Below are 63,979 nucleotides of genomic sequence, written 5' to 3' on the forward strand. Positions count from 1 at the left end.
ATGATCATGAGGTTTTTTTCTTTCAGTTTGTTTATATGGTAGATTATATTGACGGACTTTCCTATGTTGAACCACCCTTGTGTCCCTGGGATGAAGCCACTTGATCATGGTGAATAATTGTTTTGATGTATTCTTGGAGTTTGTGCAAAGAGATCCACGGTCAGGCCCCAGGTGGCGCTCCAGGAATCCAATCGGCGAGAAAGAGGAGGGACTGTATGAGCAAGAATTGTTGAGACCATGATTGGAAAAAGCACAGGGACAAATAGCCAAAGTAGTGGAAACACATGAACTATGAACCAATTGCTGAGGAGCCCCCAACTGGATCAGGCCCTCTGGATAATTGAGACAGTTGATTAGCTTGAACTGTTTGGGAGGTACCCAGGTAGTGGGACCGGGACCTGTCCTTAGTGCATGAGCTGGCTGTTTGGAACCTGGGGCCTATGCAGGGACACTTTGCTCAACCTGAGAGGAGGGGACTGGACCTGCCTGGAATGAATCTAGCAGGTTGAGCTGAATCCCCAGGGGAGTCCTTGCCCTGGAGGAGATGGGAATGGGGGGGGGTGGGCTGTGGGGAGGGCAGAGAGGGAGTTGGGAGGAGGGATGACAGGGAAATCTGTTGCTGATATGTAAAATTAAATCAAATTATAAAATTAAAAAAGAATTTAATATAAACTCAACTGGCTAAACAGATAGTTACAGAAAATTACATTCAACAGGTATAGGATACACATTCCCCTCAATGGCACATGGCACACTGCCTTGGAAAAACCGTGAATAGGACCACGGAAACTCTTCCCAATAAACTAATACAAATTAAAAGCACAGATCATAGCATAATAAAACAGTAATTTAGCATTAGAAATATCATAAGTTGTAAAAACACAGAATTTGAAAACTTCATTTGATATTTCCAGTAATCCAAGGAAGAAATTATAAAGGAAGTAAAACAGTTTCTTGAAATCAATGAATGAAAACACAGTCCACCAAATTCTATGAGATAGGGCAGAAGATGAAAGGGGACATTGTATAGCACACATACCTACATAAAGCCAGACAATGTTCAAATAAACGCAAATTGTTTAATTCAGGTCCCCAGACAAGCAAAAGTAATTAAAACAGAAGAAATTAGAATAGGATTCATTCATGAAAGTCCCTGAGGAAATTGCACCCAAGGGCTGTATTGACAAGTGGAGCTGACAGTAAAAGTGTTAGAATAAGCACAATGCAAATGCCCAGAGATAAATAAGTTGTTAATTGAAGACCAGCATATTACAAAGAGAGAAGGGTGTATATAAAGTAAAGAACTAATACATTCTGGAATTAATAAGAACATTTTTTTGTAAAGTAATATAATTAAAATGTAATATTTGTGAATGAGTAAATAATGAAATGTCTACAGTCAGCATGGGTCAGAATTGGTAGGCTTTCTGATTTCTTGAATGAAATTGACTTGTAATGTTACCAATAGGTCATTCCTGACTGTTCCAAAAGTGGTCAGTAAAGCAAATAGATGTGCTTTTATCTTAATACTCGACAGTGTTTCTTTGTCCCTAAATTGTATGTTATCATTCTCTTCAGTCTACCTGATTTATTAAACTTAACTATTTTGTGAATTCATTCAATGTTGTCTCAATTTATCTCTTTTCCAACTTATACCTTAGCATCACTCATTACAATAGATAAATTTTTAAAAAGTCATCTAATCAGACCCATAATTCTTTATTATTCCTAGTTCATCTCACACTAGTTGACCTCATTTCTTCTAAAATAATGCTGAGTCACTTTCAACATCACTTATCAGTTTAGCTTAAATAATTCAGCAAAGTGAAGATTACTCTTTCTGTACCTAAGAGGAGAAGTATATAAAAATAAAAAAATTCAAAAGATATAGATATTTATTATACATGCTCTTTATATATAATATAAATATATTAAGAAATAAAACTTGAATATAGCATATCTTTGGAAAAGTGTTCAGTTATATAATTAGACGTGTTATTGCAATTAATATTTTTCTTACACACTGGCTTAATAAGGACAAATATCTATCTATCATAATTATAGCACAAAACAACCACTTTTCAGTTTCCTGCTTGACAGTTGTACATAAGGAATGATGATATTTAAGAAAAACTAGTGGGCCCCAGAATATTAAGTACTCTATCTACCTGAGTCCACTGATCTAACTAATGTAGAAAAAGAATTCAACTTACACTCATTCTCATTTCACATTTGGATGTCAGATATATGACCACTGTTGTGGCCACAGAACAACACCCAGCTCCAAACTCACCTTTGTTAGAATTCCTGGGTGTTCTCTTCCTCAAACATTTCATTTCCAATAGGACTCCAAACCTCTTACTTATGATTCTCTCAACATGAGGCAACACATAGCTAGCAATATGCTACTAGACTGCTAATATTTGCAATGCAAAAAATGAAAATTTTGAAATCATATTAATTGCTGTATCAATTTCTAACTTTCGCTCAGTTTCTAAATTTTCTTTGCTAAATATCAAATGAAAATCTTGACATATTATTTGTTTCCCAAATAGGGGATTATTGATCTTTATGAACCTGGGACCCTATGTGTTTAATTTAAAATATTATATATTTTACATAAATAATATAAGAAGAAACCTAGTATTATGTCTGCAAGACATCCTTCAATACCTAAAGAGTTCTGCATGTTTCAATTCAGAAAACTGTTAGTCATACAATGTGTTCCTGAAGTAGTTGACTCAATTTCATGTGTTTTCAAAATTAAACTCAGGGTTCTCTAAGTTTTTCTCCAATCTCAATGGTGGTTGGTATTTCTACCTTTAAGAATTATATTCAAATTAAAGACATATGCCTGGGATATTAAAGATGTAGAATTTTATAAATGAAAGAAATCATAAGTAAATTCATTGTTTATTTGTGATATGATTAAATATTTCAATTATTATGGAAGTGAATGAGTTTTAAAAAAATAATAGATACAAACATCATGTGAAAGAATTAGTGAACTTCCTGTTTCCTTGGTGGATCTTGACTTATTGTCCTTGAAATGGGTGTTTCCTAAGTATTCTAGAAGGTGCCCACAAATTGCATAACAGTTATGAGTTTTCTCAATACTTTACACAAGGGGTCTCTTCATTTTTAAACTGATCTCAATTTCTCTTTCACAATTCATATCATCTCTACTCATTGAGATAGGATGGTTGTTTCTAAATGTCATTGTATTAAACAAACAGCTATTGGTTAATTTTTACCAGGATACCACACAATGACTGACCTCATTTCTTCTCCAATGATGCTGATTCACAGTCATCATGACTCATGATTTAGTTTACATGTTTGAGTAATATAAAAATTACCCTATATGTACCTACAAAAAAACTATGCAAATAGAAAACTTCTGAGTGAAGACAGATGCAATTTAAACTAATTTTATATTTTCTTACATCTTGAATTAGTAGAGATAAGTCTCCACCATGCCTGATTCTTTAAATGACTTCCTGTTTTGGTTCCTGTTTGACAGAATTGTGATATTAGATGGAAACCAATGGCCCTCCAACATTGACTCCTCTATCCAACATTGACATAATTATTTCAGTAATTAAACAACAGCTATGCTTATATGTCAATTATAAATATATTTCTGGATAGCTCATAAATAATTATCAGTGTTGTTTCAATATGATATCCAACTCTATATTTATCTTTCTCAGAATGGTTGCATATTATATTTCTTTTTAAGCACTTCATTTCTAAAAGAACTCCATGCCTCTTTCTTATGGTATATTGCCATGAACCATACCTAAGTAGTAATGATGCTAAGAGTACTAGGGTAGGTATGTAGTACTTTTTTCCAAAAATATCTGTTGACTTCAAATGGAATGACTCACAATGATACCCTGCTATATCCCTAGATCTGTGTCTCGTTCAGCCATCATTAGAGAACCTTCCTCTTGCAGTACAGGGGAGCTAATACACAGATGCACAACTGGACAATGTATACAGAATGAAAGATTTGGCAAAACTCAGTCCTAAATGAGATGTCTTCATCAAACCACTACCCTCTGGGCTCTGGGAACATGCTGGAAGAGGATGCAGAAATATTGTAGGAGTCAGGAGGGATGGATGGCATCAAGCAAACAGTTTCTTCAAAATACAATGGATCTAACTCATGCATGAATTCACAGAGACGGTGGTAACATGTACAGGACTGAACATGTTCAATCCAATGGGGTCAAAGTACTAATAGAGTGACACCAGTTCTCATATCTAAACAAGAAGATATGTCCTATTAACAACTGCTGCAAAGGAAAATTGTTTTTATTTTCCAAATAGAACGTTATGGGATATATAAACCCCATTTAAATATAAGCCTCATGTCAACTGTAGACTGTTGACACAATACAAACCCAATGGTATTTTTGTAGATTTATGTCTCATATTGCTTTGTTTGGGCACTTTTTGTCTTATTGGTCTTTTGCTTGTACATTAGGGTTTCTGATTTTGTGTTTTTAAGGATTGTAGGTGCATATTTCTTGTACTATTTGTTGATAACTTTTCTAAGTTAAGAAGGCATGGAATTGGTTGTGTGGGAAGTAGGGATGATCTGGGAGTAGATGAGAGAGTGAAATGATGATCAGAATATATTGCATGAAGTATCAATAAAAAAGAAAAAACGTACCTTTAGATTATTTAGAACTATGTACTCAATCTGCTGTCCTACTGTGTGCTTAGCCTGTTTAAGTTTAACCTGCGATTAAGAAAGCAGTGACACCAACCTCATCATGCCTTCCAATCACAACCTTTCACACCTGAGATAAGTGTGTAGCTTTAAGCTATGTGTTATGCCATGCTTGTGACCCAGAGTATTATATTGCGCATATGTATGTGGTGGTAATAATTTTCTGCAAACAGAATCCATACTGATATGACTGCTAAGAAACAAAAATATAAATTTCAAAGGCAGCACTTGGACATAAGTTGATAACCCCGGTGTGTGGGTTTGGGTGTTGTTTCAGGCCAGTTGGTGTCAGTAAGGTTACTTCTTCCCTTGTGAAACCCCCGTAAAGATATATGTAAAAGTATCTCTGCTCCTTTCCCACAGCATGTTTTCTATTTTGATCAGTAAATATAGAACAAAGACCTTTGTTTTTTTTTTCTTTTTTTTTCTCTTGTGTGTATCCAGATTTTTTTATTTTATAATTTAATTTAATTTTACATATCAGCCACGGATTCCCTTGTTCTCCCCTCCCCTACCTTTCCCCCAGCCCACCTCCCATTCCCATCTCATCCAGGGCAAAGACTCCCCTGAGGATTGAGTTCAACCTGGTAAATTCAGTCCAGGCAGGTCCAGTCCCTTCCTCCCAGACTGAGCCAAGTGTCCCTGTAGAAGCCCCAGGTTTCAAACAGCCAATTCATGACTGAGTACAGGACCCAGTCCCACTGCCTGGATACCTCTCAAACAGATCAAGCTAATCAACTGTCTCACTCATGCAGAGGGCCTGGTCCAGTTGGGGGCTCCTCACTTATGATTCATAGTTCATGTGTCTTCATTCGTTTGGCTGTTTGTCCCTGTGCTTTTTCCAATCTTGGTCTCAACAATTCTTGCTCATACAAACCCTCCTCTTTCTTGCCAATTGGACTCCTGGAGTTCCACCTGGGGCCTGGCCATGGATCTCTGCATCCAGTTCCCTCAGTCATTAGATGGGGTTTCTAGCACGACAATTAGGGTGTTTGACCATCCTATCACCAGAGTAGGTCAGTTCAGGCTTTCTCTCGACCACTGCCAGTAGTCTATTGTGTGGGTATCTTTGTGGATTTCTGTGGTCCTTTCTAGCACTTTGCTTCTTCATATTCCCATGTGGTCTTCATTTACCATGGTCTTTTATTCCTTTTTCTCCCTCTCTGTTCTTGATCCAGTTGGGATCTCCCGCTCCCCTAAGTTCTCTTTCCCTCGACCCTTGCACTTCATTACCCCTACTTAAGTCCATGTTGTTCGTATAGATCTCATCCAACTGGATACCAACATATAGAAGGCTGCAAATAGATTCATATCTGTGCACAAAACTTAGGTCCAAGTGGATCAAAGACCACAACATAAATCCAGCTACTCTGAACCTGCTAAGAGAAAGTAGGAAGTAGTCTTTAATGCATTGGCATAGGAGATCACTTCCTAAATATAACACCAGTAGCACAGACACTGAGAGAAACCATCAATCAATGCGACCTCCTGAAACTGAGAAGCTTTTGTAGAGCAAAGGATATAGTCAACAAGGCAAAGCGACAGCCTACAGAACGGGAAAAGGTCTTCACCAACCCCACATCTGACAGAGGACTGATATCCAGAATACATAAAGAAACTCAAGAAATTAGACATCAAAATCCCCAACAGCCCAATTAAGAAATGGGCTATAGAACTAAACAGAGAATTATCAACAGAGGAAACTCAAATGGCTGAAAGACATTTAAGGAATTGCTCAGCATCCGGAATTATCAAGGAAATGCAAATCAAAATGACTCTGAGATACAACCTTATCCTGCCAGAATGGCTAAGATCAAAAACACTGAAGACACCTTATGCTAGAGAGGATGTGGAACTAAGGGAACTCTCCTCCACTGCTGGTGGGAATTCAAGCTTGTACAACCACTTTGGAATTCAATATGGTGCTTTCTTAGAAAATTGGGAATCAATCTCCCCCAAGATCCAGCTATACCACTCTTGGGCATATACCCAAGAAATGCTCAATCATACCACAAGGGCACTTGCTCAGGTGTGTTCATATCAGCATTGTTTATAATAGCCAGAACCTGAAAACAGCCTAGATGCCCTTCAACAGAAGAATGGATAAATAAAATATGGTACATATACACAATGGTATACTACTCAGCAGAGAAAAACAATGACATCATGAGTTTTGCAGGCAAATGGATGGATCTAGAAAAAAATCATCCTGAGTGAGGTTACCCAGACTGAGAAAGACTAACATGGTATCCTAAAAGGAGGATACTCAATGTAAAACAATGATGACTAGACTGCTACTCACAACCCCAGGGAGGCTACCTAGAAAACAAGATGCCAAGAAAGACACAGGGATTGCCCAATGACAGAGAAATGAACAAAGACCTTTGTAACAGACAAACAGGCAATATAGACAAGCAAGAGAAGCAGATAGATCAGACATACAATAAACAAGCTACAAAGTATAGACACACTGAAAACATGGGGAGAGATGTGGAAAATTCAAATTTGGGTTCACTCTTCTCAACTACTAGAAGAGGAAGTATTTTTGTCTATATTTCTATTTAATGTGATATCACTACAGCTATTGTCTAGGGTACTAGACTTACAACATTTGGCATGATCACAAATGCAGTTTTAAGTAATATTATATGACTTACCAATTTCTGTTTTCTTTCAGCACTAATATTTTGTTTTTCTAAATATTGTATCCTACAAATGTTTCTACTTTCTCAGATGGCTTAATGTTCATCGTCATCAACAAGAAAGAGTGGAGTACATATTTCTAAATATTAAATAATTTATTTAAAAATTTAGGACAATACTTTCTATTGGTATCTGAATTATTTATTTTAAGTCATTTTTATTGATGGCCAGATCAAAAGCATGTTTACCCACCAAAAATTATCTTCATGCCTAGGTTCAGAGATCCAGACTTTTAATAGGCAAATCCTACAAAGATACATCAACAATAGATCAGGGTCAGAGTAACCTTGAAATATTTACTCCTGGCAGATAATGGTTATTTTAGACCTAATTTGTCAATTATTTTAGTCAATACATCTGGACAATGGTCAGGGGTATGAAAATCTCAAACATGTGGACTGGGCTGCCATGACTGTTGGGAAGGATAGGATGGAGAACTGTCTAACCAAATACAAAATGGAGTCAGAACAGCTGTCTTTTTCTTATAGAGTTGGCTTCAGTGTATCCTCAATTCTCTTCCATCTACTTTGCTGGTTTAAAGAAAATCTGCTTTGTCATTTTTTAAACAGATCATGCTTTTGTTTTCTTTGACAGACACTGAATGTCAATTTCCTTCCATTTTACCTAAAAAAATGATATATCTGAAAAATCTCAATAAAATGTCAGACCTTCTATTTTTTCCTCCGGTAACAGGTTGATGTTTCTGTGATTGTCATTATTCTCAGAATTATTACATCAATAAATTAGTGTGAAATATAATTACTTGATAAAATAAAGATTTGCAATTGTTAATCTTTAATTTTTAAGCTGTAAATATATAGATACATTAAGTATCCCAATATCTTCTATATTAAGAAGGATAATCTTGCTGCACTGAATACACAGTCTTAGAACTGGATGGAATAGTCTTCCCCATCATGGCTGTAGATATTATCCATGTTATTAAAGAGCCCTATTTTCTTTTTTCTTTCCCATCTTTACAAAGAGTCAGTAAACAGTCAAGCAGCATTTTACAGCAAGGAAAGCCCTGGCTGCCACACAGGCGAGCAGGAATCCAACCACATCCGAGAGTGGTACTGGCACCAGGTGAGGTTAAACGCAAGTGGCTTCAGGTACTTGGCCCTGTTTTGGCGCATGACAAACTCAGTCCAGAAGACGGCTCTGTCCAGGGGATTCATAGGCTGGCTGTGGTGATTGGCTGATAACCACATAGCTTTCTCTTTATAGCTAAAGGAAAATACAATGGAAGTAAACTTAGAGAACAAATTAAAAACATACATGTTTGTTTTTCCCCAGGTAGTAAAAAAGATTACAATAAATGTAGAAGAAAAATATTATTTGTTCACTCATCATTAAAGAGATCCTAATATTCAGGCAAAAATAATGACCACAAAATATTGAACACAGATGAAAAAGATAGACAAAGACAAATATTTGTAAGCAACAGACTGGACCTCTAAAGCTCTAAATACAAACGGAAAAGTAAATAGAACTGAATTATCATTTGTCTGTATGAAACTTGAGTTATCTAGTAAGTAATTATTAGTTTCGCAGGTGTACAAAGTTCATGCCAGTACCAGAATTTCGAGACAGGAGGCAAATTTCTGTCAAGTTATCATTGTGGTTCCTATGTAAGCAATGCTGAGATGTAACTGGAATTGTTTTGGACTTTGTATTGACCATTTATAATCACAATTGATTATAACTCTCATTGTGGGTAGTTCCTTATACTTAATGACTCTGATTGTTCCTTTTTGCCCTTTATATACCTCTCTGTGAATTTGAGCCTTTGTATTAATGTCCTGTAGAAATTTTTCCCCTTTTGCAATTGAGGACATGGCTAATCCAGCCTGAATTCTGAAGTGTGCTATGCCATAACGCAGTAGAATGCCAGGAGAGGTAACATTCTTCCCTGCTATTATAAATATCATAGAGAGAGGACTGTTTCTCATGTGGGAGTGCTTATCTTAATGAGTTTTATTACATAACACATTATTTTTCAAATAAAAGAAAACAAACCATGTTCCAGAAAGTGCCTGTTTAAATAACCTATATCTCCTAAAATCCTAGAAATGTTGTGTATAAATGTGTGTTTTTTTATCACTTCTGTACAAACAAAAGTGTTCTATTGTTATTAAAGTCAGTAAAGAAAAGGAAAAATACATAGAATATTTCTGATGAGAAGAGAGATGATATACTACAACTAATATATATATATATATATATATATAGTAAGTTATTATGGAAAAATTTTAAAAAGCAAATAATTATATGCAAAACAAGTATTTTGATCATTTGTTTCAATAAAGTAATGTTTTTAAAACATAAAATTGTCCTCAATAAAAGGTTCTATACTTTAAATATCTACAATTCATTTATTTATGTTTAACGTTTATTTAATTAATGTTTCTGAATATTTTGCATGCATTAATGTTTGTTCACTATGTGAATGCCTGTTGTACCTGGAGACAAGAAGAGGGAATCCAATCTTCTGTAAATGGGATTATGTAAGCCTGTGAAGAACCATGTGGGTGCTGGAGACTGAGGCCAGGTCTTCAGCCACAACAGCAGGTTTTTAAACCACTGAGCCATATATCAAGCTCTGAATTTTTACATTAACCCCCCTACTGAAGTCTAATGCTAAAAATCATAGTTCTAATAAGTGAGTCAGATTTCCATTTGACATTAATGTTTCTCATCATCAGTTTTTTTTCCCAATTCTTCCTTGTAAAATACTCCTTGCCAGTTTGATTGCATTACACTAATGACTTTTTAAAAATGTTGTACTGTCCTTCAAATTCTGGCAATGGTTTTCCACTGAAAGAAGGAAAAGGGAAATTGTTCAGGGTAATACTACATGCCTATAGTCTTAGCACTCTAAAGATGAAACAAGGAAATTGATTTTTTTTTTGAGACAGGGTTTCTCTGTGTAGCTTTGCACCTTTCCTGGAACTCACTTGGTAGCCCAGGCTGGCCTCGAACTCACAGAGATCCACCTGGCTCTGCCTCCCGAGTGCTGGGATTAAAGGCGTGTGCCACCACCACCTGGCAAACATATCTCATCTCTATATGTAGTCAGACCCACCTTGTCAAAAAAGTAATTCCGCTGTGACAATCATACTGATTTATCTTTGCCATATTTATTTTTGTCTTTACTCTTATAACTGAACCTTTGTTATTCAACAAATAGCTATGAAATAAATACTATATAATGAATGTATAAATGAATAGGTAACTAAGTAAAAAACAGATGAAGACAGAGCTCACTCGTAAAGCACATGTCAATCTTGTGTAAAATCTTGTTCAAAGACAGGACAAATAAGTCAGTAGATACATAAGTAAATATGGAAGAGGTTATACTCACACAGGATTGCTAATGACTGCCTTCAGTGTATGGCACAAATCTGAACTGGACATCGTGCTGAATTCCAACCCAACAGCGGCTCCTTTGGCTGTCTAGTGAGCAATGTTTTCACGTTGTTCCCCAAATAAAGGGATGCCAATCATGGGGATCCCATGATGGATCGCCTCATAGATCCCATTGGCTCCACCATGAATTACAAAAGCTTTGTAATTTGGGGATGACCTAACATCAGATACCAGACAGTAAATACCCTGAGAAAGCATAAAACAGAACATAGAAAGTAGAAGGACTTTCTGTAGGTATTATGTCTTGTATGTCAGAGCAACAAGCACCAAGTTTACATATAACACAATGGAAGATCATATAGCAGCTGTTGCATGTGACCTGAGACCTGAAAAATAAAACCTGAATATTGGTGAAATTATTAAGGCAACTCCACTTAGTTACAAGGGAGGTTTATTTTGTGGGGTAACTCACAAGTGAAGGGATAGGTAACAAGGGTCTGGGAAAGTTATAATGCAGTCAGGCGCTGTTCTCTGGAGAATTCTGCTCAGTCTACTTCCAGTGTTCAAGGTCCAGGAACCAAGAGAGCTGGTACATCCAGATCTCAGGTCTTCAGGATCCTCTCTGGGCCAGGCCTTGTAGGCGTGACAGTTATTGAAGCCTCAATGGAAGTTGGAACTTCCAGATCAAAGCTGGAATGGCTACCCACTACACCTGATTGTCAGCTGAACACATTGAAATCATTTAATAGGTCAAGTGAAGCACTGTAAGAAAAGTCCAAGAACGTGTCAGAACTGGTTTTCCTACAGAAATAGTGGGTTCACTCAATTGGGCATAAGAGTGTTTAAGAGAATCAGGAGAGCATATGTGAATCACAGGAAGTATGTGATCACTTTATGATAAAGACTGTGAATCTTTAAGCACTTACAATAGAATAACATAATAAAACAGAATGAAGAATGTTTTTTAATGATATTTGGGAAAACGTACCTTCATTCAGAAAAAAATGTGATAACTGAACTAGAGAAAGAAAGTTAAACTTAAGTAATTAGTTGTAAGACAATATTTTATTACAGGAGTCAGGGTTTCCAATGTAGCATTTAAAATTCAGAGATTGTATAACTAAATACCTTTCATAGGACAGCTGAGGAAGTGGAAGAAAAAAATTGAGTATTTAGAAATATAAAAAGAATGCAAGAGACAGTATATGCTTATTTTCATATTCATTCAGGTTGAATATAGTCACAATTTCCCAAACATGTTAGACAAATCAGATAAATAATGTTTCATGGCTATATTTAAGATACTGTTTTGTCTTGAAAACTCTATTATAATGAAGTGTAACAAGTTACCAATGATTCATATTTTGCATGTATTTACTATAATAGCTAAGATGAAGAAATTATGTTTACATGAGGTGTCTAAAGTTCATGCTACATTAAAATCTTTCAATACACATTAATATTATTGTGCTAGTGCAGTTATTAAGTAAAATTTACCTCTTCCCTGAATTATTTTTAGTGTACACACAATCCTCAGATAATCTTCAAGAAAAAGGACCAAGTGGCAGAATACTTTTGTTCTCTGTACTCCTGCTAGCGTTATCTCCAGGACAGCATAGTGTCTCAGGTCTAAACTACTTAATGTAATTTAGAATATAATAATGTTTTTTATCTCTCACATACTAAATTCTTGAATTGTCTTTCATATATGTTTGGTATCTCAACCTCAAGAGACAACAGCAAGTGACTGGGCAGAATTGGCTGTTTTTCTGTACTCTTGTTAGCAATACCTTCAGAATACCAGAAATCCTCACTGTGTCCATTAACCACTCTTCTCTGTATTCATGTTATTTTTTTTTTATCAATGCTACTGTTAATCAAAAACTCATTCTGTATTATTGGATCATTTACCATATATAACTTTTACTTTGAAAAAGGTTAACTTAGAGCTATCATCATTTTAATATATTCCATACTAAATATCTGTGGTTAGGCTTTCTCAGATTTTAACAGACTGGATATATAGTGCATTCCATGGGAGCCCTTTACCTCCACCTATTGGGGGATCTGTGCAAGGAATCTGTGCAATTTCCTTGGCCTTTTCTTCTGTTAAATTTCTGTCATTCACCCCAGAGAAAACACCTTCACACCATACTCTCCAGATCTCTGGATGAAGTTCTCCATTTTTTCTAAGGAATTTGTTTAATCAGAAAATAACAATAATAAATACAACTGAACAGGTTATTATGAAAATGTTTGTATTAAAAATAAAAGGTTACAAATTATTAGAGGATTATACCAAGTAAAAGGCATAGAAGAAAAAATATTCCATCTTGTAGACTTCAAATTTTATAGATATCCATACTAAGTATATTCACATTGTTGTGAAATTAATATTCCTGATACTTTCATTTGGAACAATATTGACTTTATAGTCAGTAAGAATTATTAAAGGTGTTCCTAAAATTATTATCCTCACTTAAATTTATTTTTTATCTTATAAAAGTATGATTTTATTCTAGTTTTCTTTGTTAATCTGTTCCCTGGTAAACTTCTTATAAGAGTTGCTTGGTAAAACAAGTCTAATGTTGTGTCATATACATACATAAGTTAGTTCATCTAAATTCTAGTGTTGTGTTATATACACACATAAGTTATTAATCTAAATCTTCTCATGGCTCATTCAGAGTTATTAAATATAGTTGGTACTATACTTTAAAAGGTGTAATATACACATATTTAAGTCTTATAATCATTCTTTAATATTGTGTAGAAGTAGGGTACTTCCAGTGTTGACTGTATATACAACTGATGCATACAGCAAGTATGCACACTCTAACTACTTCTCTTTATTATTCAAATAGATATCCTATACAGTGATAGGGTAGAGGAATTCATAAGACACACATTAAGAAATTTCTTTTTTCTTTATAATAATAATAATAAAGAAATTTTCTATTCATTTTACATACCAACCACAGATTCCCCCTCCCCTCCCTCCTGTCCCCCAGCCTTCCCTCCCAAACCATTCCCACATCCTCCAAGGCCTGGCCTCAAATGGGGAGTCAGCAGAGCCTGATACATTCAGGTGAGGCAAGTCCAAGCACCTCCCCCAGCACCAAGGCTGTGTAAGGTATCCCACCACAGGCAGTGGGCTCCAAAAAGGCTGGTGCAAAAAGGCACCAGGGAGGGATCCTGATCCTGCTGTCAGGGTACCCCTTAAGCAGATCAAGCTACAGAACTGTCTTGCCTATGAAGACTAGTTCAGTCCGATGGAAGCTCCACAGATATTGGTCCACAGTTCATGAGTTCCCACTCGTTTGGTTTAGCTGTCTCTGTAGGTTTCCCCACTATGATCTTGATGTCCTTTGCACATAGAATCCCACTTAACTCTCTTTGACTAGACTCTTGGAGCTCGGCCTGGTGCTTGGCAGGATCTCTGCATCTGCTTCCATCAGTTACTGGATGAAGGCTCTATGATGACAGTTAAGGTATTCACCAATCTGATTACTGGATTTTTTAAATTTTTCTTCTTGTATTTGTTCTTTGATAATTGTGTACAATGGGTTCCAGCTCCATCCATTGACTTACAGATTCATAATTTTGTTTTTAATAGGTGAATAAATTTTTATTGTATAAATATACCACCTTCTCATTATCCATTAGTCAGTTGACGGGTGTATAGATGAGTGTACAGGTTGTTCCCATTTCCTTGCTGTTGTGAAATTAACATATTAAACATTGATGTCTAAATATGACTACAATTTTATACAGACCCCTTTAGGTATAGGCCTATACCCAAAGTACTATCATCTATTTTTAGGCTTTTGAGGATTCTGCACACTGATTTCCATACACAAATAGAAAAATCATCTCAAGTTTCATATGCAAACATAAGTGACCCAACACAGTCAAAATGATCCTGAAAAAACAAAACTGTTGGAGGTATCACCATCCCACATTTCAACTTATAGTGTAGAACTGAGAGAGTAAAGCCAGCACTGTACTGACATAAAAACATAGGGACTGATCAGTAGAACAGAGAAAACAAGCACAAACCCACATTCTTACAGCCACCGGATATATGACAAAGAGGCCACTGATATTGACACAGAGGCCACCAATATACAAAGACAGCATCTTTAAGTAATGGTGCTGGTCAAGCTGAACAGCTACATGTAGAAGAGTCAAACTGGACCCTTACCCCTCACCCTTCACAAGACTCAACTCCAAATGGATCAAGGACCTCAATGTAAGACTTGATAGTCTAAATTTGACGGAGGAGAAAGTAATGAATAAACTTGAAAACATGGTCACAGGAAAGGACTTTATGAACAGGACTCCAGTACCACATGCATTAAGATCAACAATTAATGAAAAGGACCTCATGAAACAAAGAAAAAAATCTGGACAATAAAGGACACCATCATTTGAGTAAAAAAGAAAAGCTACAGAAAGAAGAAAATTGTGACTAGCTACACAGCTGTCCTGTTTTTGTTTGTTTTTGTAAACTTGACACAAGCTGCAGTGATCTGGGAAGAGGAACACCGAGTGGTAAAATGCCTCGATCCAGATTGCCTGTAAGTCTGTCACGCATTTTCTTAAATTAATTGATGATTGATTTGTTGATATGGCGAGGCCCAGCACACAGGGGTTTGGCCCACCTCTGGGAAGATGGTAATAACTTGTGTTAAAAAAAAAAAAAAAACTGATGTAGGGAGAAAAAGTCATAAGGGATATTAGTAAATACCCACTTTAAAAAACCCTGTAAAACACACACACACAGACACACACACACACACACACACACACACACACACACACACACACACACATACACACTCACCTACATGCATACACACACATAGGCATATGCACATATACACACTTGCAAACGTACATATACATAGACACACATACACACACACATATATATATGCACACACATATACAAACATACACATACACATATGCCATCCCATTCAAACACACACATGCATTCACACATACACACTTAAACACAAACACACACACAATAAAAATTTATCAACTGGGCTCACAATATTTTTTGCAAAAATGAAAAGCCATCTAACAACAATTTGACATTAGGCATAAAAAGCCCTGGTGAGTCATTAGCCAGAGTTGTACAACATTACAGGCTATTGTTATTGCCCTTGCTTGCCTCCTGTAGGTGGAAGGTAAGTCCCTGGTGCTGCACTTCAGACACAGGGCTCAGAGACCCCTAAGCTGGAATTGATCTGAAAGTATCCTCTATGAGCACTAGCTTTCCATACCAGAAGGCACCATGCAGTCTTCCAAAGGAGGGGGCAACCAATAGTCCTACCCAGATATGATGCCTATGAATTTTAACAGTAGCCAGCATGGCAGGAAAACACTAAGAGTGTAGTAGTGGCATGCATATCTTGGCAATGACCAACAGCTCTCTAGACTTAAGGCCCATAAAATAAGAGGGATATCATGCTAGGTACTAGAAACCCAGTCTAGTACCCTGGGCTTGTGAAGTCATGGATCCTGGAGAAGAACCTTCAAATGCCAATCTACAAAACCAGCATAATCTTGAACTACATTCTCAGTATTTGTCCTTATAAAAATAGGTAAGTTAAGTGCAGTCTTCATTCCTCACTAAGGAAACTTCTCTTTTCATCAGACAGAAACCATTACAGAAAACCACAACCAATTGAAATGCAGAGTTGGGGAGCCTAGTCCCAATGTATTCATCTATAATATAACTTTCTCACCTAAGGATCATGGGTCACTGCTGAGGAGACTGTGAAATATATTGGAAAAGCCAAAGTAACAATGACTTTGCTGTGAGATTGTGTCTCCTAGGATGTTAGCAACTCTACCCATGAGGTCTCATGAACATGACTGTCTATACATGTGATGAACAAGGACAAGAACAGATATTCTAACTTGGAAGGAGGAATGCTCATAAGGCCTCAATCCTATACAAAGAACTACAAGCTGAGAAACATTTTTAAAACTTTTCAACATTCTTAGCCATCATAAAAACTTGAATTAGAACTACTGTGAGTTTTTATGTTATCCCAATAAGAAGAGCTAAGATTAAAAAAATAAAACAAAAACAAATAATGGCAAACACTAACATAGATTTGAGGGGATAGGATAACATCGTTGTTGTCCATTCATTTACACTATTAACAGAGATGACATGATATAAACTCACAAAAATCACAAAACTTACATAATCTTATATCAAAAAAGGAAACTAGTCCTGGTGTAGGTCCAAAAGTTGGAAACTGAATCCTAAAACATCAAACAAATAGGAGAATGAGTATATCTAATACCAGATTGGGAACACAATCAGCCCTTCCATGTAATTGGCTTAAACTTAGCTTTCAGGGAACAGTTTTCAGGAATCAAGATCTTGTTATTATTGTCCTGGTATTTATATTGACAATATTTGTTGCTTGATGACCCTTAAGAGTTCAGAAGTCACTACATGGATTGCTGTAGGATAATTCTCTTGTGTACTGTAAAGATTTGTTACTCAAATTGGTTTAATAAAATGCTCATTGGCCAGTAGCCTGCCAGGAAGTGTAAGCGGGGCAACCAAACCAAGAATGCTGGGAAGAGGAAGGGCAGAGTGAGGAGTTGCCAGCCAGATACAGAGGAAGCAAAATGAGAATGCCAGACTCAGAAAATGTACCAGGCCATATGGCTAAACATAGATAAGAATTATGGGTTAATTTAAGCATAAGAGCTAGTTAGTAATCAGCCTGAGCTACCAACTGAGCATTTATAAGTAATATTAAGCTTCCAAATGAATTATTTGGGAAGCAGTTTCTGGGTATTTGAGAGTTGCTGGCCAGACAGAACCTTCTACCTACAGTGGAGGGAGGGTCTTCATGAGTACTGAATAGTCAATACTGCACCAAAACAAAAGGACCCACTGAGATTCTATTTTGTGATTTATGAGTTTCTGCCTAATATATATATATTGAAGGGAAGGAAGGAAAGAAGGAAGGAAGGAAGGAAGGAAGGAAGGAAGGAAGGAAGGAAGGAAGGAAGGAAGGAAGGAAGGAAGGAAGGGTGAAAGGAAGAAGTATGTCTGAAAGTATTGCTAAGTAGTCTGTCAAATCTTCAGCTCAGTTGAGTGAATTATCAGACAGGGAATTTGTATATACATAAGAGCATAAAATAGAAGCAATGGAGTTAACATATCCTAAGGCCAACTTCTCATAATCATGCAGTGGGGCATTAATTCCACTTGACTTCTCAGAACTTAAGTTCTAATCAGAAACACAAAACGCTGAGTCACAGAGTTATGCTGCAAGTATTAAATTTTATCACATCACTAGAACTATAATCTAAATGTTAGTATCTCTTAACATGACTCAACAAAATTTTGTCAGTTATCTCTAGACACACCAACTCAAAAGCTTGTTTACTTTCAAAGTCTATGTTAAAATGCAATGTCCAATATTAAATCAGACTAAAACACTTTTATCACTTTATAACATGATTGCTTACTTCATTATAACTGCCACAGATTTAGGCTTTATGACATACTATCTTGCAGTTTCCTAAAACATGATCTGTACTTTAGTACTGTAATAGGCTTTATGACTTGCTTTGATTTTACTTTTTGTTTTTACTCTTTCTCTTATATCTTCCTACTTCAAGTAAAGATAGTGCTATTCTTCCTTTGTGGGTTGATTTTGATGCCTCTAAAGACATTTGGCTGGGTAGGTACCTGACTCAGAGTTGGTGTATCCCATCTACCTTTCTCTCTGAATAGCTCTTTAAGAAACATGTGTATATAACTATTCCAATATACAAGCAATACAAATATTGTTAGATTATGTATCAAATACATACTGCATCATAAAAATCAAAGTTTCATATATTTTGTGTCATACTCATCCACTAAACCAACCTGACCTCCTCTGACAGCATCTGTAGTGTGTAGCACACTGCCTTTAGGTGTTTTGCTAGCAAAAAAGCAAACTAGAAGGATATGACTACCTGCACTACTATTGTAATGTTTAAATTTACATTGTACTTGTTAAAATGTTCCTTTTTAATAGTGTAAATATCAGGCTGAAAAGATGGCTCAGAAGTTAAGATTACTAGCTTCTCTTCCAAAAGACCCAAATCAATTTCCAGCAACCACATGGTAACTCACAACTAAAGCTAGGCCTTGATGTGCTAATGAACTAATCACAAGGTAGCACTGAAATGTGAGTGAAGCAGATGTAAGCACAAAGCTAAGGCAAAATAAAAAGAGACAAGCCTTGAAACTTTGGAAGTGGCCTCTTGGATCACATTCTGTGCTCCTTCTGAGAAACAGTTTACTGGGACTTTGTGTTGATACTCATCTGAAAGAGGACTTTGAAACTGGCCTCTGTGTGTGACCCTAGCTTTGGTTACCATTGCACTTCCAGCATTGTTGATAAGCTCACACATGTCCACCTGTGCTCTCAGGGACCTCTGGACCCTCATATGTGATGGCCTGACACAGATGAAGGACTTCACCATGGCATGCTTCCTAAGCATCCTCATGGGAGGAGATTCCCAATGGAAACCAGCAGCAGCATTTTCTGCCTGACAACTGATCTCTGCTTGGTGAGGTTTCTGTTTGACTTTTATTAACATGAAATTATCAGAAATGTTTGTTGTGAACAAACCGATTATATTCAAAAGACAAATCTTGTGTGGGCATGCTAGTTGCTGAGGTCCCCACTGCCCACTGGCCTTGCCCTCTGCATCCTCACTCTTATTTGGTTGCCTAATTCAAACGGTACAGCTGATGAGCAAAGTGCAATTGTGAGAGCAACATTTATCCTTAACCATAAACTTTGATCTTTGAAAAAATGTTAACTGGGGAAGGATGTTTGTCAGATAGTGTATTTCTGAATTTATTAAATATAGATTTTTGTCTTATTCAGCGTTCTGATAAAAAGACAGTACATTTTATTTACATTTTCTACATCTTTTACAATACAATTTCATTCTTTTCTTTAACTCCACTTAACATTGTCTGCCTTTTCTGTTCTGAGAAAATCATCAGTAGGATATTATGATAAAATATATGAATTTTTCAGTTATCTGTTTTAAATTAATCATTGAACCAATTACCTCATATACATGTAATTACCCAACATCCAGCTGTGATCATGACTATTATGAACTTGAGAAGAGAGGTCAGGATGAGATCATTATTCATTTCATTTTTTTCTATACTATTATTTAAATTTAGAATAAGGGTTATTTCTTTGTTTTTTTGAATTTTTCCATAAACTTTTTACTGATTCTTTGGAAATTTCACATTATGCCCTCCAATTCTAATCATTTCCCAGTCCTTCCACATCTGTCTTCCACCCCAGTAACCTCCACCATAAGAGAAAAAAAATTACAAAAGGTCTCATGGTAGAAGCTGCAGTGTGCCATGGTGTCTCACACAGTATTTCCTTTCATACAAACAGCTTTACGTGAAAATGTTCATTGCAATGTGTCAATGGTCTGGTTCGAGGCCTCTGGCTTCTGCTACACTATTGGAGCTAGATCCCACTGAGGTTCCTGTTAGATATCTTGTTGTTGCCCTGTGTCATGGAGCTATTGCAACTTTGGTTCTGCAGGACCAGCCCCTTCATTAACTCCAGCAACTCATATGGTGTAGGTGTTGGGGTGAGCCAGCTCAAAGCTACAGATCTTGGCCTGGGTGGTGCCTGAGTTGGTCAGCTCAACAGCTCTTCCTTGCCCATGTAACCAGGGCCAGCTCTCCCATAATGTACAGTCGAGGGGTGAGGCTGCCTCTCCTGTGTCCACATCATCAGGGCCAGCTCTTCCACATCCGTGCCAACAGGGCCAGCTCCCCTGCATTGCCAAGATGAGGGACAGAATAGCTCTCCCCGACTAAGTCATGAGGTCAGCTCTTCTACCCAGGCATCGGAGGCCAGCTCTCCCCAACTGCAAAGGCAAGTGCTCATGTCACCGCTGGTGCTACTGTGTGGTGGCTGGCAAGTGGTTGGACCAGCTCAGCACAGTACTCAGACATTAAATGGCATCAAATGGCAGCCAGACCAAGGATGTTCACATCACCATGAACATTGACACAGACCCCTGATACAGAAAGTCCACCGACCCAGACAGATATCGCCCTCTGTGGCATCACAGATATCACCATGACCTCAGCTGGCAGTGCAGGCCTCTCACATCGGGTTGTTTCCTGCTGCCTTGATGTCTGCAGTTCTGCCTCTCTTCATAGAGCACAAACTGCTTCCACTTCTCTTTCTCTCCCGTCTCTCCACCACGTATTTACTCATCATAGTGGTGCCTGCCCCTGCCCAGGCCCAGGACTCTCGTTTGTTTGAATTTTTTCAAAATATTCATTTTTATTTGAGAAAGGGGAGGGTTTATTTCATCTCATAGCTCCATGTCCATTACTGAGGAAAAGTAGATGAGAGGTTAAAGACACGAATCAAAAGGCAGAACTGAAGCAGATGTAATGGAGGGACTCTGGTCACTAGATTGTTCCTTATAGCTTGCTCAGCATTTTCATTTTTATTATGTCTTTTATTTTTTGAGAATATAATGTAATTATATTATTTTCCCCTTCCCTTTCACCTGTCAAAAGAAGATATGACTTGATAAATTAATCAGTGAATATGTGGAAGACAGTTCATAAATTAGAATGATGCTGAAATTTAGCTCATGTAGTACATTCTCAATGAGATCTACTCATTCTTCATCTTCTTTCCCATCTTTGCAAACTTTTGATAAATTAATAAGCAGGATTTTATCGTAAAAAAAGCCATGGCTGCCACACAGGCGAGTAGGAATCCAATCACATCCAGAGAGTGGTACTGGTACCAGGTGAGGTTATAGGCAAGTGGCCTCAGGTGCTTGGCTCCTTTGTGGCGCATGACAAACTCAATCCAGAAGACAGCTCCGTCCAGGGGCTTCACGGGCTGGTCATGGTGAATGGTTGATAACCACATAGCATTCTCTTTATACCTGAAAGAAGTAAAATTTACATCAACTTATATAATGAATGAAAAATGCACATGTACAATTTTTGTGTAGATAGTAAAGATAATTACACAAAAGTATAAAGAAAATGAATTATGTTTTCTGTTCATGACTAGGAAGAACTTCAGAGGCATGTCTGAGCTCCTTGAGCATGCAAGATTAAGCATAGCGAAAGAAAAATGGAAAAAGATAAAATATTCCTAAAGTTGAGTTTGAGGATAACTATGCCATAAATATCAAATATATCAAAATGAGATATTATTTGATTATATAAAACTTCAGTTACCATAATAAATTATTAATAACTTTGTGTGCCAAGTGCATACTAGTGTCAGGAGATATCAGTAAAAGACAAATCCCTTTCAAATCTGCATGGTGGTATGTATTTGTGTAAAGAAAAAAGAGAAACACCAATGCACTGAATCATGCCCCAATTTGTCTCTGTAACTACCATTATTTTTGCCTTCAGGAAAATTCTTGCTCCTTTGGTCTTCAGTAAGAAACACAATGAAAAATAAATAAATAACAAATACACATATTAAAATGTTATACTCACGAAGGATTTTCTATGACTGCCTTCAATGCATTGAGCAAGTCTGACCCTGACATCGTTCTAATATTTAATGCAACAGCTGCTCCTTTGGCCACCATGAAGGCAATATTATCATGTTGTTCTCCAAACAAAGGAATGCCAATCATAGGGATTCCAAAATGGATCGCCTCATAGACACCATTGGCTCCACCATGAGTTACAAAGGCTTTGGTTTTTGGATGACCTAGAATAAGATGAATTCTGGTTAGCATTAATTAGCAGACTTAGACATGAAATGAGAAATATTTACTATCAGGAACTGAAAGGAGATTTTCTACATGCAGATTCTTTTTTTATTAATTAAATTTGTTTATTTAGTTTACATCATTTATTTAATTTACTCTCCTTATCACAAGAAAACCTACATGAAGATCCTATCCTCATAACCTCAGTGAAATGATTTCCTGTCTTAGAGCAAGGAGATACTGAATTCACAGAGAGATGTTTGCAGATTGGTTTATGACTTGAGACTTGAACTATGAAGTACTGGTTTCTAGTTGAACACATAGAGCACATGGTGGATTAGAGGACATGTGTGTTAAAAAAGACCAGGTACACACCAGAACTTGTTATCTTAAATAAACAATACATTCACTTCGTGTAGTATAAGGTATTTTGAAGTCAACTAGAATAAGTTTGCTTTCTAGTCTTACCTAGAAGGTCATTCTGAGGGAGCCATTTGTAGACTCTGGTATTGGGTCCTAAGATGTCCGGTGTTTTACCATCAAATCTCCAAAGAACCTGTTAAGTGTTAAATAATCTTTATTGCTGGAGAAATTTAAAATTATACAGACTGAGCAGGTTATATTTAGGAATATAAGTGGATATATATATATATATATGCATATGTATATGTAACCAAAATAATAAAAAAAAATCTATGAATCTGAAAGAGGGCAAGGAACATGGATATGAGAGTGTTTGGAGGAAGGAATGAAAGGGGAAAATGATGCAATTGTATTATAATTTCAAAAATAGAAATAATCTAAATAGAACCTTTTAAGTTTAGATATAACATAGCTAAATACCTCCCATAGGAGGGATGAAGAAATCAGAGGAGGTGAGAAATGAGAACTATTGAGAGACTGAGATGAACAATGTGTCAGCAGTCTCTGTGATTATTTTTCCATTCAGACAGATTGAACATCATCATCATTTTCCAAGCAGAGATAGACAAATGAGATGGTTGATGATGCATGAAAATATTCAATACAATACCATGATGATATAATTCAATTTCAGAAAGAGAAGCACATTACTAATAATTTATATTTTATATAAATATATTTTGATAGTTCAAAATCTAGTTTTAATATCATTATGTTGTAAATGCTTTTGAGTTTACTTTTATTCACTTTTTCCGTGTTTTTTTAAATGAATTTCAAGTCATTGTACTTGATTATTTATTCATGGCAAATATTTGTGTTCTACAACCCTCTCTGGTCTGGAGTTCTTTGAAACAATGCCATCATGTTGGCCAATAGGAATATGGAGTCATCTGACCCATCCTGAAAAAACCTTGCATAGTATAGAGTTGGAATATTGCCCAGGAATGGAGTCACATGAAGAGAATTCTGAGTGCTTGAGAGAACACTCTAGGAAAACAGGACAAGAGTCTTGTGACCTCTATTTTTTCAAAACACAAGACTGTTCCTGGCATGTGTTTTCACCCTCCTCCCAGGTGTAGCAGAGAGGAGTAGGTCTACTTCAGGTTAACCATGGCAGCTTGCTATTGTTATCCAGAGAATGTTTAAACTGCCCTTTCTGTGCCTCTGTGATGGCTTGCAAGAAAATGGCCCCCTAGGCAGGTGGCACTATTAGGAGGTGTGGCTGTGTTGGAGGAAGTGTGTCACTGTGGGGGTGGCTTTGAAAATCTTTGGCTCAAGCTTCCCTCTGTGACTTTCAGTCGACTTCCTGTTACCTGCCAGATGTAACACTTTCAGCTCCAGTGCCATGTCTGCCTGCATGAAGCCATGTGATGATAATGAACTGATTCTCTGAAACTGTCATTGAGCTATCACAATTAAATGTTTTCTTTGTAAGAGTTGCCATGGTCATGATGTCTCTTCACAGCAATAAAAACCCATCTAAGATAGCCTCTAGGGAAAAACATGTTTGTTTGTTTGTTTGTTTGTGTAACACATGGCTTGTCCTTTTGATTGTACACAGCTTCAACTCATGTGATCTTTGCTCAAATGACCTTTCTTAGCCTTCAGTGTATGCATTATCTGATTCTCTGAATAAAATTGTCTATTGCATGAGACTTTAGTCTGCCTCATTTATCAACTTCATTCTCCCAAGATCCACTGTCTCTGGAGCTGTGACAAGCTGCTTCTGATCAGGGAGCTGAAATTGGCTATGTGATAGGAGAGGGGGGGATCCTCATAGAAGGAGGTGAATGAAAAAAATGGGGCAGAAACCGGAGAAGGCTTTGCCTTATGTTGAGGCTTGTACATCCCCCTTTTTTAAAGGAAGGAGTTGTACAGGTATCAAAATCACAGCTATTAGCCTGTACAAATTTCTTATGACTATAATCTCTAGTTTCCAGAAGAAAGCTGTTCAGATTAAGAAGTGTGAAACAGAGTCTGAATGAATATGAAAGGCATATAAATAACGAGAAAAGATTCCCATTCAATTTTGGGTCACTTGGGCATTGATTTGGACTATTATTAAAATACTTAAGGAAGATAAGAAGGTTATTAACCATAAGGAAGAGATGGCTAATTCCTGGCATTTATATAAACTGGATCACATCTTAAAATTGGTAAAGGAGGCAAGGAAAAAAACAAGAGAATATTTTCCCAGTGTAGATAAATCAAAAGTAAAATCAGCACTACTGATAACTGTGCAGGTGATGGATCACTCAGCTCCCTTACTAGAGTCTCCTCTAATGATGTTTCTTGTATTGCCTAAAGAATATCCTAAATTATGGGGCGAGGAATCTGATAATAAATCTAATCTTGAATTCTCTCCATTGTTTTGATCAGGATTTAGGAGAGCCTATGAGAAATCTAGCTTTACAATACAGACAAACTAGGGTATGGCATCGAAAAGGAGTTTATTTAGCAATTCTTCTCTGGCATCACAATCTGAGCTTGGTACTTCCAGTGAAATTTCAAGAAAATCAAAACATTTATCAGCAACTAGGATGGATACAATGAAAGATTTTAAGAAGGCTTGTATTTCCTATATACCTACTGCTCCATGTACTTATGAATATCTTTTTGGTTGGAACAAAAATGCGTAGTGGTTGCCATATGATTTTCATATAATTTCTAAAATGGTTCTTAGCCGTTTCAAACTTCTTCAGTGGCAAATGTGGCCTGCAGATGAAGCCCATAATAAATTCTACAGCTAGGACTGAGGAGTAATCCTAGAAATGTCAAATGTGAAATAATGACAGGGACTGGTAGGTGGGTTTCAACAGATTATCAGGTAATAATCACATGCCCCGTGCAGCTCTCCCACATGTTAGGGTCATAGCCATGGCTGCCTGGAGACTGATATGGAATCTGACTTTGGGTCTAGTTATAAAAAATAATATACGTCGTCCCTATGAACCTTATGCTAACTTCATGGGGATACTCAAAGCTGCTATTCAAAATCAGTAAAGACAGAAAAAATTCAAGAGTTATTATTAAAATAGTTTGCTTCTGATAAATGCCAATGAAGATTGCCAAGGATTAATCAAGCCTCAAAGAGAGATAGAAAATATTATGGACTTTCCAAAGTTATGCAGAAATGTATGGATCTATAAACATAGAGCAAAATTAGCTGCTATAGTAATCTATGGTATACAAAAACAGGTGTTAGCAAAGTGTCCACTTAGAGAAGCAATGTAAATTGCCCCTACAAAAATCGAATGTTCAGAATCAATGAGGTCCTGGCATTCCCTATATGCAAGAAAAGACAACACTGGGTTAAGAAATGCTGATCTAAATGTGATAAGGATGGCAATACATTGCCTGACAACAATAACAATACCAGTCAACAATAGGGAAGCATGTTGAGGGTCCTATCCTGCCTCAAACAGTTAGACTTTTATCGGGTTGCAATAGTTTATCCATGAAAGGATCATAGTTCATACAAGAGTCATTGATGAAGATTATACAGGTAAAATTGCCATCTTGATCACAGTGCCTACTAATTAGCCATTTAAAGCAGGAGAAAAATTGCAGTTATTTTTATTGTCTATATAGTCTCTACATGAACAACAACAACCACAAAAACTGTGTGAGTGAGGATTCAGTAGTACAGATAAGACTGTAGCATTAGCATTAAGCACCTTATTAAAGGAAAATGATAAACCATTATTGGATTTAAAAATAAGAGGAAAAATGTTTACAGAATTTACTGATATTTCTTTTATAAGCACGGAATACTGGCCTCCTGAATGACCTGGTATGGGGGTGTAAATTCCACCCTGATAAGGTTGGGAACTATGAACTCTAGCAAGATTAAACAAAATGCTACAAAATTACAATAGATGGGCCCATGAGGCATAATGGAAGTTTTCCAGCCTCATGTTCCTCAAATTCTGATTGAGAGACTTTCTATAACAATCTCATGCAGAAATCTATATGCCCAACTTTAACGCTGCCCATTCATCACATTCGCAATTGATGATGCAAAGATTGGTTTATCAAAAAGGAAAAGGACTATGAAAAGAGTTACAAGGGATTAGGGAACCTATGTTCCCACATGGATAAGGTCAAAAGCATGGCATGGGTTTTTCAAGGGAGCCAAAAAATATATAAAAATCTAGTGACTCTGTCGGGACACCTAATGACCTGTTTCTAAGAGAAAAGTTATGGGGTCTTCACAAGTTAGTCAGAGAATAGTGGATAATGGGCACATAGAGCCCTCTTTTTTCTCCTCGGACTCTTCCTGTTTTGGTAATTAAAACATAATCTGGTAAACGGAGATGACTGGATTCTGAAATGTTAATGCCACCATGTGGCCAATGGAAGCTTTACAGCCTGGTTTACCTGCAGACAGCTATTGTTAAAGATCGGTCTTTAATAGTTTTGCATTTAAAAGATTGTTTTTATATTATACATATTCATCCTGCTAATAAGGTATATTTGGCCTTTTCTGTTCCTCATTCAGTCATAAGGAACCTCAGCTCTGATATGAATGGACTGTATTACCTCAAGGCACGGCAAATCCTCTTTTACGTGTCAATGCTATGTAGGAAAGCTTTTAGAGCCTGTGAGGGAGGCCCTCCCTCCGGCCTATATTTGTTAGTTTTCAAACCTGGGACAAATGGCTGAGGTGCCTATTTCAAATTTCAAGGATGACCTGGCCTCCTGGTTTTCCCTGCAATCCCTCAGACCCTACCTGTCACAGGGCCCTTCTGGCTGGCATACCCTCTCCCCTTTCCTGAACTCTCCAGCACAGGAGGCTGGTCTGGTCTTCCCTATATAATCCAACCCTTTTGTATGCCTGCTCTTTGTTGTACCTTTGACCTCCTGGCTGCTTCACTTGTTTCCCTCTCTCCCCTTTCCCTTCACCTCTCCTCTCCCCTCACATGGCACAGGTCAGTCTGTTCATGTCCACTCTGGACTCCCCCTGCCCTGTCCCTGCCTCTGGCTATGCTCTCTCATATATCTCTAATAAACCTTCTCCTCCACCATACCTAGGGACAGTCATCCCCTTCCCTTTCCTTTTTATTTCTTTTTTGTTCATTCAATTGTATTCATTATATGGATGATATTCTGTTAGTCACCATCAAAGAGAAAGAGCTGTTATCCATATATGACATGATTCAACATGTGCTACATAAAAAATGGGCTTATTATTACATCTCAAAAAGTACAATGATCATGCACTGTGTAATACTCAGGGTAACTAGTTCCTAGCACAAGTGCTAAGAACCACCACCTCTGGCCCCACAAATGTCCATTAGACTCGACAATTTAAAAATACTCAACAATGACTATCAAGCATTATTAGGGAATATTAATTGCCGACATACTAGTCTAGGAATACTTTATTATGTGCTAACCAATCTATTAAATCTCTGACAGGAGATACAGCATTGGACAGTCCTTATTTTATCTAGAGAGGCAAAGGAAGAATTACAGCTTTTGAATTGAAACTGAAGGAGGCATTTGTGTATCGTATGGATCCTTTGCTGCCTTAAAGCTAATTATTTTCACCATTAAATTGTCTCCTACAGGTAGTATAACATTGGGATGGATTTACTTACACCAAAATGGCCATAAAATACTAATGGCTTACCTTACTCTTCTCTCTCAATTAGTAAATCAGGGGAGGATCCAATGTCAACAATTATATGAATTTGAGTCTTGCTGCATTATATTGCCCCAACTAACAATAAGTTTAAAGAGAGTTACTGACCTCTATAGATTTTCAAATTTCATTTATGCATTACTATGGAAGGATAGTACACTGTTTTAATTTCATCATTCATCCTATTATTTCCTGGAATGTGTTTTCACCTCCTCCCAGGTGTAGCAGATAGGAGTGGGTGAACTTCAGGTTAGCCATGGCCGCTTGCCATTGTCATCCAGAGAATGTTTAAACTGTCCTTTAGGAGCCTCCGTGGAAAATGTTTTTGCCACACATGGCTTCTCATAATGATTGCATACAGCTTCAACTTATGTGATAATAACTCAAATGACATTTCTTAACCCTCAGAATATACATTGTCTGATTCTCTGAATAATTCTGGCTATTGCGGCCAGGCCATGGTGGCGCATGCCTTTAATCCCAGCACTCGGGAGGCAGAGGCAGGTGGATCTCTGTGAGTTCGAGGCCAGCCTGGGCTACAGAGTGAGTTCCAGGAAAGGCGCAAAGCTACACAGAGAAACCCTGACTCGGAAAACCAAAAAAAAAAAAAAAAAAAAAGAAAAAAGAAAAAGAAAAAAACAAAAAAACAAAAAAAGGACATTAAACCTTCTGTGTCAACTTCACCCCCAAAGACATATCTTTGTAGAGCAATTTCTGTGGACAAACAGGCTCAGAACATGCCTGCATTATCTGCACTTTAGAATTCTGTCTGTTGTCCAAATGATGACTATGACCACACCAAGTGAGACTGTCATTTTGTGGTGATATATTGTGTACTCAAATAAAGCTTGCCTGAGGATCAGAGGACAGAGCCAGCCACTAGATTAGACATAAAAGTCAGACAGTGGTGGCACACACCTTTAATCCTATCACTTGGGAGGCAAAGAACCATCTGTATCTCTGTGAGTTCAAGACCACACTAGAAACAGAGCCAGATAGTGTAAGCATACATGCCTTTAATTCCAGGAAGTGACAGCAGGTTGGAGAAAGGTATATAAGGCGTGATGAAACAGGAACCAAAGCAGTTTAGCTGAGATCCTTTCAGGTGAGGACTCAGAGGCTTTTAGTCTGAGGATTCTTGGGAATAGGATCGGCTAAGGTATTGGCAAGGTGAGGTTGGTTGTGGTTTGTTCTGCTTCTCTGATCTTTAAGATTTCACCCCAGTTTCTGGCTCTGAGCTTTTTTTTTTTTTAATTATAAGACCATTCTAAATTTGAACAACAGCATTTCTCTTTCTTTTTCATTTCTTTGGGATTTTCATGTAATGTGCTTTTATCATATTCACCCCCACCCACCCAATCTTCACTAAACCACCCCATCCCTAACCACTCTACTTGGTGTCCTTAAAAAAAGATTTTTTTCAAGACCAATTGTGAACTCTAAATATTCTTAGATGTGTGGTCTTCCAATAGACAATGGTTGACTTACCAGGGGCTACTCTCTTCCTCTCTCACAAGCTAATCATTGTCAATAGTTCCATAGCCTTGGGTGGGATTGTTTAACCACCTCCCCTTTCCATGCTCAGATTTGCTCTGTTTTTAGTTATACAAGTTATGTTCACTTTTTTATTCACATGAATTCAAATCAATGCAATCATTATTTTCATGAGAAATCAGTTTTGCTTTAGGATTCTAAGAATCTTAATGTAAATATACAGATCTCTAGTCACTAATGACAGGAAAAGTTGCATGTAGACTTTTGAATGTGAATCCACATTATTGGAATATCACTGAGGTTGGAAATATCTTCCCCCATCTCTGTCTCATTCTCTCTTTCCCTCCCTGGGTGTTCTGGGTTGTGTTGGAGTATATACAAGCCAATTCGTGTGTGTGAATGCATGTTTAAGCATTCCAAGGTGACTGTGTGAAATGGAGATTACTCTCTTCAGGTATTCATTCTGGTGTCTCTCCTGTTGGAGACAGAATATCTAATTTTCTGTTTGATTTTTTTTTTTTTTTTTTGCTGCTGGCCCACAGGAATTCTCCTATTTCTGCCTTTCATCTCTGATAGGAGTGTTGGCATTACAGACATACAGTATCGTTTCTGACTTGATTTGGTTTTGGGGGATTTAAACTGAGCTGATCACACTGCACTGAAAACATTTAACACACCAAGCCTTTTGGTAGTTCAGAACTTCACTAAATGTAGCAAATAGATGTTAAACATGTAGCAAATGCCCCATTTTATGAGGTTTATCAGGGAGTTCTTAAATTATTACCTTATTTGGGGCCTGGATTGGAACTGATTTGGATATTGATGAGCATATTAATCTCTACAAGGATTCTTTGCAGTCTATGGCAAATAATTTATTATTCACAAGTGATGATATTGAAAAATATCCCCAAATTTAATGACACTACGTTATGTCCTGCTGATAGGAATGTAGTCTTTATAATGAACTGTAAAGGTTCTTCCTTCAGAGTTCAGAATGTTCTGTGACAGGAAAACCAGTCCCAAACCAAAGCCTATGATAGGTGCTAATGTTAGAATTCTTAGACCATCTCAGAAAATAGAACATTATCAATATATCTAACATAGATTATAAATTTATGTAAACGAACAAAAAAATTAATGTAGATGATTAAAAACAAAAAGACTTAAAACAAAACTTAAAAATATTCATGAACACTCAAATTTAATCCGTAGAAAATTACTTTGTGGTATGCTTTATGAAGTGAGGCTTCTGAAACTTATTTTAACTTTAGGTTCCTCTGGACTCTGTCTTATTTTCATATTTCTTCCTTGAATGGTAGGAGCTTCACTCTGACTTGTGACAAGCAGGGCCCTGTCTTTCATCTTTTATGATGCACAGAGATCATTGTAAGGGAAGCTCCCATCTCTACCTTTCCTTTATATATTTCTCCTCCACATATTGTCAGGCCACTCCATAACTGTTTTTTTTTTTTTTTTTTTTTTTTTTTTTTTTTATCTCTTTCTCTCAATTAGCCAAAAATGTACTTTGAGAGTTGCTGACCCTTGGACTCGCTTCCTTTAAATGCCCCTTTCAACTGTGCACTGAACAAACAGGCCTACTCCAAATGAAGATGCAGAGTCATGCTACGCTTCGAACTTTTTCAATATCTGCTTACTGTTATTCTGCTAGAAATAATAAATACAAATTAACCTCCTCCCCAAAATTTTTAATGTATGCAGTGACTTTAAATATTCAACAATAGAGCAAGCAACTCTGAAGAATTTGGCTGTTTACATACTTTGGATAGCAAGGTCATCATCATGCCAGCCTTTCAGAATATGCCCACAGTGGTCACAGTGTTTTGTCCAAGTCACTCTCAGTCAAAAACGCCTTCTGTAGCATTGTTCATCTGTTGTGAATATCTGTTTCTAAATGTGGCCAAGGTAGATGAGAGCTTTCTCACAACTTTACCTTTCGCACAGTCACTTCTATAATCAGAACTTTGAGGACTTTCACAGACTTAGTATACAGTTGCCTCCCATGGAGCACTTTACCTCACCTTTTGTGGAATCTGGGCAAGGGCCCACGCAATTGCATTGGCTTTTTCTTCTGTCATGTTTCTGACCATTGACCCCAGAGAAAACACCACAACACCATGCTCTCCAGAGCTCTGGACAAAGTCTTCCATTTCCTGTGAAGAGAATTTGCATCATGACAAAATAACAATTGTAGAAATACTTATGTAATTGTAAAATACTTATGAAATCACAATGAAAAACTAGGAGAATAAAAATTGAAATGTTCTTATGAATTTTTAGAATAGTGGTGTTAAAACATACAGAAGACAAAAATGGCAGTGTCAAAGACTTTGAACTTCATAGGCATCAATACAGCATGTACTCACACATTGTACCACAATCATTCCAAATATTTTCCTCTCGCAAAATTAAAACTCTGGAGTGCAAGCATTATATATGAAGTATTATATAAGTATATCTTCATTGACATGTTTTCAACCTACAGAAAGGGTGATATTTTCCCCTTGCTATTATTTCCCTCCTATTATGGCTGATTTAATATTATTAACTAGTGTTTGATGAAATAATATATATGTTGCAGTATGTACATATGTGATAGTCAACACAAACTTCCTATTATGATTAATAAAATGTTTTTGTTCTTTATAAAATAATCGTGACTGCATGATAAACACATATACTATATAATAGTTTTCTGATATTTTTGTGTATAAATAGGGTATTTTCAGAGATGACTTCCACAATTTACTGGTTGAATAGAAACTATGTTTATGCTATTTCTCTGGATATTAAACAATTACCTTGATAAATTTTCATCATAGCTTTTGATGGTTTTCAGTTGCTGATGTGAAAAGTTTATCTGACTTAATGTCTCTGTTTATATGTGTGTGTGTGCTTGTGTGTGTGTGTGTGTGTGTGTGTGTGTGTGTGTGTGTGTGTGTATTGAGGGTGCTACGGGGGATCCCTGTCATTATTTAAGTGCATGGACGCAAAAATTAAAATCTGATGTTTTCCTCCATCAATATTTAACATAGTTTTTGAGACTGTCTCATACTGAACACAAATCTCACCATTTTTAACAGATTAGTGGACAGCAAGCTCCCAGTATCAACCTGTTTCTGCAACCTCAGTACTAATGTCATAGTACTGTTCTGGGACACCCAACTTTTTACATGGGTGTTGGGATTGAAACTTACATCCTCATAGTTCTTTTCTAAGGAGTTTACCCAATGACTAACCACCAAGTACCCTAACTGACTTAATTTAACTTAATGATATAAATATTTCCCAGGTCTATGACATTCTTTCCTGTGTTTATTGAACTCCTACTTAGCAGGATGTTTAATTCCACTTCCTATATCTCTCTATCACTGGGAGAAAAATGTCAGAAGTGTTGAATCACTTTCACCAGAAATCAAATCAAATGAAAAAGAGATTACAAAAACATATTTACCTTAGGCAAGGGTTTTGCCGGTTTGCAGTGGAGTCCTCCAACATAGTCAACATTTGGTAAAGTTGGGTGAGGGAACTCCAGATCCCAGTAGGATCTAATGAGCCACATTTGTGCTTTGCCTACTGTCTCAGCGAAGGTAGTGGGCCTCCCTAGATGAAGAAAATGAGCACGTGAGGAAGAGAAAAGTTGACGGGATTGTCACCTGAATATCAAATACATTTTCTTAAAAAATGAAAAGAAGTAATGTTCGATGTAGAACATATGCATTTAAGAACCAGTGTTTATTGACATGTAACATAATTTGCATGTGTAATGGATTTGTGGCTTACATAATATATATATAAATGTTAGCTTTGCTTTATTTTTAAAGCAAACTCTAAGAATTACCTCATATTTCCTCAGTAATTTGAAATAATAAATAGTCATTGAAATAACCCACTAAGCCACTATATGAACGAGCACACACTTTACTCCTCTCTCAATCTTCAAAAGGAACATTGCAAATATAAACACACATTCCAAAAGTCACACCACACTGTGTACCCTGGCCAGATTCCCAGGGTCACTGTAGTTTGTGGCTAGTCCTTCTTCCTTGTTTTGCCTTAGGAGCTGTAGAGTTGATGAACATCTGAATTTCTGGTTAGTGTCTCTACTTTTGTTTCATTTTAAGACATTTGATAGTACTTATCCTATATAAACTATCACAGTATTTTCAGAAATTATGAGAATAGAAATGTTTTGTCTTTACCATGTCTTATTTTTTAAGAGAAAAAAAATGACTTCAAAAAAACTCAGACTAAGTAGTGCACGAATGTCCCTGCTTCTGTAGTGTTTAAACAGTGGATGTCAGGAAAGCATACAATAAAGGATGTAGCATTGGGAGGAACCTCAGTTCCATTTTTTAGCCTGTGAACTGACATGGTGTCTTTCAAGAATAAGGGAATTTTCTAGAAAATATGAAGAAAATATTTTATGATTTATATTTTTCTTTATGTGTCTGTGTGAGTAGATGCTATGTTTATTCAGGTGCCTGCAGATGCCATAAAGCAGTAGCTTCCTGAAGCCAAAGTTACAGGCAATTTTGAGCCACTGAACCTGGGTGGGTGCTAGGAACAGAACTCAGGTACTCAAAATGAACAGAAAACACTCTTAATCATTTGGTAATGTTTTCATACTCCACAGTTTAATTTTAAAGAGAGACGGTGGCCTGTGCCAAAGAAAATAATTTCTTGAGTGTTATATACATATTGAAACTGTAAAATATGTCATCCTGTAATCTACAGTAATCAAGATTTGGTTAACTAGCTAGTGACTTCTTAAAACAGATGAAAAATTACAGTCAAATGAGTAAAGAATCACTTAGGGAAGTCTATTTACATTTCTTTGCTACTGTCTAGCTCACCAGAATGTCCCGTGTCAGGACTACTGCCTGCTTCTATTTGATCAATATCGTGAGCTTTTACAGGGTTTGTGAGTTTGGTAGCTAATATCGTATTACATTGGATCACTTATAAAAGACAGCTTCACTTTGTATTTCATGGACATAAGAATGCATTTAAATACTCATGAAATTTAAGTCAATGAGTTACTAATAAGAAACATAACTTACCCAAAGTTTCACTGTAAAACTGACTCCATTTCTTCTCATTAAATGTCTGGGACCAAAAGTCAAAATAAAGCATGCATATCATATTTTTCACCCTCTCCATAAATGTCATTTGCCCACCTAATCCTGACAGAATCATAGGTACATAGGAGGGCGGGAGTGTTAATCCTCCATTGTACTTTTCCATTTTATAACCAGGCGTGAAGCGAAGACTGTACAGAAAAGGGATCTGGAGAAGTTCAGCTATCAGCTCCCCGCAGAGGCCGATGGCATCCGAGAAAAGGACATCAAACTTGGAATTCTGTAGTTTTGTCATAAGTTGTTTGTTTCTAACTGTGTCTTCACAAAGACTTTGATAGGTATCAGAATATTCATCAAACACGTTTTGTAGCAAAGGAGAGTATGATAAACATATATCTCTTGGTATCTCGTAAATCCATACATCCACAAGCCTTGTGAAAAACTTTTCCAGATCATCTTTACTGAGAGATGTGGGAAAAGTCTCAAACTTCAGGCTAGGTGATTTTTTGGGATCAACAAAGATAGAAGATGCAGGTCTCAGAACTGTCACTTCATGACCCCTCTGTGCAAGTTCATCCAGTATTATCTTCAGATTCAGCCAATGACTGAATTCCATCGGCCATACCAACACCTTCCCACAATTCCCAGATCTGAAGTAGCAACTCATCTGCAGGAGCAGCAGAACAGACATCCACTTCACAGGCATCCTAGGAAATCAAACCCTCTGTTCACAGTGTGTTCCTTTTTGTCGTTGCTCATCCTTATATCTAAGATGAAAAATCATGAGTTAAAATATAACCCAAGTTAGTTAAAGCAAATACACGAATTGACTGCATTGAACTTGGGAACTGAATGGAGATAGTAAAAGCAAATATTAATTATTTCATATTTGCATATTAGTGTTTAATGTCACATGTTTTATAATTAAGTAAATTTAGGAGTCAATGACCTGTTTGCACAACTGTTCTATTTGTAAAAGATTTGAGTAGTAGCAAGAACACTGGTTTAGTGCAAGTTTAGTCTGAACTTTCTTCTCAACACAAAACCCAAGATGCAGTAATTACACAGTTTATAAGTATTTTATAGATATAATTTTCAAGAGTTTTTGTAAGAATGTTGATTAATGTATTCACTGATATACAGTTTCTAATATATCTTGACGGTGTACTTAACTAACTTGACTGACAGAATTCCTGGGAAGCACATAGGCAAGAGCCTCCTCCTATCTATGTCCCTAGGGAATGAGTTACACAGATTTGCCTATGTGATATTATCTCATAATGCATCCAGTTGGTTTAATTTATCTGTCCACTGGCCTTTCATAAGCCTAGTAAGTAGTTGAATAGCTTATTATCAGAATCTTAGTCCACAAAGGCCTTGAAAAATAGATAAGTACATATATATATTCCCTTCTCTCAAGGAAACGCTATGATCACACTTCCTGAGGTCAGCAATCTCTGTAAGATTGCCCATGCAGGTGTTGGATACTGACATTTGATCTGCCTGTGTTTTCCTGTGTGCCTTGTTTTTCCTATGAAGCTATTCATTTTCAAATCACTCTGGGAGGCGTCATCTGGAGAAACTCTTTGATTATAAAAGCTACTTGTACTATGTAATAACTCATCACATTGACCAGTCCTTCACCAAAATCAAGTGTTGGTATTATAGATGAATTTTGTCCGTGATTTGAAGGGGTAGTATCCATCGTTGTAAGCAAGGTCTACAGGAGTGTGTGTGAGGAGAGCCTGTGACAGGGAGACCCCCACATCATGGAGAACTGAGAAATTAATTCTTTCTGGAAATCCTCTTACAGATATATACAAATATTTCTTTCAATAGTGCTTTTACCAGTCAACTGAGCAATGAGAATACTACCAACTCACAAAAATGAACAATAGGAGAGAAGAAAAGAACAATAGATACACAAATGAGAAATACAATTAATTAAATGGCAATAGGATTTATTGAAGTATAAATAACAAGCTTTGATGTTAATATGCCAAATTCTTTTATTAAAATATACAAACTATATAATTCAAACAAACAAATAAACATGAGACTCTATATATAAGAAAATTACTTCATAGGTAAGAAACACTTGCATTGAATATTGAAAAAATAAATGTACAAAAAGGAAACTCCATTAGTAGATACACTTATAAGTGTAAAAAATAGAATTAACTTATAGAGTATAAAATAGGACCTCTAAGATCACTATATATTTACAAAAATGACAGTTTGACAAAGTAAAATCACTGTAATACATACAGATCCAATTATATTCAACAAAGCATGGATGTTAAAAAGAGACTACCTCAGTAAGAGTTGGAGTTCTGAACAACTTACTTGAAATCAATGGAAAGATCACTTAGGTGAAAATTCAGCATTAGACTTTACTATAAATTAGAATTTATTATGAACTCAACTGGTTGAACAGATAGTTACAGAAAATTTCACTCATCAGGTATAGGATATACATTCCCCTCATCAGTGTTGTGCCCAGATCGTAACCCCCAGAGAGACCACCAAGGACAAGCATACCAGAATGCAAAAGCAAGGTTTATCTGTTACAAGTCATGACAGGGAACTCATCTCAAGCCATCTCAAGTGAGGCAGGGAAGAGTTACTCTTTCTTGGGGAAGTTAGTTTTTATAGGCAAAACCCATAAAATTTCTCAGAGGGGAGGGGGTTAGTACGGGTCCATCCTTGATTGGTCCAGTTTTTTCCGAGCCTGGACTTTATCTTATTCTAGCTTATCTGTTTGCCCTGTCAGGAGTTTTACAACTCCTCTCTGGGGTCTGGTCATGTTATCTCCGGAGAGGGGCATCTCATGGTTAATTGGTTACCATCAGACATCCTGACTCTGTTCTTTTGTTCCTGGGGCTGGTGCCATCATTTCTGGGGACTTGAAACTGGCCTGGGTCTATCTATATTGAGATATCTTTGTCTAAGGCCCCCTTTTTGAGACAATAGAGTGAGGGTCTTGTTGTGCCTAGATCACATCCCCAAAGCCGCCACTGGAGACTTTAGGTACAGAATGCAAAAGTAAGGTGTTTTCTAAGTTTACAAGCCTCCAGGGAGGCTCTACCAAATCTCTTACTCACAGCAGGGAGGTTGGAAGGAGAGCTCCCCTTTCTTTGTGAGGCTAGTTCTTAAAGGCACAGATCATACAATTTATTTTAACCTGCCTCCCTTTTTAGTCTTTTGGTCGAATATCCTGACTGTGTTTTCCAAAGTCCCTGTAGCAGATACAGCCACGTGGGGAAAGGGGGTCTAAGTTCTTATCTACACTTAGGAATCCTGGTTTAAGCTTCTCTTTGTCTGTAGGGGATAGTGGGGGGTTTTACTGAGGTATCACAATCAGCACATGTCACACTGCCCTGGATTTACCATGAATAGGACCACAGAAACAATTCCCAATAAACTGATACAAATTAAAAGCATAATTTGTGATCACAGTATAATAAAACCACAGTTCAATGTTAGAAACATTGTAAGTCGTAAAAACACAGAATTTAAAAACATTATTTTGTATAAGCAGTGAGCCAAGGAATAAACCAAAAATGAAATACAACAGTTTCTTGAAATCAATGAAGGGTGGAAGCACAGCATATCATACCCCATGGGGTCAGACAGAAGAGGAAAAAGTGAAGTTCATAGCACACACATCTACATTAAACCAGACAATGTTCATATAAACTCAAATGATTTAATTCAGATCCCCAGGCAAACAAAAGTAATTAAAACAGAAGAAATTAAAATAAGACTCATTCATGAAAGTCCCTTAGCAAATTGCACCCAAGGGCTGTATTAACAAGTGGAGCTGACTGTAAAAGTGTTAGAATAAGCATAATGTAAATCCCAGAGTTGAATGAGTTGTTAATTTAAGACCAGCATATTATGAAGAGAGAAGGATGAATATAAAGCAAAGAATTAATAAATTCTGGAAATAATAAGAACATTCTTTTTGTATAAGTAATACAACTAAAATGTAATATTTATAAATGAGTAAATAAAAAAATGGATGCAATCAATATGGATCAGAACTAGTAGATTTCCTGAATGAAACTGACTTGTAATGTTACCAATAGCTCATTCCTGACTGTTCCAGAAGTCATCAGTAAAACAAATAGATGTACTTTTATCTAATAATTTACAAGAATGTCTCTTTGTCCCTAAATAATGTCTTAACATTTTCTTCAATTTAGGTGATTTATTAAACTTAACTATTTTGTGAATTCATTCAGTGTTGTCTCAATTTATCTCTTCCCAACTTACACCATAGCTTTACTCATTACAATAGCTCAATTTTTAAAAATGTCATCTAATCAGACCCATAACTCTTTATTATTACTAGTTCATCTTACATTGATTTCATTTCTTCTACAGTAATGCTGATTCATTTTCAACACAACTCATCAGTTTAGCTTAAATAATTCAGCAAAATAACACTACTTTTTCTGTACCTAAGAGGAGTAGTATATAAATGTAAAAATTTCCAAAGATATAGAAATGCTATTTATATATAATATAAATATATTAAAAATAAAAATTGAATAGAGCATACTCTTGGAAAAGTGTTCAGTTACATTATTAGACATATGCTACTTCAATTAATATTTTTCTTACATATTGATTTAATAAGGACAAATATCTATCAACCATAACTATAGCACAAAACAACTACTTCTTATGTTTCCTGCTAGACACTTGTGCATATGGAATGATGATATTTAATGGAAACTAGTGGGACCAAAAATATTAATTCCTTTATCTAGCACTGATCTAACTACTGTAGAAAGAGGATCCAACTTACTTTTATTCTCATTTCACATTTGGATATCAGGTGAATTACCACTCTTGTGGCCACAAACAACATCCAGCTCTAAACTCATCTTTGTCAAAATTCCTGGATGTTCTCTTGTTCAAATATTTCATTTTCAATAGAACTCCAAGCCTCTTATTTATGATAATCTTAGCATGAGGCAATACATAGCTAGCAATATACTACTAGACTGCTAAAATTTGCAATGCAAACAAATAAGAATTTTGAAAACAATTGCTATACCAATTTTTAATTTTCTCTTGGTTTCAAATTTTCTTTGCTAAAAACAATGAAGACCTTGACATATTAGTCATTTCCCAAATAGCTGAACATTGTTCCTGGTGAACCTGGAACCATGAGTGTTTAATTTAGAATATTATAAATTTTACATAAATAATGTAAGAGGAAATTTAACAGTATGTCTGCAAGGCTTATCCTTTAATACCTAATGATTTCTACATGTGCCAATTCAGAATACTATTAGTTATATGATGTGTTCTTGAAGTAGTTGACTCAATTTCATGTGTTTTCAAAATTAAACTCAGGGTTCTCTAAGTTTTGTCTCCAATCTCAATGGTGGTTGGTGTTTCTACTTTTAAGAATTCTATTTAAATTAAACACATATGCCTGGATTATTAAAGATATAGAATTTTATAAATGAAACAAATCATAAGTTCATTGTTTATATGTGATATAATTAAACATTTTAAATAAAGTGGAAACAGATGAGTATTCAAAAAAGACTAGATACAAAGAGCACTGGAAAGAATTAGTGAATATTCTGTTTTCTTAGTGGATCTTGACTATCTTTGAAATGGGTGTTTCCTAAGTATTCTAGAAGGTACCTACAAATTACGTAACAGTTATGAGTTTTCTTATTACTTTATACAAGGGGCATCTTCGTTTTTAAACTGATCTCAATTTCTCTTTCTTTCAAAATTCACATTGTATGTACTCATTAAGATGGATTGACTGTTTTTAAATGTCATCGTGTGAGACAATTGATCATTGGTTAATTATTACCAGGATACCTCACAATGATTTACCTCATTTCTTCTCCACTGATGGTGTGTCACTGTCATCATGACTCATGATTTAGCTTAATATAATATAAAATAATATAAAAATTACCCGCCGGGCGGTGGTGGCTCACGCCTTTAATCCCAGCACTCGGGAGGCAGAGCCAGGCGGATCGCTGTGAGTTCGAGGCCAGCCTGGGCTACCAAGTGAGCTCCAGGAAAGGCGCAAAACTACGCAGAGAAACCCTGTCTCGAAAAACCAAAAAAAAAAAAAAAAAAAAAATTACCCTATTTGTACCTATAAGGAAAGTATGCAAATAGAAAACTTCTCAGCAAAGACAGATTCAATTTAAATCAATTTTATATTTTCTTACATCTTTAATTAGTGTAGCTGGAAGTTTTACTGTGTCCTGCCTGGTCCTGCAGCTGCTCAGATCCAAGTAAACATACAGAGGCTTATATTAATTATGAACTGGATGGCTTATGGCTCAAGCTTCTTGCTACCTAGCTCTTTTAAATTAACTCATTTCTACACATCTAGAAATTGCCACGTGGCCATAGCTTACCAGTATTTTCACATCTTGCTTCTCCTACCAGTGGGTCACAATGTCTATTTCCTCTTCTTTTCCCGTCCCACTATCTCTCTTGGATTTTACTGTCTGGCTCCCTCCTGCCCTGCCATAGGCCAATGCAGCTTTATTTATCAACCAATCAGACCAACACATATTCACAGTGTACAGAAAGACACCCCACAGCACTTTCCCTTTTCTGTTTAATCAAAAAGAAAGGTTTTAACTTTAACCTAGTAAAATTATATATAACAAAACAGTTATCCAGCAAGAATTACAGTTACAATATCTAGTCTATTAATATTTGGCAAATTCAAAGAAAATATTCTATTTATCCTATATTTGTGAGTCTAAAGTTTTATATCTAACTTATCTTTTATCATAACCAAGGAAAATTATAACTATCTTGTCTTCAACTACATCAAAGACCTCAGAAGGATATAATATTAAGTAAGTAAATAGGAAATGCATTGTAAGCAATGTCCAAAATTCTGGAAAAGACAGAGACAGCTGGCTGCCTAGACAAGTCATCCAAAGTTCCTCTGCAACATTAGGGCATCCATCTTCAGCCAATAGGCCTAGTGTCTTAGTGACTTTTTCCTGTGTCCTGTAGAAATTCTGGCAGTCATCTCTGTGAAGCAGGAATCTGAAGAACCATTTCACTCCATTTTAGCAAATTCAGTGGTCATTTTCCTATGACTCCTGTGTCCAGTTTATACAACATATTATCAGCAGTCCAGGCAAGAGCAGTTTCTTGCTAAAATGGCTATTTTTGCCAAGAAGAACACAAAGTCCAAATAGAGTGTCTTTGATGCCATCTTTCTTTTTGAAGTAAATCAGTGCTGCTAGAAGCAGACATGTGTCACTGCCCAGAAAGTCTGTTTTTAAAACATTTTAAATGCCATATTCTGTAGGTCTTTGAAGTGTTTGAAGATTACCTACCTAAATGAAATATACCTTGATATATCTAAAAAACTTACCTAACATAAGTTTAATTATCCTAGATGACTATTAATCTGTATTTCTTAATTATATATTACAATTTTAAATGAGCTGGACAAACATAATACCTTAAAGAAGAGTAGAAATATACATATAGTATAACAAAATTAACTTTAAATTTTTATTAATAAACTAAAATCCATAGCAATGTAAAACATTTTAAACAAGTTGTGGCTCTTTAAAGTAGATTCAATAATCTACCCTTTCATTATATCATATTTATATTCTATCCCCCTTTATTCTTTAGAAGGATACTGTCTATGACCAATAACAATTTGTAACCAATCTCTAAACAAAGACAAATATCCATGATTCATTTTTTGGGAATGTGGTTGTAGTATTTAGGCTACTTCCTGCTGATAGGGGGCACTGGTAGTCATCCTGAGAAAATTTGAGATAACAGTCAGGTCCTGGGAAGACCAGCTATAACCTTTGTTGATAGGTACCATCTGTAAAGGTTCAGGAGGTCTAAGCTTGATCAAATCTGATCCATTTTAATCAGGAACAAATCCATAGCCTCTTGCTTCCTGTGGAAACAAAAGCAGAGCCTCCTTCCAAAGCAATATATCTTTAGATCCAAATTTTGAACTTAAGATACCTTTAAAATATACATATTGGTTTAACTCAGCAGCCTTTATAATCAAATGTCTTTCTGCAGTTAAAAATCCCAAAAACGATATAATCCAGACTCTGTGTGTGATTTCCATGTTTACGTCACTTATTTTTTATATTACTTTTACTGTCTCTTTAAAGACTTTTTAAAAATACTATTTCTTTATATAACTTTGTATCCTCCTTTTCCTCTCTCTTCCAAACCTACATGCATTCTTTACACATAATGTAAACCATTTAAAGTCTTATTCCATCTGAATCTGCCTTATTGTGAATCTAGCCAATGGAAGCCTTGACTGCTGACTCTTCCACTTTAGCTTCCCAATATGGCAGACCAGCTCTGGGAGCCATGTGTACCACCAACTCTTGCAAGCCGTGGGTCTATGCCTCCATCAAAGCAGCGTGTAGCCCAGAAATAATTTTTTTTTTGTCTGTACTAGCAAAAGCTAAATCCACTATGCCGCATACTGTGCGGCTTGGAGATGTCTCTGTGTACCATGGTGGGAATCCACCATGCTGCTTAGCTCAAGCCCACACACTGCGAACCCACCATAGATTAGCTCATGGTTTGCCTGAGCAACACATTTAGTGCTGCAAGCCACAGGAAAATGCAATGGAATTCAGCTACTATAACAAAAGCTACTACTTGGAAAAGTCAAGGACTTCTCCAAAGGTCAAGCCATGGCTTAAGAAGTCTTGATGATATTTTAGCTTTTGTATATATTAGCTGGTTCCTACAGTGATTTTCTTGTAATGCTATGCGTGCTTCTTAGAACTCCTAACAGAGTATTTATCTAAAATACCTATCAAGCATCTAAAGCCAAATGAAACAACACCTGTCTCCTAGGTAAGGTAGATAGCTTTATTTCTTATGCTATTTAGGATGAGACCCTCCTTTCTTATACAACCTCACTAATAGACCCCTAACTTCTTACCTAACCACTTCTAGGAATGTAGACTGAGCACATAGATCTCTTTTTTGATATACTAATCAGTCATTAGCACTCAGTTGACCTCCTCTTTTACCACTCCCATTTTGGGTTGAAAAAGAAAGCCTGATGGTGACCCCCTGAGGAAAATTCTTACCTACCTTTATGACCCCAGTAAGAATTCAAGCCTGGTGACCTTGTTCTGGCAGAGGATGGCTATGGCTTGGGTTTATAATTGAACACCTCATAGACTTGAGGGGACATAGTTATAAGGAAACAGAGAGGAAGAGAGGAGTGGAGAACTTGAGGATGGAAAACTGAGAGGGATAAGGTAGATTTTGACCAGAGAGAATGTGTAGACAAGATGGAAGATGGGGAAGTACTAGCTGGGTAAGAACAAGATGAGAAGGACCTAGATGAGGCAGAACTAAGATGAGAGAATTATGATGGAATTTAGAGGGAACAGTAGCTAAAGGTAGAGAGAAATCAGGCAAGAAAGGAGCTAGGCACGAGAACAGAACTGAAGCTGTGCAGATAGGATTTTATCTCAGAGGAATAAAGTAGATAGACAAAGACCTAGGTGTACTTAGATTCATTTCCCTAAAATAATTCTCTCTGTTTGTTGTTTTCTTTTCTGAGCCCTTGGGAAGTATATTAAGACTGTTCCTTTTAATATTATACAAGAATTTAGGAACCTGTTTTTCTTCCATTTTAGAATCATTTTGTTTTTGTTTTTGCTTTTTGTTTTTAAAGCTTTCTCAGGTTTTTCATGGAAATTCTTGCTTCTACATCTGGGCACCAAATTAGTAAGGATAAGTATCCACCACATCTCATTCTCTAAATACTTTCCTATTCTGGTTCCTGTTTGACAGGATGGTGATGGAAACTAATGGCTTGCCACCATTGACTCCTTTATTCAACACTGAGCTAATTATGTCAGAAATTAAACAACAGCTATGCTAATATATCAATTATAAATATGTATCTGGATAGCTCATGAATAACTAATAGTGTTGTTTCAATATGATGTCCAACTCTATATTCATCTTTCTAAGAATGTCTGTATATTATACTCCTTTTTTAAAGGCATGAAGCACCACTGCCCAGCTCTTATATTCTTTTTTTTCAAGCACTTCACTTCTAAAAATTCTCCATGTCTCTTTCTTATGGTATATTACCATGAACCAGTACCAGAGTACTAGAGTAGTTATGTAATATCTTTTCTGAAAAAAAAGTCTCTTGACTTCAAATAGAATGAACTTTTGTTAGATCTTGCAAACAAGTTAATAATATGGGTTAATATAATTGAATTGTTGGCCAAAGTGGCCTCATGTTGGCCAAACAACTGAGATTGTTTCCAGGGCTCTTCTTTTTTTTCTGCAAAAGCTGATGGTAATTTCTGTTGCTGGAGATGGTGCCTATATATCTCACTGAACATGAAAAAGTTGAGGTGGTGCCTACCTAGAGCCTTCACCCCGACTGACTAGTGTTCATGGTACTGGGAGGCACTCTAAATGCTACCGTAGGAGAAAGGTAACCAACAATATAGTTACCAACTTTGTGATTTACACTGTTGAGTTACCTACATAAAACACTGTACAATCATGTTACAAACACTGAGTTAACAACTAACCAGTCTCTGATGGGATTGAAGGCCTCCTCCATGAGGTAAATTTTTGCCTGACACTTCTTGGGTATCAAAAACTTGAGACTCTATGGGGCCTAGGGAAAACCAAAATATCTATTGTGCAAAATTAATATAGCAATAAAATGACACCAAATGTTATTCTGCTATACCCCTAGATCAGTGTCTCATTCAGCCATCAGTGGAGATGCTTCGTCTTGCAGTATAGGGGAGCTAACACGGGGATGCAAAACTGAACAATGTATAGAGAATGAGAGACTTTGCAAAACTCAGTCCTAAATGGGATGTCTTCATCAAACCATTACCCTCAGGACTCAGGAAACATGTTCGAAGAGGAGGCAGAAGACTGTAAGAGTGAGGAGAGATAGATGACATTAAGTAAACAGTTTCTTCAAGATACAACAGGAGCAACACATATATCAATTCACAAAGACTGATGTAGCATGTACAAGAATTGCACAATTGTTCAAGCTGATGGGGTCAAAGTATGAGAGGGAGTCGCAAGCTCTCATGTCTAAACAAAAACCTATTAACCATTAACAACTGCTGAAAAGAAAATTGTTTTTTTTTCCCAATGGAATCTCATAAGATATATAAATAACATTTAAGTATAAGCCTAATGTCTAGCTGTAGATGGTTGACACAAAACAAACCCAATGATATTTTTGTAAATTTATGACTCATATTGCTGTGTTTGGGCATTTTTTTTTGTCTTACTAGTTTCTTGCTCATACATTAGGATTTCTGATTCTGTGTTTTTAAAGGCTTTGTGTGTATGTTTCTTGTGCTATTTGTTGATAACTTTTTAAATTTAATAATCCATGGAATTGGTTGGGTGAGTAGGGATGATCTTGGAGATGAGAGAAGAAAAGTGGTGATACGAATATACTGCATAAAATTTCAACAAAAAGGAAAAAAAGTGTACCTTGATATTATTTAGAACTTTGTACTCAATCTGCTGTCCTGCTGTGTGCTTAGCCTGTTTAAGTTTAACCTGCCACTAAGAAAACAATGATGCCAACCTCATCATGCCTTCCAATTACAACCTTTCACAACCTAAGATAAATATGTAGCTTTAAAGTATGTGCTATGTGATGCCTATGATCCATAGTAATATGCGAGTGCATATATATGTGATGGTAATAATTTTTGCAAACAGAAACTAGACTTACATGGCCCTTCAGTGATAAAAATATAAACGTTGAGGGCAGCACATGAACATAAGTTGATAAATATCCATGTGTTGTTTTGGGTGCTGTTTTAGGTCAGTTGGTGTCAGTAAAGTAACTTCTTCCCTTGTAAAACTTCAGAAAAGATTTCTGTAAAAGTATCTCTACTCATTTCCCACACAATTTGTTTTCTATTTTGTTCAGTAAATATAGAACAAAGCCCTTTGTTAGAGACAAATAGGAAATATGGACAGGTATCAGGGGCAGACACAGATTATACATAAAACAACAAGCTACACAGCACAAAATATAGACACATTGATAACATGGGGAGAGATGTAGAAAACTAAAATTTAGGTTTACTCTTCTATTTTTTTTTTTTTTAGGTTTACTCTTCTAAACTGCTAGAAGAGGAAGTCTTTCTCTTTCTCTTTCTGTTTAATATAATATCAACACAGCTATTGTCTATGGTACTAGACTTAAAACATTTGGGATGCTAACAAATGCAGTTCTAAATAATATTATATGCCTTACCGATTTCTATTTTTTCTAGGTTCAAAATTTTATTTTGCTAAATATTGAAACATGCTAATGTTTCTACATTCTCTATGGCTTAATGTTGATCTTTATCATAGGGAGCACTAGAATATTTTAAAATATTAAATAACTATTTAAAAATTTAGGACAATACTTTCTATTAGCATCTGAATTATTTAAGTTATTTTTATTGACAGCCAGACCAAGAGCATTCTTCAGGTCCAAAAATTATGTTCATCCCCAACTTCAGGCAAATTCCACAAAGATATATCAACATTAGACGAGGGTCAAAGTAACCTTGAAGTGTTTATTTCTGGCAGAACATGGTAGTTATTTTAGACCTAATTTGTTGATTATTTCAGTTAATACAACTAGACAATGGTCAAGGGCATGGAAATCTCAAACATGTGGCCTGGGCTTCCATGACTGTTGGGAGAGGAAGGAATAGGATGGGGAACTGTCTAACAAAATACAAAATGGAGTCAGAACAGCTGTCTTTTTCTTATAGAGTTGGCTTCAGTGTATCCTGAATTCTCTTCCCTCTACTTTGCTGGTTTAAAAAAAATCTTCTTTGTCACATTTTAAACAGATCATATTCTTGTTTTCTTTGACAGACACTGAATGTCCATTTCCTTCTATTTTATTAAAAAATATATATATCTGCAAATTCACAGTTATATGTCAGGACCTCTTTTTTTCTCCAGTAAACAGGTCAATGTTTCCGTGATTGTCATTATTCTCAGGATTATTACATCAATAAATAAGTATGAAATACAATTATGTGAGAAAATACAGATTTGGAATTGTTAATCTTTTAAGTTTTAAGCTGTAATATATATATATAAACTAAATAGCCCAGTTTCTTCTAAATCAAGAAAGATAATCTTGCTGCACCTGAAACAGTGTTAGAGTTGAATGGAATAGTCTTCCCCATCATGGCTGTAGATGTTATCCATGTTATTAAAGAGCTCTATTCTCTTTTTTTCTTTCCTGTCCTTACAAAGAAATGGAAAACAGTCCAGCAGCATTTTACAACAAGGAAAGCCATGGCTGCCACACAGGCGAGCAGGTATCCAACCACATCCAGAGAGTGGTACTGGTACCAGGTGAGGTTAAACGCAAGTGACTTCAGGTGCTTGGCCCCTTTGTGGCGCATGACAAACTCAATCCAGAAGACAGCTCTGTCCAGGGGCTTCATAGGCTGGTCGTGGTGAATGGTTGACAACCACATAGCATTCTCTTTATAGCTAAAGGAAAATATAATGGAAATTAACTTAGAGAACAAATTAAAAGCAAACATGTTTGTTTTTCCACAGACAGTAAAGATGATTACATTAACTGTAGAAGAAAAATATTTTTTTCACTCAGTATTAAAGAACACTTATCATTCAGACCAAAACATGTGCACAAAATATTGAACACTGATGAAAAAGAAAAGAACAAATATTTGTTAGCAACAGAGTGCACCACTAAAGTCCTAAGTACAAACAGAAAAATAAACAGAACTGAGCTATCTTTTGGGTGTATGAAACTTGAGTTATCTGGCAAGTAACTATTAGTTTCACAGGTGTGCAAAGTTCATGCCAGTATCAGTTTAGAGACAAGAGGCAAATCTTTGTCAACTTATTTGTGGTGCCTATGTAGGCAAAGAAGAGAGAGAATTGGAATTGTTTTGGACCTTGTATTGACCATTTATCAGCAATTAATTATAACTATCAGTGTGGGTAACTTTTACTTAACGACCCTGATTGTCCATTCCTGCCCTTCATATACCTTGCTGCGAATTTGATCCCATTGTTAAATTATTGTCCAGTAGAATTTTTTCCTTTTGCACCTGAAGACATGGCTAATCCAGCCTGAATTCTGATGTGTGCTATACCATAACACAGTAGAATGTCAGCGGAGGTAACATCCTTCCCTGCTATTATAAATATCATAGAGAGAGGACTGTTTCTCATGTGGGAGTGCTAATCTTAATGAGTTTTATAACATAATACATTATATTTCAAATAAAAGAAAACAAACCATGTTCCAGAAAGTGGTGATTTAAATTACCTGTATCTCCTAAAATCCTAGAAAAGCTGTTTATAAGTGTGTGCTTTTTATTACCTCTGTACAAACAAATATGTTCTCTTTTTATTTAAAGTCAGTGAAGAAAAGGAAAAATATACTGAATATTTCTGATAAGACAGATGATATAATACAATTAATATTGATGTTTGTACTAAAGATTTTAATGGTGAGTTTATGTTTTTTAGATAGGTTAGGTTTTAAATAAATGTTTTCTAAGTTATAATTTGAGAGGAAACTTTTATTATTATTATCCAAAATAAGACAAACACAGCCCTGACTCCTAAGGATCTGCAAAGATGTAAAAAGCAGCCTCATCTCTCCCCACTGATGTTAAATGGGTCAAACCGAAATCCCAGTACTTTGTCATTTGTCAGCAATGGAGTAAAAATATTTGCTCAAAACCCTTGGGGAGCATTAATTACTATTAAAATGAGAGCTTGATTATGTCCGGTGGTTAGCAATGAAAGTCATTATAGAAGAATTTTTAAAAAGCAAAGAATTATATGCAAAAAAAGTATTTTTTATCATTTGCTTCATTAAAATAAAGTTTTAAGAATATAAATTTATCCTAAAGAAAAGGTTCTATACTTTAAATTTCCACAAATCATTTATTTATTTTTAAGGTTTATTTTACTAATGTTTCTGAATATTTTGCATGCATTAATGTTATATTCACTATGTGAATGTTTGTTGTGCCTGGAGACAAGAAGAGGGAATCCAATCTTCTATAAATGGGATTATGTAAGCCTGTGAAGAACCATGTGGGTGCTGGAGACTGAGGACAGGTCTTCAGCCACAACAGCAATTTTTTGGAGGGAGGGATTTTTTTTTTATTTTTTTTTTTATTTTACAATACTATTCAGTTCTACATAATAGCCACAGATTCCCTTGTTCTCTCTCTTCCTGCCCCCCTCCCGTTCCCCCCAGCCAGCCCCCCATTCCCATCTCCTCCAGATCAAGGTCTCCCCCGAGGACTGGGATCGACCTGATAGACTCAGTCCAGGCAGGTCCAGTCGGAGGGGTGGATTTTTTTTTAATTTACTCTATGATTTTAATTTAATTTTACATATCAGCCACGGATTCCCCTGTCCTCCCTCCTCCAATCCCCCCTCCCTTCAACCCACCCCCCATTCCCAACTCCTCCAGGGCAAGGACTCCCCTGGGGATTCAGCTCAGCCATGAAGATTCAATCTAGGCAGGTCCAGTACCCCCCTCCCTTCGCCCAGGCTGAGCGAAGTGTCCCTGCATAGGCCCCAGGTTCCAAACAGCCAGCTCATGCACTAAGGACAGGTACCAGTCCTGTTGCCTGGGGGCCTCCCAAACCGTTCAAGTTTCAACTGTCTCGCTTATCCAGAGAGCCTGATCCAGTTGGGGGCTCCTCAGCTATTGGTTCATAGTTCATGTGTTTCCACTAGTTTGGCTATTTGTCCCTGTGCTTTTTCCAGTCTTGGTCTCAACAATTCTCGCTCATACAATCCCTCCTCTTCCTTGCTGATTGGGCTCTCAGATCTCCACCTGGGGCATGGCCATGGATCTCTGCATCCACTTCCATCAGTCATTGGATGAGAGTTCTAGCACGACAGTTAGGTGTTTGGCCATCCTATCACCAGAGCAGATCAGTTCGGGCTTTCTCTCGACCATTGCCAGTATTCTATTGTGGAGGTATCATTGTGGATTTCTGGGGACCTCTCTAGCACTTTGTTTCTTCCTATTCCCATGGAGTCTTCATTAATCATGTTCTCTTTTTCCTTGTTCTCCCTCTGTGTTCTTGATCCAGCTGGGATCTCCCGCTCCCCTAAGCTCTCTTTCCCTTGACCCTTGCCCTTCATTACCTGCTCTCACATCCAGTTTGCTCATGTAGATCTTGTCCATTGCTCTGTCATTGGGCGATCACTGTGTCTTTCTTAGAGTCCTGTTTTCTAGGTAGCCTCCCTGGAGTTATGAGTAGTAGTCTAGTCATACTTTGTTTTACATCTAGTATCCTCCTATGAGTGAGATATCACCTTACACCTGTCAGAATGGCTGAGATAAAAAACACTGAAGACACCTTATGCTGGAGAGGATGTGGAGCAAGGGGAACTCTCCTCCACTGTTGGTGGGAATGCAAGCTTTTACATCCACTTTGGAAATCAATATGGTGCTTTCTTAGAAAATTGGGAATCAATCTCCCCCAAGACCCAGCTATACTACTCTTGGGCATATACCCAAGGAATGTTCAGTCATACCACAAGGGCAAATGATCAGCTAAGTTCATAGCAGCATTATTTGTAATAGCCAAAACCTGGAAACAACCTAGATTCCCTTCAACTGAAGAATGGATAAATAAAATGTGGTACATATACACAATGGAGTACTACTCAGCAGAGAAAATCAATGACATCATGAGGTTCGCTGGTAAATGGATGGATCTAGAAAAAAATCATCCTGAGTGAGGTAACTCAGACACAGAAAGACAAACATGGTATGTACTCATAAAGTAATTTTTTTAAACACTGAGCCATATATCAAGCTCTGAATGTTTACACTAATCTCTCTACTGAGGTCTAATGCTAAAAATTTGTAGGTGTGATAAAAGATTCAGATTGCCATTTTACATTAATGCTTCTCATCATCAGTGTTTTCCCAATTTGTCCTTGTAAAACTTTCCTTGACAGTTTTAGTGATTATTTGCATTACACTTATGAGTTATTTCAAATTTTGTACTGTACTTCAAATTCTGGCAATAATTTTCCACTGAAAGAAGGAAAAGGGAAATTGTTCAGGGTGGTAGTGCATGCTTATATTCTTAGCACTCTGAAGATGAAACAAGAAAATTGAAATTTTAAAAACATATTTCATCTCTGTATGTAGTCAGACTCACCTAGTGAAAAACCCAGAAAACAACAAAAGTAATTCCACTGTGACAATCATACTGGTTTATCTTTGCCATATTTAATTTTTCTTTGCTCTTATAACTGCACTTTTGTCACTCAACAAATAGTTAAGAAATACATACTAAATAATGAATGTATAAATAAATAGGTAACTAAATAAAATATGAAGACAGAGCTCACTGGTAAAACACACACCTCTTTTGTGCAAAATCCTGTTCAAAGGTAGGACAAATAAGTCAGTAGATAAGTAAGTAAATATGGAAGAGGTTATACTCACACAGGATTGCTAATGACTGCCTTCAGTGCATTGTGCAAATCTGAACTGGACATCGTGCTGAATTCCAACCCAACAGCGGCCCCTTTGGCTTTCATGTGAGCAATGTTATCACGTTGTTCCCCAAATAAGGGGATGCCGACCATGGGGATCCCATGATGGATTGCCTCATAGACTCCATTGGCTCCACCATGAGTTACAAAAGCTTTGGTTTTCGGATGACCTAAGATCAGATGAAAGACAGTAAATACCCTGAGAAAGCATAAAACAGAACATAGAAAGTGGAGGGACTTCCTGTAAATATTATGTCTTGTAGCTAACTGCATTTAACTTGCTTTTGTATATCAGAGCAACAAGCACCCAAGTTTACATATAACACAATGGAAGATCACATAGCTTCTATTGCATGTGACCTAGGATTTAAACAAAGATAATTTTATTTGATTTGATTTATTTGATTGTTAACTGAACACACTGAAATCATTTAATAAGTAAAATAAAGCACTGTGAGAAGAGTCCAAGGACGTGTCAGAACTGATTCTTCTACAGAAACAGTGGATCCACTCAATGGAGCATAAGAGTGTTTAAGGGAATCAGGAGAGCATATGTGAATCACAGAAATCTTCATGATTAAGACTGTGAATCTTTAACCACTTACAGTAGAGTAACTAATAATAAAACAGAATGAAGAATGTTTCTTAATGGTATTTGGGAAAACTACTTCATTCAGAAAAAAAATGTGATAACTGAACTAGACAAAAAGAGTTAAACTCAAGTAATTATAGAAAATTCTCTTTGAGGAGCAGTTACAATTAAAGTATATACTTTATTTCTGGTCAGAAATATTATTATAATAGAAAATGTATATTCTATTCCCATGAAAACTCAAAAGACATTTAAACAGTGATATTCCTTTGAATTTTCCATGACTGAAAACTCAGTTGTTTCCTGTTCTGCTATCTATCCATGAGAGATTGCCTTTCACTCATCATTCAGTGTTCCAGCCTTACCCAGAAGGTCGTTCTGGGGGATCCACTTGTACACATGAGTATTCGGTCCTAAATTTTTTGGTTTCTTGCCCTCAAATCTCCATAGAACCTGTTAGTTTTAAGACAATGCTTTATTACAGGAGTCATGGTTTTAAATGTAGTATTTAAAATTTAGAGATTATATAACTAAATACCTTTCATAGAACAGATGAAGAAACTGAAGAAGAATTATTGAGTAGTGAGAATTATATATATATAAACAGCAACAAACAGTATGTGCTTATTTTCATATTCATTCAGGTTGAATGTAATCATGATTTCCCAAATATGTTAGACAAATGAGATAATTAGTGTTTAGTGGTTATATTTAAGATACTGTTTCGTCTCCAAAATTCTATTGTAATGACGTGTATCAAATTACCAATGATTCATATTTTGCATATATTTATTAAAATAGCTAAAATGAAGAAACTATGTTTACATGAGATATCTAAAGTTCATGCTACATTAAAATCTTTCAATACATATTAATGTTATTGTGCTAGTGCAGTTATTAAGTAAAATTTACTCTCTCATGAATTATCTTTAGAAAATTATCCCCAGATAATTTTCAAGAAAAAAGGAGCAAGTGACTTGGCAGAATACTTAGTACTCTGTACTCTTGCTAGCATTATTTCCAGAACACCATAGTGTCTCACTTCTAAACAAGTTAATGTAATTTAGAGTATAATATTTTTTATCTGTCACGTATTAAATTTCTGCAGTTAGATCATTTAAAACTTTACAGACCGAGTACATAGTGGGCTCCTATGTGGACATATGGCCCCACCTTTTGTGGAATTTGTGCAAGGGCTGATGCAATTGCCATGGCCTTTTCTTCTGTCATGTTGCTGACCATTGATCCCAGAGAAAACACCACGATGCCGTGTTCTCCAGAACTCTGGACAAAGTCTTCTATTTCCTTTGAAGACAGAATTTGTATCAGCATCAAATAACAACAGCAGGGAAAGGACTATGGATAAAATGCTATAAAAATATTGGGATTAAAAGTCAAATGTTATTAGGAATTATTAGGTACATCAAAGGTAACACCAAATTTTCCATCTTGCATACTCTGTAGTTTTCACACAGCAGTATTAAATATATTCATACATTTGTGCAACAAGAAATGTACAAACTAAACCTTAGGTACAAAATTTATCATAGGATGTATTCAAAAAATTAAAATAGCAATTTATATGTATCTTTTACTCTATGAAATGTGTGATTTTAAAAGTGTGTTTTGAGCCGGGCAGTGGTGGTGCATGTCTTTAATCCCAGTACTCAGGAGGCAGAGGCAGGAGGATCTTTGTGAGTTCAAGGCTAGTCTGGTCTACAGAGAAAGATCCAGAAAATTGCAAAGCTACACAGAGAAACCCTATTTCGAAAAACAAAAACAAAACAAAAAAAGGGGGGTGTTTTGATGATGTACTCTTAGGCAAAGATGAGTCCTACTCTACTGGGGAAAGGCTTCCACATAGTAATGTGTAGTGTTAGAAAGGATGCATATGAAGCAGGGAGAAATTTGATATTCACATAGTCATCTAGACCAACTAAGTCAATCCTGGATATCAGTGATGTGTCACCATTAGATCACCCTCACCAACCTACAAGGCTACCCATGCTGCCAGGGCACTGCTTGGTGTTATGAGACCACAGGCCCAGGCAAGGTACATATAAATTGCTATTTTAATTTTTCAAATACATCCTATGATAAATTTTGTACCTAAAGGTTTAGTTTGTACATTATCCATACTAATATAATATTGAGTCAACCTTTGACTTTGAAATGTTAGTATGAATAATCCTAATAATTCAATTGAAGAGTAGTATTTGGTTTTATTAAATAAAGGGATGTAATTCTATTAGCAGAAATAATTCTTTCATAAATTAAATTTAGTGATTGTCTTCACTGAAAATAATAAGAATTATTGGGTTTTCACATGCAATGCTTATTTTTCTCTGTGTTTAATTTTCTAGTCAGCAGTGATGTCAAGAGCCGTGCTTCTCAAGAAATCTTTAGTACAGTGAATCTCAACCCATGAGTCACGAGATCATTTGAGATTGCCCAAGACTATCAGAAAACACACATTTCCAGTGGTCTTAGGAACTGAGACGCACTCCTCAATCTATCTCTAGGCAGGTCTGCCCACATGCAGACATGCCCACATATAAGTGCAACTATTTTAAAGGGTTTCAGCCTCAGGAAGGCTGAGAATCACTGTCTCCTATAGGCATTGCATAAGACGTTAAAAATATATACCAATGACATAAACTTCCAATTTGTATCCAAAACTGAGATCCCAAGTGATGAATGTTTTAAATGATGGAGTGAAAGCCAGAAATATTAGTTTTGGCCAAAGTATTACTGAGACCATTCCTAGAATTGTGGAATGTATTTTTTGTTTGAGCTAAAATCCTGGTGAACAATTTTCCATCTTCACCTTACTGTCTATGTGTACATTTACTTTTAAAAAAATCTGTAATCCATTCGTTCTATGGTTATATTTGAAAATATAATCTTAATATTGTGGCATACTTTTCCTACTCAGCAAGATACTTAAAGTATCTTCACATACATTAGGTAATTACTAACATTAACAATCATTATAATTTGAAGATTAATTGCCCCCCACAGTCTCGGTGCTGAAGGATTTGGTCTCTAGATAATTGTACTGTTTTGGAAGGTTCTGAAAACTTTAAGAGGAAAGTCTAAATAGAGGAAATACATAATTCCAGGCGTGTCTTGAGGGCAGTATATTGCTCAACCAAGCTCTACTTCTTGTCTTCTATGGAATGTGTAGCTTCTCTCATATCCTTCAGGTGTTATCTAACACAGTCTCAGAGTTAATAAACTCTGAGATGTTCTGTGATTCCAACTTCTCATAGCATTGTAATCCTTTCTTTAAAAGCAGTTTTCCCAAAGGTTTTATTAAGTTATAAACCTTTGCCTTTCCTAAGGAGCTTTATAATAGGGGTGGTGGCAGAGACCATGTCTATGCTGTCTTTCTATACTTTGAATATTTATTTTGGAGTATTCTAACTACTTCACAGTTTTTTAAATGATGAGCGATACTCTCTGACATGATGAATTTAACTGATTTAATCTTGCTAACTGGTCCTGTATATTTCCAAGGTCTCTCATGTTGTTCCCTAATTGTGGAAATACAGAAACACGTTACCCAGTAAAAAAAAATTTATCCTTTTCATTGGCAAGACTCAATACCTCACTTCCTACATCTCTTTCACTGAGAGAACTGAAGGAATGGTGTAGAACCATTTCCACTGAAAACAACCGTACAGCTGTGAACAAAAAGGCATTTATTTACCTTGGGCAAGGGTTTGGCAGGTTTGCAGTGATGTCCACCAATAAAAACAACATTTGGTAAGACTGGGCGAGGAAACTCCAAATCCCAGTAAGACCTAATAAGCCACATCTCTGTTTTCTTCATCATTTCAGCTAATGTAGTAGGTCTTCCTACATAGAGAAAAAGGAAGTGGTCAGGGAAGGAAAGGGAAGAGAGAAAATGGTAAGGTTGTCTTCACAATATACTAAGATTTCCCAAAAACTGTTTGAATAATTTGCGCTCAATTATGTAGAAAATATGCATTTATAAACAAAGTATTTATTCAAGTACAATGTAATTTTTATGTGTAATTTATCTGTGGCTTACACAATAAGTTAATATATGTGCAGTAGGCAAACAGAAGAAATTCAATGTCCATAGCTACCTCAGTAAAGAACCATCATAAAGACTCATTAAGAGAAGCCTCCATATAGTTAAGCCTGCACTACCTTCCTCCCTAAAGATTTGAAAGTATTAGGGAAATATATAAACAAATACTCAAGCTCCAGAAAAAATAATCCCACCACAGCCATAGATACGACTTGAAACTTGACCCAGCAATTCTCACCCTATTTGTGAAACATAAGCAGCTGCTCCTTGTTCCTTGGTTTTCAAAGTGATTTTTGAATTTGATGCCTGGCTGAATTCATGATCCCCCACTTCCAATTCTCCTTTATAGTAAGAACTTACTAGTTCTTAATATACCTCTACTTTTATGTCAGGAATTTAATAGTATTTATTATATAAATATAGCCATAGCATCTAGAAAATGTACAGAAATTATGAGAATAGAAATTTATATTCACCATTAATGGGGGCTTATATTTATTAATGGAGAAACTTGACTTTAAATAAATGACAAAGAAATTCATATGCAGCCATGCTTTAGAAGTTTTAATATACTGAATGGTTACACAGAAAGGAAACTTGTGAAGGAATACAGAGTCATTAGAAACTTCAAATTTAATTTTTTGAGTCTGTGGTTAAACAGCCTATCATGCAGTAGGGAGTAAATCCTTCAGGGCATATATACAATTTTTAAATAAAGAAAAAATTATCTATGTAAGATCACCAATAGACTATAAATTTATGTCATTTCCTGTTCTACACATGTTAAGCTTATTTTCTTTATAAATGAGAAAAAAATTGAGTAAAATGATTAGGCAATGGCTTATACTAACCCTAGAAGCTTTGCTTGGTAATTACATGACCTCCTTGAATGCCCTGTGTCAATTGTGTACTAAATGATTCTCTCTGACCAATGACCTGACTGCCCACTGTTTGTGAAGATGCAATTTTACAAATCATTTATCAACTGCACCTTTAAAAGACAATGCATCTTATTTTAGATGCACATGATAATAGATAAATGCAATGAAACAGCCTCCACCTAGAGATAAAAAAAAAAGTTAACTTACCCAAAATTTCAGTGTAAAACAGACCCCATTTCTTCTCATTAAATGGCTGGAACCAAAAGTCAAAATAAAGCATGCACATCATATTTTCCACCCTCTCCATAAATGTCATTTGACCACTTAATCCTGACAAAATAATAGGTACATAAGAGGGAGGGAAAAGAAGTCCTCCACTATTCTTTTCTATTGCATAGCCAGGAAAATAGCGAATGCTGTACACAAAGGGTATTTGGAGTATTTCAGCTATCAGTTCACCACAGGGACCATGTGGATCTGAAAGAAGGACATCAAACTTCGATTCTTGCAGTTTTGTCAGAAGCTGTTTGTTTAAAACAGCTTCTTTGCACAGATTTAGCCACAGATCAGAATATTGCCTATACACTTCATCCAGCGATGGAAAATATCTCAAGCATGTATCTCGTGGTACTTCATTCATCCAGCCAATGACCCATTGTGTATAAAAAATTTCCAGATCATCTTTACTAATAGATGTAGGAAAAGTTTCAAACTTCAGGCTAGGTGATTTTTGGGGATCAAGAAAGATGGAAGATGAGGGTCTCAGAACTGTCACTTCATGACCCCTTTGTGCAAGTTCATCCAGTATTATCTTCAGATTCATCCAATGACTGAATTCCATTGGCCATACCAACACCTTCCCACAATTCCCAGGTTTGAAGTAACAACTCATCTGCAGGAGCAGCAGAACTGACATCCACTTCACAGGCATCCTGGGAAGTCATAAGGCTCCTGTTCATGTAATGTTCTCCTTAGTTATAACCGGGAGATATATATTTCTTTGTGTTTATATCTGAGTGAAAATTAAACTGTAAGTTAAAATATAACTTGGGTTGAGCAATGTTGACATAGTAAATGATTAGGCATATATTGACTGAAGTTATACATTAAGTTAGTTAATGTATACATTAGTGTGTTTAATGTATATTTTGCAATGAAGTGTGTTCACTTAGTGTTGTGTAGGAAACTTCTTTCTTTGGGAAGATACAGGACAGATAAACACATGTGTTTCTGTTTACCCCAGAAAAGGAATCCACCAGAGATCATAGTCATGTTAGCACCAAAGTCCAACTTGCAGAACCAATGAGTTTCATGAAAGGTTTTCAGAGCTAGAAATCATTAAAAAGAAGCAAATATACTCTAGCAATATTGGTCCTCCAAATGAGATAAAAGTACAGTCCATATCAAAGCAGAGAATTAGGAAGAAAAAGAGTTTCTGTGATAGAATATAAATAATTTGGAACAAGTAAGTGAATCTGAAAAAAGTTAAAAGAACTTAGTACATGATGAACATTAAACATCCAAATATTGCCATCATGGATGGTACAGGAGAAAATTAAAAATTATCAAAAATAATTCTACGCAAAAACTTCTGGAAATATTCTCTTATAGAAAGATAGGGATATCCTAACAAAGAAATTAAGAAGATATCTTATATATTATATCTAAATCACTATTTCACATGTTATCATGTTGTCAAAGTCCAAAACAAAGAGTTAATCCTGAGATAAGCATGAATCAATTATTAATCCACTATGTGGAGTTCTACGAGACTGAGAAAAGATTTCTCAGCAAATATTTAAGATTATGTAGCACAGGGGAAATATATTTAAATTTCTCAAAGAATAAAAAAGTTCAGATAGGATACCCAGCAAACTGCTTTAGAATTCAATGAGAGATGAACGTTTCTGAAACAAGAAATACTGAAAGCAATTATTACCAGCAGGACAGGCTATCCCATATATCTGGGGAGTCCTATACTAGAAGCAAATTACAGCAAATACAGTCATAAAAACAATGTAAAACAGAATTTAATAGTAGAGCAAACAAACAAAGAAATTGGAAAAGAACCACAAATTTTCCTGTATAGAAAATGAACAAATCATCAATATGGAAAATAATAATAGGAGCAAACATATACAAGACAAGAAAAAAATGAGCAACAAGACAGGTATGTGTATTTATTTATATACAAATAACAAATAACACTGAATAACAAATAAATCCTTCAGTGGTTTTTCATTGTTTATGTACCATATAATTAAAAGTGTAAAAATGGGAGTGAATGTGTAAGTAAAATAAAAATGGATATAAATAGTACAGGAGAAAATCTGTCAGTTTTCTGATTTCTGACTGAGAGTGTGACCATTAGTAATTTACTAATTTTCTAGAAACTGATGGTACACTGAATAACATTATTTCCAATACTTTACCTGAGGAGAGTCTGCATCCCTAAATTATATCTAAATATCTCTAATTATTTTACTGAATGCAACCATGCAATTTTTTATTTTTTGAAGTATTTGTGAATCAATTCAATTTTATCATTTTAAATTGTATCTATTTTTCCTAATTTATGTCATATCTGTATTTACTGTTTCAAAAGTCATCTTGTCATTCTAACAAATCTTAAATAATTTTAATATTATTATTTGTTAATTTGACATTAATTATTCTCCTTTCTTTTCTAGTGATGATGTGCCACTATTACCATGGCTCACAATTTTAAATTAACAATATTAAGAAGACTATTTCCCATTTCTCTGTCTATAAGAAAAGATAATGATTTGGAAAATGTCAAAACACTATATATATATATATATATATATATATATATATATATATATATATATGTCAGAAACAAAATTCAAGCCTTGTTGATATCATTTCTAATTATTTATTGGGACATCATATGAATGGCCGCCAGCGTGGCTGAAGACCCAATATCTGAATGTGAGTTCATCCTTCCCAGAATTTCTGTCTGTTCTTTGTTCAAGTACTTCATTTTCAAAAAACTCAATGCTTCTTTCTTGTGTTAGTCTTACTGTGATGGTTTCTACCTAATACTAGCTTAGTTTCTAGGGTACTAGGATACCAACAACATTTAGAATGCTAACAAATGAGACTTTCGAAATACTATTTTCCATATAATTTTTATTTTTTCTCAGTTTTAAGAATGTTCCAGTTAAAACAAATAAATGAATTCATGGTCGCAAATGAGTGGTCTGAGTTCTGTGTCTCACATGATGTACAAATGGAAAAGATCGACTTTAATTAAACATCAGCGAACTTCCATAAGGTGGTTTAGAAATCAGAAAGATGGAGGAACATAGCTGGAAGTTTTCCTGTGCCCCAGCCAGCTGGCGGTTGGGACAAATCTCTCCCACTAGCATCCCCCAAGTAAGCATACAGAGGCTTATATTAATTATAACTGCTTGGCCATTAGCTCATACTTATTACTGACTACCTCTTACACTTAAATAACCCATATTTCTTATGATTAGCCATGTGGCTTGATACCTTTTCTCTTTCTGCCTTTTCATCTTTCTTCCTCTGTGTCTGGTTGGCAACTCCTGACTCAGCCCTTCCTCTTCCAGAATTTTCCTCGTCAGCTTGCCTGCCTATAGTTCCTGCCTGGCTACTGGCCAATCAGTGTCTTATTTATCAACCAATCAGAGCAACACATATTCACAGCATACAGACTGACATCCCACAGGAGAGGAATTTGTTTTACAACACAAAATATATTTATAAAACCTTATGTTATAGGATATTTGTACACTGTGTGAAGATATATTGGTGTAATAAAAGGCTGAATGACCAATAGCTAGGCAGGAAGGGTAGGCAGGACTTCCAGTCACAGGAGGACTCTGGGAAGAAGAAAGGTAAATTCACTGGGAGATTCTGAAGACACTGAATATACAGTACAGAGCAGAGGTAACCAAACCACATGTCAGAATCTAGATTATTAGAGACAGGTTAATTTAAGTTATAAGAGCTAGTTAGGAAAGAATCTAAGTGAAGGCCAAACATTCATAATTAATAATAAGCTTCCAGGTCATTATTTGTGGTCTGGCAGTCCTGACAATAAAGTAATACTATATATGGTGACCAATGTCTAGTAATGAATATGCATATAAGGCCTAAAATAGCTTTCTGAAAATCACGGTTTCTCGGGTAGGCTTGTGACATACAGAGGCACCTCTCTTTTAAGAGGCCCTTCTACCAAAACACTTGAATGGGGTTTATGAGCAGCAGGCGGCATGCTACTCAATGGTGGGATACTAGGGAGAAATGCTACCACAGCACGGACTCAGAAACTTCACTGAGTTGGGGAGATAAATGCAGCTCCTACTGGTATGGCCAGTGTGAGACTAGGCCCTCAGGGAACATATGGGGAACTGAACCAGTCACCCAGAGCCATACAGCAGAGGGTCTAGCTATGGCCTAACAGGTTAAGGCTCTGCTCACATGGTCAGAGAAAACTGCAGATGTGCAGAAAGCCAGGTTTACACACACAAAAACCTCTAAAAAGGTAGAAGGTGCTTAAGAAGCTGTGTGGAGGGGCTGGAGAGATGGCTCAGTGGTTAAGGGCACTTGACTGCTCTTCCAGAGGTCCTGAGTTCAATTCTCAGCAACCACATGGTGGCTCATACCATCTGCACTGCGATGGGATCTGATTCCTTCTTCTGGTATATATGTAAAATACATGAATAAACAATTGTCCCTGATTTTAAAAAAAGGAAGTGTGTAGGGTAGTCATGCGTGCTTTTCCCCCGAAGCATTGCCCCTAGCAGGCAGCAGGTAGCTGCTAAGTACCTGCCTCCCCAGGGTGTGGCTGAGGGGGCACCCCTTAAGACCTGGGATTCATACATGCTGCTCTCTTGGCTACCTCGCAGTCTTGGATGCTGAATGCTGGATGCTGGTGCTGTGGATCAAGGCAGAGTTCTCCAGAGAACTGGGTTGGACCACGCCCCACCCATCCTGGATTCCATGCTCCCTTATCCTTGTTGTGACTTATCCCAGAATAAATTCTTTTGAGTATCAGATAGACTCTGTGGAATTCCCTCATTAAAAGTACTTAAGTGCTAAATAAAGAAAAGAAAATTCATATAGACAGTGATAGAAAAATAGTTTAAAGATAATAAAGTCTTTAAAGAAAAAGTGAAGTAAAACAAATAAGCCACATACGGGTGGAAAATAAAAAACACAAGGAGTTTTTGACCTTAGATGATGCTTTGCTAATTTAAAATTTTTCCCATGCTAATGAACAGAGAACAGCAACTGCTGAGATACATTGGATTATGAAGGAACTACTAAATTAAACCAGCGTATATATTTTAAGGGGGTCTTATCTTTAAAGTGGAAATCAATGTATATATTACATTGAGTGAGAGGTTATGCTTTTGTTTCCATAGGAAACACAAAGCTGTGTATTCCTTCACAGATTTGGCCAGGTGAGCCCGGCTGAGGATCTTCACTGAGGACATGAGGGAGGAAGCCACAAAACTGCAGGACAAGTGACATATGTGCTGATTATTTTGCGTGGACAGCTCTGAGAATTGAGGAGCCGTGATAAATCTTGTTGGCTATTGAGT

At 36.3% G+C, this 63,979-nt stretch overlaps 2 protein-coding genes across 2 annotated transcripts; both read right to left on the reverse strand.

Moving 5' to 3' along the window:
* Positions 1-19,703: 19,703 nt before the first annotated feature.
* On the reverse strand, positions 19,704-36,036 carry LOC102917968 (UDP-glucuronosyltransferase 2B17-like). Its single transcript, XM_006983796.4, has 6 exons — positions 35,252-36,036; positions 33,643-33,791; positions 32,210-32,341; positions 23,075-23,162; positions 22,386-22,605; positions 19,704-21,814 (listed from the first exon to the last, which is right to left on the reverse strand). Exons 1-6 carry the CDS (start codon positions 35,973-35,975, stop codon positions 21,535-21,537), a joined length of 1,593 nt encoding a protein of 530 aa, XP_006983858.1. The 5' UTR covers positions 35,976-36,036; the 3' UTR covers positions 19,704-21,534.
* Positions 36,037-47,863: 11,827 nt separating this feature from the next.
* Positions 47,864-59,370, reverse strand: LOC102917658 (UDP-glucuronosyltransferase 2B17). Its single transcript, XM_006983795.4, has 6 exons — positions 58,590-59,370; positions 57,154-57,302; positions 54,615-54,746; positions 53,807-53,894; positions 52,800-53,019; positions 47,864-48,823 (listed from the first exon to the last, which is right to left on the reverse strand). The coding sequence occupies exons 1-6, from the start codon at positions 59,311-59,313 to the stop codon at positions 48,547-48,549; spliced, it is 1,590 nt and encodes a 529-aa protein (XP_006983857.1). The 5' UTR covers positions 59,314-59,370; the 3' UTR covers positions 47,864-48,546.
* Between the last annotated feature and the right edge of the window lie 4,609 nt (positions 59,371-63,979).

This window comes from Peromyscus maniculatus, chromosome 10 (genome assembly GCF_049852395.1).
Source record: "Peromyscus maniculatus bairdii isolate BWxNUB_F1_BW_parent chromosome 10, HU_Pman_BW_mat_3.1, whole genome shotgun sequence".
NCBI classification, from domain to species: Eukaryota; Metazoa; Chordata; class Mammalia; order Rodentia; family Cricetidae; genus Peromyscus; species Peromyscus maniculatus.

Excerpts from the sequence above, each read along its gene's own strand:
- LOC102917968 (XM_006983796.4), bottom strand. The coding sequence starts at position 35,975 with ATGCCTGTGAAGTGGATGTCTGTTCTGCTGCTCCTGCAGATGAGTTGC. Across the intron at positions 33,792-35,251 it reads GTTTTACAGTGAAACTTTGG|GGAGGCCCACTACCTTCGCT; the intron begins GTAAGTTATGTT and ends TTCTTCATCTAG. Across the intron at positions 21,815-22,385 it reads GCAGTCATAGAAAATCCTTC|GTATAAAGAGAATGCTATGT; the intron begins GTGAGTATAACA and ends TACTTCTTTCAG.
- LOC102917658 (XM_006983795.4), bottom strand. The coding sequence starts at position 59,313 with ATGCCTGTGAAGTGGATGTCAGTTCTGCTGCTCCTGCAGATGAGTTGT. Across the intron at positions 53,895-54,614 it reads TTGCACAAATTCCACAAAAG|GTTCTATGGAGATTTGAGGG; the intron begins GTGGGGCCATAT and ends TAAAACTAACAG. Across the intron at positions 48,824-52,799 it reads GCAGTCATTAGCAATCCTGT|CTATAAAGAGAATGCTATGT; the intron begins GTGAGTATAACC and ends ATTTTCCTTTAG.